The sequence below is a fragment of the Aethalodelphis obliquidens genome, unplaced genomic scaffold (genome assembly GCF_003676395.1).
Source record: "Aethalodelphis obliquidens isolate GAN/ISIS:26980383/991018 unplaced genomic scaffold, ASM367639v1 scaffold55, whole genome shotgun sequence".
Lineage (NCBI taxonomy): Eukaryota > Metazoa > Chordata > Mammalia > Artiodactyla > Delphinidae > Aethalodelphis > Aethalodelphis obliquidens.
In genome coordinates, this window is record NW_020837999.1 from 5,832,401 (window position 1) to 5,895,024 (window position 62,624).

The 62,624-nt window shown below is 45.2% G+C and overlaps 1 protein-coding gene and 1 long non-coding RNA gene across 5 annotated transcripts in view; one reads left to right on the forward strand and one right to left on the reverse strand.

The window, feature by feature from the left end:
* The window catches only part of LOC113609179 (uncharacterized), a 314,685-nt gene extending 305,563 nt beyond the window's left edge, over positions 1–9,122 (reverse strand). Inside the window, exon 1 of the long non-coding RNA XR_003428534.1 lies at positions 8,848–9,122. This is a non-coding gene — a long non-coding RNA (uncharacterized LOC113609179). The remainder of the gene's footprint in view (positions 1–8,847) is intronic.
* Positions 9,123–24,468: 15,346 nt separating this feature from the next.
* KIAA0040 (KIAA0040 ortholog) lies at positions 24,469–57,111 on the forward strand. Of its 4 annotated transcripts, none has more exons than XM_027086251.1 (3): positions 24,469–24,869; positions 39,588–39,671; positions 56,274–57,111. In XM_027086251.1, the coding sequence occupies exon 3, from the start codon at positions 56,406–56,408 to the stop codon at positions 56,706–56,708; it is 303 nt and encodes a 100-aa protein (XP_026942052.1). In that variant the 5' UTR covers positions 24,469–24,869; positions 39,588–39,671; positions 56,274–56,405; the 3' UTR covers positions 56,709–57,111. The 4 variants fall into 4 exon arrangements, with proteins under 4 accessions (XP_026942052.1, XP_026942051.1, XP_026942053.1 ...); XM_027086250.1 differs by having other exon boundaries at positions 39,588–39,660; XM_027086252.1 differs by lacking the exon at positions 39,588–39,671.
* Positions 57,112–62,624: the final 5,513 nt, after the last annotated feature.

Below are 62,624 nucleotides of genomic sequence, written 5' to 3' on the forward strand. Positions count from 1 at the left end.
AGAAAAACACAGTCAGTCTCAGCAAAGAAATAGAAAGTGTCAACAAAGAAATAAAAGATGTAAAGGAGAACCAAATGGAAACTGTACAACTAAAAAACAATAATCAAAATAAAAGTTCAGTGGATGGACTCAACAGTGAGCTGAAAGATAGAACAATAGGAACTGCTCAATCTGAACAAAGAGAAAGTAGATTAAAAAAAATTAATGGTGTCTCAGAGACCTGTGGGACCATAAAAAAATTTTCATATTCACATCAATGTAGTTGTAAAGGAGAAAGAGGGTGGGGCTAAAGAAGTACTCAAAGAAATAATGGCTGAAAACCTCCCAAATTTGACAAGAGACATAAATATACAGAGTAAAGAAGCTTAGCAAACCCCAAACAGGATACGCTCAAAGAAATCCGTGCCTAGATATATAATTAAACTCCTGAAAACTAAAGACAAAGGAAAAAACCTTGGAAAAAGTCAGAGAAAAACACCTTGCCTATAGGGGAAAAATAATTTGAACGACAGTGGTTTCTCATCAGAAACCATAGAGGTCAGAAGAGTTTTTTCCAAGTACAAGTATTTTATAATATTTTTCAAATGCTGAAAGAAAAGAGTTATAAACCCAGAATCCTATCCAGCAAAAATGTTATCTAGGAATAAAGGAGAAATCAAGATATTCTCAAATGAAGGAAAACTAAGAGAATTTGTCACCAAGAAGACCTACCCTAAGAGAATAGCTAAAGGAAGTTCTCTAAACAGAAAAAGAATAATAAAAGAAGAGAAGAAAAAATGTAAGCAAAAATATACGTAAATACAATAGGCTTTCCTTCTCCTCTTGAGTTTCTAAATTATTTTTGATGGTTGAAGCAAAAATGATACTACTATCTGATATGGTTCTAAATGTATGTAGAGGGAAATTTAAGACACATATAATAAATGGGGAAGTGTAAAGGTATATAAGGGAGGTAAAGCTTCTATATTTCACTCAAACTGGTAAACTGACAACACCAACAGACAGTGATAAGTTTTATATATATATATATATATATATGTAAAAATGTAATTCCTAGAACCCCCATTTAAATAGCTATACAAAGAGATACACTCAAAAACATTATAGATAAGTCAAAATGGAATTCTAAAGAATAAGTAACCCACAGGAAGACAGGAAAAAGAAAACAGAAATGAAAAAAAAAAATGAGAGAAGAAGGAAATGGCATATTCCAACCTTATCAATAATTACATTAAATGTAAATGATCAAAATACACCAATTAAAAGAGAGATATTGGGAGAGTAGATTAAAAAACATGACCCAACTGTATACTGTCTAAAAGAAACTCACTTTAAACATGACAGTGTAAGCAGATGAAAGTAAAAGGATGGAGAGAGATATATAATGCAAACATTAATCAAAGGGAATAAGGAGTGATTATATTAATATCAGATAAAGTAAACTTCAAAGCAAAGAAATTACCAGACCCAGAGGGGGATGTTATATAAATAGGAAAGGGTCAATCCACCAAGAAGACATAGCAATCCTAAATGTGTATGCACCAAACAATGGTGTGTAAAATATGTGAAGAAGAAACAGATAGAACTGAAAGAAGAAATAGACAAATTCACAATTATAGTTGGAGACTTCAACACCCTTCCCTCAACAATTGTTATAATAACTAGACCTAAAGTCATCAAGGATATAGAAGAATTCATCATCAACCAACAATATAATCAACATTTATAGAACACTCCACTTAACAACAGCAGAATACATGTTCTTTTCAAGTGCCCACAAAACATATACCAAGATAGACCATAGCCTGGGCCACAGAACAAATCTCAACAAATTTAAAAGAATTCAAAATATACAGTGTATGTTTTCTGAACAAAATGGAATCAAACTAAAAATCAATAACTGAAAGATAACAGGAAAATCTCCAAATGCTTGGCAACTAAACAACACACTTCTAAATAATCCATGGGTCAAAGAAGAAGTCTGAAGGAAATTTTTAAAATATATCAAAATGAAAGAAAATAAAAACACAACATATCAAAATTTGTGAGACACAGGTAAAGCAGTATTAAGAGGTAAATTTATAACACTAAATGCATATGTTAGAAACGAGAAAAAATCTCAAATCAATAATCCAAGCTCCCATCTCAAGAACCTAGAAAATGAAAAGCAAAATAAACCCAAAGTGAAAAGAAGGAAATAATAATGATACAAGCAGAAATCAAGGAAATTGATAAAATAGAAAAATCAATGAAATAAAAAGTAGATTCTTTGAGAAGACCAATAAAATTGGCAATACTCTAGCAAGACAGACAAAAAGGGGGAGAAAGAGAGAGAGAGAAGGAGAGAGAGGACACAACTTACCAATATCAGGAATGAAACAGTGAGTACAGTATTGTTACAGACTCTGCAGATGTTAAAAGGAATACCAATGAATACTACAAAAAACTCTACAGACCTACATCTGGCAAATGGACCAATCCCTTGAAAAATAAAAACTACCACAACTCACCCAATATGAAATAGATCATTTGAATAGCCCTATAACTATTAAGGAAGTTGAATTTTTAACTTAAAAGCTCCCAAAAAAGAAATCTCCAGGACCATGTGGTTTCACTGGAGAATTCTACCAAACACTTAATGAAGAATTAATACCAATTCTATACAATCTCTCCAGAAAATGGAAGAGGAGGGAACACTTCCCCAGCTGGTATTACCTGATGCCAAAACCAAACAAAAACAGTACATAAAAAGAAAACTCAGACCAATATCCCTTGTGAATTTAGACACCAAAATACTTAACAAAATATTGGCAAATAGAATTCAGCAATATGAAAAAAGAATTATACACCATGACCAAGTGGGGTTTATTTCAGGGATGCAAAGCTGGTTCAATGTTTGAAAAGCAATTGTAATCCACCAGTCAACAAATCAAATAATGAAAATCGCATGATTATATTAATTAATGCAGAAAAAATCTTGACAAAATTAAATATTCATTCATGATACAAATTCTCAGAAAAATAGGAACAGAGGGAACTACCCTGACTTGATAAAAAGAATCTATAAAAACCTACAGCTAACATTACACTTAGTGGTGAAAGACTAAATGCTTTTCCTCTAAAATCTGAAACAAGGTAGGATGTCTGCTGTCACCACTCTTACTCAACATAGTGCCAGAAGTTTTAGCCAGTGCAATAATGCAAAGGAAACAAAAGGCATACAGACTAGAAAACATTAAAACATGAAACAAAACTGTCCCTACTTGCAGATGACATGCTTGTCTACATAGACTATCCCAAGGAATCTATTTTTAAAAATAATAATAAAACTCCTAGAACAAATAAGTGAATTTAGAAAGGTTACAGGAGTCAAGATAAATATGCAAAAACCCATTGTTTTTATACAGACTGGCACTGAATACATAAACATCTTAATTAAAAATAAAACACCATTAACAATCACACATAGAAAGTAAATGGGTGTAAACCTAACAAAACATGTACAGGGCTTGTATGCTGAAAACTATGCAATGATGATTAAGAAAATCAAAGAAGATCTAAATAAATAGACATATCATGTTTATGGATTAGAAGACTCAAATTAGTAAAGATGTCAATTTTCCCCAAATTGTTATACAGGTTTAACATAATTCCTATCAATATCCGGGCAAGACTTTTCATAGATATGGACAAGATTCTTCTAAAAAAATTTATATAGAAAAAAAAATAATAATAAATAAATAAAATTTATATAGAAAGGCAAAGGAACTTGAATAGCTAAAACCATTTTGAAATAAAGGAATAAAGTAGAAGGAATAAATCTACCCTATTCCAAGACTTATTGTGTAGCTACAGTTATTAAGACTGTGTGATACTGGTGGAGAGATAGACACACAGATCAATGGACAGAACAGAGAGCCGAGGTATAGGCCCATACAAATATGCCCACTGATTTTTGAAAAACATGCAAAAGCAATTCAACAGAGGAAATATAGCCTTTTCAATAAATTATGCTGGAGCAATTGGATATCCATAGGAAAAAAAAAAAAACATTGACCTAAATCTCACACCTTATACAAAATTTAACTTAAAATGGATCATAGACTTAAATGTAAAACACAAAACTATAAACTTTTAGAAAAAATGGGAGAAAATCTTTAGGATCTAGTGCTAGGCAAAGAATTCTTAGACTTGACACTGAAAGCACCATCCAAAAAAAGGAAAAAATGATAAATTTCCATGGATTAAGAAGTAAGTGGGGGAGAGAAAGAAGTGTGTGGTTATAAAAGGGCAACATGAGGGATTCTTGCAGTGGTAGAAGTGTTCTTTCTCTTAACTATCAATTTCAATACCCTGGTTGCGAAATTGTGCTATAATTTTATAAGATAATATCATTGAAGGAAACTGGGTAAAGGGTATATGGGATCTCTCTGTATTATTTCTTATAACTGCATGTGAATCTATAATTATCTGAAAATAAAAAATTTAATTTAAAAATTCCATGCATTAGTTATAATTTGGTTTTCTTTTTTTTTAATTTCATTTTATTTTTTTATACAGCAGGTTCTTATTAGTTATCTCTTTTATACATATTAGTGTATATATGTCAATCCTGATCTCCCAATTCATCCCACCACCACCACCACCACCCCCGTTTTTCTTTTAATTTTAATATATAATTGTAAAATGCTTTAGAAAAAATATCTTCAGTAACATACATGAAAAATAATGTCAAATTTTCACTTTTCAACATTTACTTCCATTTATAACTTTGATGAAAATATACTCAAATGCCATTCTGATGACATCATTCCCTTGTTTAAAAATCTTTCCATGGCTTTCCACGGCCTACAGCATAAAAACTCCTTAGCTTGGCATTCAAAGACATTCCTCTTCCAGACACTTGCTGATCAACCCAGACTCACCCTTCACTCCTGCCCACTGGTGCACACTCCTCTCCCCAACTCTTGACAACTTGAAGTTCCTTAATGTGCCTTGCTGTTTCATGCCTCTCTGCCTGTTCACCCTGCCCCTAAACACCTTCAAAGCTTTCAAGACTCTGTTAAACTCACCTCTTCTAGGATCTCTTGCCTGTTCCTCCCCTTAAAAGCCCAGACCAAGGAGAATTCACCATCCATCAGCAGCAGCACCGTAACTTGTACATCTATCTTGGTACCTAACATTCAGTTGCTGACATGTCTTTCCCTCTTCTAGTCTGTGAATGCCTTGAGGATGAGGACTGTGTAATTCTACCTTTGCAGTTCCTGTGCTTCATATAGTGCCCAACACACAGCAGGTGGTCAAAATGTTTGTGGAATGGCTGACTATCCAGCTCACATGACTCCTGGTTTCTGGTCGTTTCCTTGTCCTACCTTTTTCTCATCCTTTCCCCCCAAATAATTCATTCCTTACTCTCCTAAAGTCCCTTAGATGTTGTTCACAGGACAGTCAGCTGTGTACATGCTTGCCTAAGAGTTCCTCAAGGATGGGCAGAGTACATTTTTCAGACACACTGTAGACACATCAAAGAGTTCAACATTGATTGATAAACAAGGTGTTCAACCAACTGAGTGAACAAAGGAATGAATGACCTTGAAATACCTTGTAAAGTATACAATGTAGGTTATTTTTTAACTTTACTCCAGGACCTTTTATAAAGAGAGAGACGGAAGGACAGAAAAATACACATAATACCTATAACTCACAAGGAAGAGCCCTACGTAGCAGCAGCACAGATAGGGAAGAATGAATATGTGGTTGGAATCATGAACATCACTGTACAGCTTTTAAGTTTGGGGTTAGGTCCTTTGAATTGTTCTTTGGGGCTGATGGAAGAAGGGAGGGTGAGAAATCATCACATCATTTCCAGCTGCTTAGAAAAGAATCACAGTGTGAGTCCTATTTATCACATATAGGGAAAAAAGAGACACAAAGACATGTCAAATCATCAAACGGCACATTTCAGTTTTAAGCACAGCAGTCCCAGCCTTAAGGAATTTACAATCTACTTTCCATTGTAATCATTCCAAACATTTGCCTTTAGAGCAGTTCAATGTAATAAGGAAATAATGCATGGGAAAGAGTATGGGCTGTAGTTTCAAACAGGCCTGAGTTCAAGCCCAGCTTGATCCTTTGCTAGTTATAGGAGCCTGCCACTTAATCTGTTTCCTTCACTGTAAAATGCAATATCAGACCACTTACACATGGGACAGGTATGAGAATTAAATAAGATAATGTATGTAAATTGTAGAGCCTAATGCCTAGTACACAGTAGGCCAATAAATTATGACTGTTCCTTTCCCCATCAAAGGCACCAATCTCTGGATTATGAACTTCAAAACACCTTCAGGTGAAACAGTTTTCTCATTTAAACTGTATTAGAAGCCAAAGTTATAACACCAGGAGAATACCTAAGAAAAGTATGATATGTGTTAAAAATGTTATGCTAGAAACCCTGCAGGGCTCTCAATAAATACTTGTTGACTGACAAATGCATGGTCAGATCATAAAAACACACAGATGGAAAGAGATAACAGCATAAAAAGGTAATTTGATGTATGACTGATTCACTTTGTTATAAAGCAGAAACTAACACACCATTGTAAAGCAATTATACTCCAATAAAGATGTAAAAAAAAGGTAATTTGGAATCAGCACAGGATAAAGATCACTTCAATAAGTATTTTATTTTTATAAGCAACAGTAAAGGTAACTGGAAATCACTGGGGGAAAATCAGGTTTTCATTTACAGCCACAAGTTTATATGAACACCTAGAGGCACAGTACCCCAAATGCTGGCATCTCACTGGCAAAATTGCTAAATTGGAAGCAAAAGTGTTCCAGGTACTTAGGGGTGTGTGTATTCATGACATCTGTGGACACCTCCTCCCACATGACCCCGGGAGCAGGAGACCCAGATGTCCTACACACCCGTGACCTACAAACTCATGACCTAAACACCCATGACCAAAGCACCCATTCAAACACTTCCTGGAGCATCATCGTCTCGAAGACATGCTTTACATAACAAATGTTTACTGAGCTTTACTGTGTTCCTGGTGCCATGCTGGGCTCAGGGACACTAAGATGGGTGGATCGTAATCCCTGTCCTCAAGAGGAGAGGTAGACATATAAATAAACAATTGCGAGTAGAGAGTGACTGGGTATGTAGAAGGACACGTGGAGGCACAAAGAAAGGAGTCGTCCATTTAACCTGAAGGATTCAGGAACTATTTCTCAGAGGTAGTGACAATGGAGCCAGACCTTAAAAGATAAGATGCTTTCCATGCCAACAGAGTGTAAAGGCAATCCAGGCAGGGGAACCCCTAGGACAAAGGCCCAAAGTCTAAATATAGAGGTGAACTCAGGGAACTGTGGGCAGTTCCATGAGAACTGGGACATCTGTAAGTCATATATAATGTACGTATACATAGTATCTTACATGCACAGTATATACATATCTTCCTATCCTTGTGAAATTGGCAGCAAATAATTATTCCCATTTTGTTGATGCATGTACCACAAACTTACACTCCCTATTCCATGAGCTAATCGGTTCACCTAATATTTTTTAACTAAACATCTGGAGTTATTGGCTATAGGTTGTTAAGTGGCCCTCAGTCATCTATGCCTTGCTCCCCACAGGTTCCTGAATTTCTATGAGACATGGCACCCACAGTGATGAAGGTCCTGGGAGGGATGGGAAGGAAGAGAGACTGAAGGACAGAGGGACACAGCTTCCCAGTATGGGCATCTCAATGGCCCAACAAAATAACTCAACATCCTGGAAAAATAAACATTTTGGAATTGTTAAGAAATATTCTAGAAATGTGACTAATACATGAATCATCTATGTACATTGTGAAACCTAAGCCTTACGTTGTTTATTTCACAATATAAAAATTTTAAAATTTTCCATCAAGAAAAAAATAAAGACAAGACGTGGCAATTTGTGGAGAGACCCACAGCACCCTAGGGTTTTGTGCCACTACAGATCATCTTATTTATGCTACAGAAATAGTCGCTATGTCCACAACAGGTACCACTAAATGATCTCAGTATGTTTTCTCACTGAACCTGAGATAAGGGGATAAGGAGAGGTCAAAGACTAGAGTGGAAGCATCCCTTGTGCTGTTAAAAATAGTGCTGTTAGGCACCATTGAAATGGCTCTATGGTTGCATTAAAATCGCCACTTCAAAATGTCATCTACAGGGGCTTCCCTGGTGGTGCAGTGGTTGAGAGTCCGCCTGCTGATGCAGGGGACACGGGTTCGTGCCCCGTTCCGGGAAGATCCCACATGCCGCGGAGCGGCTGGGCCCGTGAGCCATGGCCACTGAGCCTGCACGTCCGGAGCCTGTGCTCCGCAACGGGAGAGGCCACAACAGTGAGAGGCCCGCGTAACGCAAAAAAAAAAAAAAAAAAAAATGTCATCTACACAATTTTGCGTCTCAGGTCTGCCATGAAAGGGTTATGTGACCTTTCCAAAGGTCACATAATTTCTTTAAGCTTCTAATTCCTCTCCTGTAAAATGAAGACCTGGACCAAATAACTTCCAAAGTCCCATTCTGACAGTTTACAATTCTGACTTTCCTTTTTACCACATCTAGTTATCCCAAGCCACTATCTGTACTAACAACCAATTGCCTGGGGCAGCAGAAGTCTAACCCCTAGTCCCAACGACACATGCGTGAATTTTTGACCCAAACAGCACAGTTCACTTGAAATGCCCCCATGGGCCCATCTGATCAGTGCTTTTGCCCCACACCTTGGGCAAACGTGCACTAGAAGTAAATCAGCAAGAAAATGATGGCTGCCCCCAAAGCAGTGACTTGAAAATCAATATTTACCTTGCCTTCTGTGGTTTCATTTCCTGCCCGGAAATGGGGCTGGGTGCTGCAGATGGGGCCTGAGATGACAAACACTTCTGATATAGGCTCTGAGTTCAGCATGGTTTCCTTTGCTGTGAGATATCGCTAAAACACTACAGAACTTTTCTTTACGTGGGATCAGGCAGAAAGCACAATTCAGATGGACTTCACTTTGGATTTCCTACTTCGGATGAAATTAGATGGAGCATCACCCTCCAAAGTGCTTTCCAGACTCAAGAAACCCCCAGGGTAGGTAAGGAAAGAGGAGGCACCCAAGGGTTCCAGCAGCCAGTAGGCAACAGGTATGAGAAATACAGCTGCACTGGGCACCCTGCCAGGAGGACCACAGAGTTGCCCCAGGAAGAGCCCACCCCTAGCTCAGCAACACTGGGTCACAGCCTTCTTTCTACTGGGGCGGTGAGCTCTGTCTGCATATTTGTAAGGGTATTTAAGGCAGTGTTTCAAAGCATGAATTATAACGCCAGAGACCTGGGTTTAAGTTTCATTCCTGCCCCTAACCACCTCTCCAAGCCTCAGCTTCCTCATCGCTAAAACGATGCTAATAGTAGAATCTAATCATAAGGGTCATTGTGAACATTAAATAAGACAGTGAACGTAAAGCAATAAGGTATAGTCACTATCTCACAGTGCTGTGCTGAGCTGTACTTGAGCCTGAGACAAAAGGAAAAATCAGTACTACTGAGCCTGTCTTTGTTAAAATCTTGATATTTTGTGTTCATCGTGAATTTTTTAAAAGCTTAATTTAAAAATATTGCATTAAAGTATTACTTAACTTAATTATTGAGGGTTTTTTTTTTGGCATCCTTTAACTCTTACACATTCACCTAAGAACTCAGTAAATGTCGGCTATCATTTTACCATCATCATGCAATGACTGCACATCACAATTTAGCACTTAATTATCTAATGTCTTGTATTAGTCACTGTTCTAGTCGCTTATGTCCTGTTTCCCAACTAATTTGTACACTTATTAAGGGACGAAATTATGACATATGTCTTTTATCCCTAAAACTGCTGAGTCATAAGAGATTCAAGTAAGTGCATGTCCAGTGATGGCTTATAGCCTAAGGTAGACAATTTATAACACCACTGTCTTCTAACTGTTTCATGTGTTTGAAGGTTTTGTCTCATGATCCTTGAGAGGGCAGGGATGGCATCTGGCATTTATTCTATGCATGTCTGGTGTAAAGATGGGGGACAGAATCAAAGAACTGGCAGGGACCTTTGAGTTCATCTAATCCCACCTGCTCACTTTACAAAGAAATCATTTGATGTCCAAAGAGGTTGCATGATGTAGCCAAAACCCCTCAGTGATAGCGCCGGGATCTCCTGGGCTCTTTCCATGCCAGTGCTCTGCTAATTTTCTTTTATCTCTTCTTGCCCATCAGTATCAAGCACGGAATTTTGCATGTAGGAAAAATCCAATAAATGATGTAGATGATTGATTTCTGGAACTTGAGTAATCTTTGCTTAAAGAGGGAGTAGGGAGTCATTGCCTGGAAAAGTGTATGTATTTACCAACTCTCCATATCTCCTGGCTCAGTGTGGCAAGGTGTTTATGAGAACACTGGATTTGGAGTTAGACAGCTCTGTTTCAAGTCCTGGATTCACTACTTTCTAGCCATGTGACCTTGGATGAAATTGTTTCTTAATTGAATTTTCCTCATCCAAAATAGGAACATAATAATGGTACTTACCACACAGAATTGTGAAAAATTACACAAAACAGAAACATGTAAAGAGTATGGCAGGCTACTTAACACATAGTAAATGCTCAACAAAAATTAGCAATTATCACTATTCTAAAAGTAAAGCCGTAAGAGTTAGGCGGGCTATAAGAGCAGATGGATAGAGTTATATGTATGGTTGTTTAATATACCCACATTGTTATATAATGGTGGATAAAGACTGGGAATGGGGAGCTAAATTATTAATCAAGCACTTATTATTACGCTATATCTATCCCATGAAGCCTCAGAAATAACTCTGATGTCCAATGTATTCTGTGAGATCTCAGTTCTATATAATCATGACAAGGGCCCCTCATGTACACACACACCAGCTGCCTAGCTCCTGAAATTTTACAGATTTCCAAAAGCAACGGGAGCCCAGGCCAGTGGACTATAAAAGGGACCTGTCATAGAGTCAAGAATGCCTAACTATAACCCCACTTTTAGTTTCATTTCAAGAGAAAACAAACTATATTAGCAAGGACACCCAATCGATAAGCAGAAGCCCAGACAAATAATAAGACACTCCATGACTTGGAATGTTGCCAGCACAAGCCTGATGCTATGAACAATGGATGGAGTAACCCAGGGAAACCAATTGCATAATTGAGTTCACACAATCCCTCACCTACTTTTATTCTCTTTTGCCCTCCGCAAAAAGCAGTACTCTGAACCCAAATTCATATGACTCCACAGGAAGATGTGAGGTAGAAGTGTGAAAAGTATCCTATTTTTTATTACTTAGAACTTGGGAGAAAGAAACAGACTTGAATATCCCAAATTTCCAACCAAAGACTCCAATATTTTGCATTTTTGCAGCATCTTTATACCAAAATCCTCAAACCACTTCTGCTTGTCTGATATTAGCATCTCAGGGAAGCAGCCAGGAGTTTGCTGAAGCATTTTAAAGAGCACTTAATAGTCAAAGCTGTTTTGAATTTTGAAAAATGAGGGAAAATACAAATAAAAGTATTTTTCATTCTGGGTCAAACCCTCTATTGGCAATCTGAAATTTCTCTTAAAATTCAAGGTTTCCCAAAATCAATGTGGTATCCTAAATTGGATCCTAAAACAGAAAAAAGGACATTAGTGGATGAATTGGTGAAATCCAAAGAGTCCATAGTTCAATCATTAGTATAATACCAATGCTAATTTCTAAGTGCTAATTTCTAAATGTACCATGGTTACATTAGATGTCGACACTAGGGGAAACTGAGTGAAAGATATGTAAGACCCCTGTATTTTCTTTGTAACTTGTCTGTAGATCTAAAATTATTCCAGAGTTTATTCAAATATTTATTTTTAAATTAGCAAAAAAATAGTAAGTCAAGATTTCTTTGCCAAAGAAACTCTGGTGAGTGAAAGGGGTGGGGATTACTATTCTCTCTCCGCATTGAAAAATATACTAAAAGGACAAAAATCTCCAGTTTTTTACTAGAGATCAACCAAAAGATGGTGGCCAACTCCATTTCTGCTCAAGGTAACATGTTGGGAAGCTAAAGGGAACTGGGAGCTCCAGGATGTAGGCTCTCCAGTCTGTAAAACAGAGATAATGACCTCTCTCTCAAGTGTCTCAAATGGGGAATCAAGGGCACAAAAGAGGTAGAACACGTGACCTGTGTCAGGAGCTAGGTGAGTGGCATTGTCCTTTGCTCCATCTCAGGACATCCCCACTGGCGGCTCCTGTCAGCCCCTCAGGGAAACCTTACAGGAGGTCCCTCTGGGTGGAAGGATGGCTCCTCTGTCTTGGCAGGAGGGCTCCCCATGTTCACGGCCTCAGAGGACCTGCTGGATGTCTTAGCTCCTGGACAGTGAGTTGTGGTCTCTCAGCCCCACCTCTAGAAGCAGCTTATACTCTGCTGGGCTCCTGTCAAACTCTCTGGGGGCAGCTCTGTCCTCGCACCACTTTTTAAAGAACAGCCCACCCACCACGCTGTGGGGATAGGGAGACAGAAAAAACTACCACTTACTTAACTGATTTACTTTTCAGTTAAGAGTGAGAAGGGAAAAAATGAGTCACGAGCTGAGGCTGGGGGCTCAGCACTTGCCCCACAGAGTGGCACTGTGCAGGCCACAAGGTGGGTCATTTCTAGAGCAACCTCTGCTCCCCTTGGCTTGGCCCAACTTTTGATATGTTGCACTGACTCACTGTCTTTTGCTTCAAGGAAATTCTTAAATTAACTAGACCTTGACACTGTATGACAGTGTAGAGCCCATTCCTTCTTCCCGGCATTGTCCAGTCTTGTGGATAGAGAATATTTTGGTAAAAGTCCCAAGTTTTTTGTCCTATCTCCATAGGTTGTGAATTTTCTTGAGTAATCTCTATTCCAAATATTCTGCCTTATTGATCCTAGACACCACCCAAATGTCCCAGAAACTGAAAATGTTTTAATATTATTCTCTCCCTGACGGCCTCATCTACCTAAAGGTGACCACATGTTCTGCCAGCCCCTGGGCTTTCTTCAGAAGTGGTCAGGGTACCCAACAGGTGTGTGGGTACCATCAAGGACACTTCTCATGCTTTTGGCCACTTAGCATCTGAATCCTTCCCTTGTCTGGGGAGTCCCTCTCCCTGTGAAGCAGAGCTGGTCTTCCACTGTGGAGCTGTCAACGACAGATATTTGCTTACGGGCCTCCCTTGCAGCAGATGGGCTAGCCTTGAACTAGACTCTACCAATCAAATGAACCTAGTTCAGACTTTAAATTGGAAACTAGTTACACAGAAGAGCAGGAGTCACCCAGAATCCATTCTGGTGTGGGGATGGCTCCACCCAGCTTACTGACATAGCAGTGGTGGCAGATTCAGAGCAGTTTCCAGCACTTACTGTCAGTGTGGCAGGGGTACAAGCTGCAGTGTCTGTGCTTAGCAGGAGCTGCCCTGGGTCTTCACCAGACCAGTTCTCCAGCACAATTTGGATATTTCCCCTGGCCGAGTAGCCCCAGAGCCTGTCCTTTTGACCTTTCTGGAAATTCTACAAACCAGAGCCTACTTCATGGGTCAGCAACCTGTGTGGTCACACGGGGCCCCAGGCTCAGCATGGTCCTGTGCTTAGTTAAATGGTCTGCTGCCCATCTTCCAATCCTTCAAAGTTTTCACCAAGAAGCCTCACATTTTCATTTTGCACTGGGCCCTGCAAATTAAGTAGCTGAGCCTGCTGTGAGCTAGCTAATATACTTTAGGTTAAGGGGTTCGTAACCTTTTGTGTGCCATGGAGCCCTTTGGAGGTCTGATGAAGCCTATGAAGTATATAAGGAACGTTTTGAAATGCACAAAATGAAACACATAGGAAGCCAGTTATATTAAAATACAGTTAAATTTTTTAAACAAATATATGATAGCATAATATGTGTGATTTTTTTATTAGTACATTAAATAAATCTAGTGGCAGGTCTAGTAACTGCTGTTGCCCAGAAGTAGTATTTTGGAACGCCTGCAACAACTGAAATGTCACTTGAAAATACCTACGACTTTTTTTTTAAAGATTTTTTAAAATATATTTTTATTTATTTATTTAGTTTTGGCTGCATTGGGTCTTTGTTGCTGCGCATGGGCTTTCTCTAGTTGCAGCGAGAGGGGGCTACTCTTCGTTGCAGTGTACAGGCTTCTCATTGCGGTGGCTTCTCTTGTTGCGGAGCACGGGACAGGTGCGCAGGCTTCCGTAGTTGTGGCACATGGGCTCAGCTGTTGTGGCTCATGGGCTTAGTTGCTCTGCAGCATGTGGGATCTTCCCGGCCCAGGGCTCGAACCCGTGCCCCTGCACTGGCAGGCAGATTATTAACCACTGTGCCACCAGGGAAGACCCCGTATGACTTATAAAGGTGATAAGGTCACAGGTATCTGATTTGTTGTCTATATTCATAACTTAAAGAAATGCTACATTCAGTGATTTTTTTAAAGTGATCCATCCAAATCACAGTGTCTTTATTTTTTAATTAAAATTTAATTGTAAAACTTAATTAATTAGGGCTTCCCTGGTGGCGCAGTGGTTGAGAGTCCGCCTGCCGATGCGGAGGACACGGGTTCATGCCCCAGTCTGGGAAGATCCCACATGCCGCGGAGCGGCTGGGCCCGTGAGCCGTGGCCACTGAGCCAGCGCGTCCGGAGCCTGTGCTCCTCAGTGGGAGAGGCCGCAACAGTGAGAGGCCCGTGTACCGCAAAAAAAAAAACCCACAAAAACTTAATTAAAATTTAATTTAAATAAATTCCTTTTCTGCTTCAACTAGCCAAAGCTGTTATTTTGTTGCTTACAAAGAGAAGCCTGTAGGATACAGGTACCTGATGTGACCCAGGCCCCAGGACGAATCCTGAGTATGCCAGGGCTCTCCACAGAAAACAAGCAAACACAACAGTCACAGTGGTCTGAGCTGAGTCAAAGGCATATCCAACATAGCTCTGCCTCAGCTGTTAGGATCTCAGAAGAGAAAGTGTCAATGGTGACAGTCCAGGATGCTGTCTGTGAAACATGTGACAAGCCCTATGTGTGTGGTATAAACCAAGTGATCTAGATGTCTGAGCAAGTGGAGGTAGGTCCCTTCCAGCTGGGAAGGTCAGCTATTGATAACAGTTCTACCTTATGAGAAGGGAAATGAAACACATAACAGTACAATCATGGCGCCAATGTCCACAGCAAGTTAACAGAATGTTGAAGAATCTCCTTCCTCAATTTCCCAAATCCTAATCCAGAATTCTTTGTTCTAGCCGCATTACCTCTCAGGTATTTCAACATGAGTTTGTTTTTTTACAGATCTCAAAGGAAATATGATAAAAACATACCTCCTTGGGTACTATTCTCTTGTTCCCCTTCCACTCCTCCTTTTGGGACAGGGGACTCAAAAGCCCTTCAACACAAAGGGAATATCTATCCTTTGGACACACTTGAGAAACCTGTGTTTGTTCAGAAAGTGGAAAACAATCCATTTGCAGATATCTTGAATTTTCCAAAGTAGTTTTATATCCATTATTATACTTGAGCTCTGGGCATATATCATTACCCCTGTTTTATAGATGAGGAAACCAAGGGTCAGAGAGGTTGCGACTTGCTCAAGGTCACAGAACAAGAAAGAAAACCCAGGTTTCTTTCTTCTTAGTCCAGTGTCCTTTCCTCTGCCCACAACTCTCCTACGAGCAGATCATAACAAAAGGGGAGGCCGTCTCTGAAAGGGAAGTACAATCATGCAGATCGTCAAAAAACCAAGACACCCACACCCCAAATTCTGGGCAACAGGTGTCAGCTAGGAGAGGAGAGGCTCAAAAAAGAAAACAGATCACCAAATCCTCTGGCCCTGAACAGGCTTCAGTTTGAGTCCCCAACATGGGACAGAATTCCTTTGGCCAGTGCCCAGCACACAGAGTCCTTCCCATTCCTGCCTGGGACTTAGGCTCATAACAACAGCAACAGCAGGAAAAGGGCTTCATGAATATAAAAATAAACAAACTTTCTATTTTTAGCAGGGCTGCAGCTGTGAGAGCTTCTTTATTTGCTTTTTAGCTGCAGCATTCTGAGGGAGGAGAGGCAAGCCGGGAGGGGGTGGGAGACGAGGACAAGTAGGGACAGTCACACTGGGAGCCAAATTTTCCATTGCTGAACCTGATTACACACAGGTCACAGAAACCCACGTCCAGCCTGGAAGTCTGTGGAGTCTGCAGGTCTGGAAAAACTGGAGAGCGACAACCAGGAAGCAAGCCGGTGACTGGGCTCTCCTCTGGCCATATATAGAAATAAATCATCTTTTGCCTAAATGGTTTTTAGAGCTACTGAAACCCGTGTTGTAGTGACTCCATCAGAGGAGTGGAAGACAAGCTTGTGAGTAGAGAGACCTTTCAACTCTTAACTTAGGCTGTAGCGAGAACCTATGTGAATCTCGCAGAAACTCAGATCCAGCAACTTCCAGGCTTAAACCCGGCTGGGGTCCGGAATTCCCAATAAGCCTGCAGCATTTTTCTCCTGTCTAGCCCTCGCTGATAGCACTCAACATCAAGATCTCGAGAAAGGACAACCCTAATGTTGGAGGTGGGGAGAAACAGGAGCTGTGGTTCCTCCTTTCTGTTTGCCTGAGACAGGATTGGACATTATGAGAAGGGAGTTCCAAGGCCACCCCAGAGGAGGGACCTTTCCTTATACATGTCACAGTGGCTTTAGGAAACGTATGCACCTGATCTGATTTCAGAAGTACCTCTTTAGCCGTGCAAATACCTTTGGCTGTGCCATACCCTGACCCCATGGCATCTTTAATTACATTCTTTTCCCCTCTTGTGGCCCTTTTCATTCATGGTCGCAACTATATTTTCAGTCCTTCTGAGCAGACAGAATTGCAGACCCCAAAGCAGTACTGAGGAAGGAAAGAACCCAATGCTTTGGGTGCTTACAAGGAAATAAGTGCCCAAGCAAGGGTACCATGCTCTTCCATGCTGGGAGAGGGTCTCTACAACTTCCTGGATGTGGCCTTATGGCTGGCAGTCTTCATTCACTGGCAAATGTGTACCGAGCACCCCACTGTACCGTCGCTTGTAGCCCAGTGTGGGGAAGAAATAAACAGACGATGTCATCACTGTGGGGCAGGCTCTATGATGGGTAAGCACAGAGTCCTGTGGGAACACAGAGGACTGGCTTCTACCGCAGTCCTGGAGAGTCAAGATCTTTTCCCAGGAGATGGTGCCTCAGCTACCACCCAGGCAGGTAGAGATTGGGTAGGGCAAGAGTTTCTCCTCGAACACTCCCTATGAAAGGGTAGTTCTCAAATAATAACATGGTAAGAGGACATAGCAAGGCTAAAATATATGAGAACTTAACCCCAGCACCTCAAAAATAGTCCCTCCCAATAACATTTATCATTTTACTCAATAACACTACTGAGCAAACCAATTGCTGGCTAATTACAAGAAAAAAGACAGTATCATAATCTATTTGACTGTGAATTTTGACAGCTAACAATGTAAGCCCTGGAATCTTGAGGTTGGAAGGGATCAAATGGGCTACTGAATCCTCTCACCACATATAAAAATCCCTTCTACAGTATCCCTGCCAGATGGTCACCCAGGCTCTGCTCAAATTGCTCCAGTAATGGAGAGCTCTCCACGGATCAAGGCAACTAGTTATTAATAGTTAGTTTTAAAAGCAGGAGCTGGAGTGTGTAGTGGCCTCCTATCCAGCTAAAGTTCAGTCTCCCAGTCTTTCCACACTCCAATAAATCCTACAGAAGGCCACCAGATTAACTTTGAAAGTGGTCAGTCCATTGTTCAAAACCTGCAGTGACTCCACCTACTGACATAAAAATTCTAACCTCCTTCTAAAAGACTAGAAGAGCCCATATCAAAATGTAACATTGGTTATATTTGGTCATGAGGTTTATGGATGATATTTTGTTTTTCTCCTTCATACTTTTGAGTTTTTCCCTAGTTTTCTGTGAAACAGAGAGAGAGAGAATAAGAAAGGTAATAAAATAATTAATGTTATTTACAAAAAAGTCCTACTGTGTTTATTCGTTCATGTTGTACCCAATTTAGAAATCTTTCACTCTCTTTCCCAGTCTTTAAATTCTTCTGCACCTCCTAGATTCTGGCCAACTCACCTCTATGTTTCCTTCAGGGCTCCAGCCCTTACTGCCCTTAAATCCAAAGTATAAAATTGAGCACTTTATTATAAGCAGTTTTCTACTATCTGTTAATCATCTCATGAGATGTGGTAGGTTCCACATCAGACTGTAAATTCGTTAAGGACCATATCATAGTGCCTACCTAGTGCAAGGCAGAGGCTATTATAGATTCTGCATGAATATTTGCTAGTGGATAGATGGATGGATGAAATTCCACTGGGTGTATTTATTAGCTCAGTTGGTTAGAGCACAGTTCAAATGATCAGAGCACAGCTCTAATAAGTTTTGTATGTCATCGGATCCTATGCTTCTCAAACTAGGGTGCCCACAACCCTGGAAGAATATGGCAAAGAAAGTCAAGTATATATGAAGCCACAAGATATTAAATAATGTCTTCCTAAAGCAAAAATGTCCTCCTTTGGGGGAATACTCTGGTGGAAAAGTACGAGAAGCACTTTTGCAGCCCATCCCTTTCCAAGTGCAGGAATTCCATCCAAGGCTGACATCCAGATACTGCTTGAGTTCATCAGTTTAGGCTTTGCTTCTAGATACTTTCAGATGCCAATAGGTCTATACCCCACCAAGAGATGTTCCTGGAAGGTATCATTCATCCTGCATAAAACAATGCAGAGATCACTGGCCTAGGAGCCAGAACACCTTGGTTCCAGCCCAGTTATGCAACTACTGTGGGCTACCAGCCTCTTCAAGCCCCAGTCTCTCATCTACTCTGCCCTCCCAACAAACGTTGGGTTAAATTAAATAATACACTTGAAATGTCTTTGTAAACTGAAATTTATGTGCAAGCTTCAGGTATTATTATTGTTGCCCTTATCATCCCAGAATCAGTGAACTTGATTGTGTCCCATGGGCACAGAGGCTGCTTCCCAAACCTGTCCTGTCGACTAAGGTGCGTAGCAGTGGAGCTCTGAATTCAGAAAGTTGTAGGTGGAAACCTGACTCTAGTGTAAGCTCCACCAGACTAGAGTCTCATTCATTTTTATATATCTCATGTTTTGCATAATATTTAGAATATATATATATATATATATATATATACACACACATATATGCTGAATGAATGGGTTTCTGTTTATTGGGATTTCTGCCTTCCATCATCTACCTGATCTTTGGCAAAATTAACAATTTTCCAAATCCCATTCTCCTTATCTCTTAGATAAGTATAATAGTATCTCATAGTGTTAAAAATGCGTAAAATATTTTTATGCATTTATTTTTATGCATAAAAATGCATAAAAATGCATAAGCTGCCTGGCACATAGGAAGCAATAAGTCAACCGCAGTTAAAACAGAGGGAGAGGGCTTCCCTGGTGGCGCAGTGATTGAGAGTCCGCCTGCCGATGCAGGGGACACGGGTTCGTGCCCCGGTCTGGGAAGATCCCACATGCCGCGGAGGGGCTGGGCCCGTGAGCCATGGCCGCTGAGCCTGCGCGTCCGGAGCCTGTGCTCCTCAGTGGGAGAGGCCACAACAGTGAGAGGCCCACGTACCGCAAAAAAAAAAAAAAAAAAAACAGAGGGAGAGGGTGAGTGTATTTCTGCAACTTGGTAAATGAAGGCTAAACTGTTATCTTATGGTTTTGTCAGCCCTTCCTTTTACCTGTTATGAAAGCGCCAGCCTAGGGAAAGGAAGGTTGCTTGCAGCAAGGATGATGTTCTGAGTCACTGAACTAGTTAAGGAAGCAAATTTCAAAGGCACAGTTACTTTGTGGGCCCTCAGGGCAAAAGGAATAAACAATTCCAGTCTTCACAAAAACTTCTTCCAGAATGAATATGCCTGGGCAGGGCAAGCTGGGGTTTTCCAGAGGTCTCTCTGACAAAGTGACAAGAAATGTTTTACCTAGGCCATGGCAATGCTATATGAAACCCACACGATGGGCTCACTCAATAAGTTGATCAGTAAACCGAGAGCAGGAGACAAGGGGAGCCAAAAAGAGAGGCGAAATGAGAGTTCTGTGGAGCCCTCCTCCCACCCTGAGACCCCTGCCAGAAAAATGGAATACTGAGGCCCTTTGTTTACATGTGCGCTAAGCCAGTGATGAACCCCAACAAAGAGCGCTCCGTCGTGCAGTGCTGCCAGTTCCAGAGGCAGTGCTGGAGAAAGAGCTTTCGAGACACAGCCCCAGGAGGCTGGGAGGCAGAAACGGAAAATGAAAACTGAGCCCCTTCATGCCCCAGAGGTAGAAACAAAGGGCCTTCCGAGCTATCACCACCCCTCACCAGCCCCACTGCTGGAAGGGTTGCTCCATCTCTAGAACTTACAGGAGCGCTCAAGAAAGCATAAAGCACGTGGAACAGAGGGGCACAGGTGTGTGTGGAGACATGCTGATTATCAGAGGAGACATTGAAGAGTTTCCTGAACTTCCCCCAATGTCAAGATTTGGAGCTACAGTTATAAAAGTAATATTTCCCTGGCATCTTGGATGCAGCATTGAAGACATTTTGGATGCTGCATGGAAAAAAGCTCCCAAGAAAAGTATATTGTCACTGCTCTTTTTAGAGGAGCTTTCATAATTAGAGTAATTTATGTCAGAATTAGACAGTTTAGGGAACAGAGATTTAATTGCAAGAGATAAATATAATAACTGGTATGAAAACAGGCTCTCAAAATCTGTTTAGAAATCCAAAGCCAAAATGAAAAAGCAATGCATTTGAAAAGGGCTGTAAGGGGTGGGCAGGAGTGAGGGGTGGGTGGAGGCGGGGAGAGGAAATGCTTTCTCAGAATAGTTATAATTTAGCTGGAAAACTCACTGTTTTTTGGATAACCTGCTAAAACTGAACACGAATGAGACTAAAAATAAAAGATAGCATCTGCAGAAAATACTTGGCTAAGGTAAAAAGAACAAGGTTTTGCTACCTTCATGAGGCAAAGGCCATGGAGACTGTAGAATTAGGGATGCCCACTGGCTCAAAACCAGGCCAGGGCTCTTGTCCACAAAGACCCCATGTGCACGTGGTGAAAGGGCCCGTCGGGCCACCCTGACTCCCGACCACATGGAGTCCATCTCAGCTTCCCGCAGCACTCCTTTACGGCTCTGCCATTCACCTGTCTGTCCAGACCCCTCTGGAATCCATTTATGTTGCCAGCTTGTGCCGCCTCCGGGAGATAAGCCATCCCATAAATTCACTACCTGCTGCGCAGTGTAGTATTTCCACTGACTTCTCCTGAACTTGCCTCCCTCGTGGTTCCGCAGTGCTGCTGCGTTTCAGGATCTGGTGCACCAGTCTGTGCTCATCTCATCCACACCACTTATAAGCTGACCATCTCCTCCTAACAGCCTGCATCTTGTCAACAGCCCTTCTCACTTCCAGTGGGTGCCTTAAGGATCCAGGCTGCTGTTCAGGTACTTTCTGAAGTACCCGTGTACACTTTTAGACCCTCGCCCAAGTGTTGCAGCCAAGAACATACCACCGGTTAAGGTGAGAGTAAGATAATGTTCTCAATTTAATATCTTCCCTCCCTGAAGAATAGGCCCATTTAGGCGCAGCACTGTCCTGGTGCACACACATTATATTTGACGTGGCTTCTGGACTCAGAGGGTTTGCAAACTGATGGGACAGTGTCTTCAGGCGGCACAAGGCCAATAGTGAAAGTTAACCCGTCTGATACGGGGCACTTTCAAGAAAGAAAAGCTAGTGTGGCAGTCCTGGCCTTCACAGCAGGCTAAGGTTCTATGCTAAATACCCCCTTGAGTTTCACAACCCTCTGAGAGGCAAGCAACACCTTTTGTCCCCGATATATTGATGTGAAACCAGAGCTCAGCAGGTGCTAGAGTTAGTAGGGGGAAGTCACTCAAATCTCCAGTCTCGGTTCACAAACGTGCTTATTTCGGCTTCTTTTTTTTTCTTAATTAGATGTTAATGCTCTGTTTCACTCCATTTAGAGCCCACTAACCTCTTGACCACTCTCAAATATCTTTACGAAAAATATGAAAAATAATGAGGATTAAGCAAAAGGTAACAGCACCATGGTGGCCTGGGGCCATGCATGAGGTCATCAGACTTGGGATTATCACTGCCTAGAGAATAAAATAGTAAGTGGATGCTCTAACATGCTTTTTTGTAAGGGATGCGTCATCCGCCCCGAGTGAGAACATCCTGGCCAGTCGCCCACTCCTGTATTTCTACCATAATTGCATCTTCCTAGCAATGCCAGTTCCTCAACAGACTTGGCAGCCTTGGCAAACCAATGTGAGCGAATCCGCCATCTTGCCCACTGCCTTCTCTGCCACAGAAGCTGTTGGCCTTCCTCACTTACTGAGGCATCACAGAGACACCACCTCATGGAGAGGCCCGAGATTTTCTTCCCACCATCGACAGGCATGTCCATCAAGCCCTAAGCTCAAATCAACTGCCTCAGTTTCTCTTGTTTAATTTCTTCCCGTTCTCTCTGAAAAGCAACCCTAAAAATTGTCATGTAGGCCAGAGCCAATCTGTAATGTTGCTCTAGATTTCCAGGAAGGCATCTTCTGTAGCCCTTCCTCAATAGGCCTCATTCCAGGCCTGAACATGACCCTTGCTCCAATGTGGAATTTCTTAACAGAAGGTGACTTCCTCCTCTACTTGATGATATAGTAGTAAAAGGATGGATTGAGGGGTTGGAAACAGACTCAAATCTGGGTTCCACCATTTATGAGTTATGTGACTGGGAGGAAGTTACTTAGCTACTCTGAACCTCAGTCTCCTCATCTGTAAAACGAGGATGATACTACGTCTCATAGCTGTGTTGTGAAAGGCTGAATGATATGTTATGGGCAAAGCTCCTGGCACAGTGTCAAGTGTCCTTAGCATGAAAGGAAATCTCCACTCCCAAATCCTCAGGCCAGCATTCAAGGCCTCACTTTGCCCCCTGCCCCTACCCCATCCCTTGCTCAGGGCTCTGTTAGACTCTGGCTTTAAACTCCGAGAGTGTCAGAGGAACCAACTCTATGTAGGTAGACAGTTGTAAGCTCAAAATGTGGTTACAGATTGAGCATCTCCCATCTTGGTTAGCACATCGACTAAGGGAAGCCCCTCATCTGGACACTTCTAAGCAATCTCCTCAGCCCAATCTTCCAATCTCTGCTGGCCCTACCTGACCACCTGTTAGCCCACCTGCTTCTGGGACCCACCTTTCCCCTCTTGTTCAAATCCAGACTAAGTTTTCTCCACCTGGGTTTCTGGGAAGAAGGTCTCATCTAATTTCCTTCCATTGGAGGAGAACTTCCTTTTCTCTCTTTCCTTAATCATCTTTGGCATTTCTGACTGGAGGGCTGGGTTTTCTCTTTGGTTCAACTCAGAGCCATTTGGTTTCTCCATCGCTAACAGAAACAGATCTCTTATTCCTCACTCGAAACAGTTGGCTGCACTAGTCATTTTAACACCCACACGCAGAGGCCAAAGGACACCAGCACTCAAGCACAGGGGCTGGTGGGCAAGACACGGCTCAGCACCTGGCACCTGGGCACCTGGCAAAAATAGTCAAGAGGGCAGCATCTCAGGTCCACGTCATGGGAGGACCTCTGAGGAGGCCCCTAGACACTCCAGGGCCAGGTTCTGTCGTCAACCCACCCTCCCCCCACACACACACTACCTGGGAGACACTGAGCTCCCTGCCATGGGTAATCAGAAGCTTTGTGTCTGGAGTCCTCCATCCCACACTGGTGCAGCTCTTTCATTTCCTAGCTTTCCAGGTGCTGGACTCCAGACCCACCAGCTCTGAATAAAAAGTGGATAGAGGGCAACTGAGGATGAGAGGGGAAGCACCTTTGAGAACTTTGTCAAGGCAGTTTTCCCCTCCATCTCTGCTTCTGACAGCTCCTGCTGGAGCACACTGTTTCTTATTGCCTTTGGTAAGCAGTGCAGAGACTTTTCCAAGGTGTTGCGTGCACCCCACCAAACACACCGTGCTGACCAGGGGAGCCCATCACGTCCTTTGTCCAGATAAGGCACTGGAGCCTTCACCCAATCTGCCCCATGGCCTCCCTCTCCAACACCTCCCACCCCCTTCCCAAGAAGGCTGCTCCATTAGGAAGGGCTGGGCTATTTTCACTTAAGCCCACTTTTCCCCGAATTAGGTCTCAGATCCCTGGGAACTTTGGTGCCTCCGTGAAAGCGACTGGGACTGGTTCCGCAGGCTCCTGAGCAGCTGTGTCCTGCAGGAGGCGTGTTCCGGGACCGACAGGGCACCGACACTTAAGGGCGGGGCAGGGAGGGGGTAACTGGCGGGAAGTCGGGGTGGGAGGGAGGGCGAGTCTGGGCCGTGTGCGCCCAAGTCCAAGGGCAGCCGTCCTCCGCGGGCCCCAGGGTGGCGAGTTTGGGCCGAGCCCAGGGAGCGGGAGAAGGAGCGAGTCTGATTCAGGAAGTCGAGCCTCTGACATCAGGGGCAGGACGGAGTTGGAGTGAAACCTCAAAAATGCGAGGCGTCGGCCAGCGGGAGGGCAGGGAACACAGAGGGCGCCTTTCTCAAAGCCGGAGGCAGGTACGCGCAGCGCAGGGCGGCCCCCGCTGACCCTCCACCTGGGCCTGGCCCGCGCAGGACCCGCAGGGGCTTCCAGCGAGACACCGGGACCTCGTCCCTGCGCCCGATCGCTGGTGCACGGGCAGCACCCGGCGGACCCCCGAGCGACCACGCCTGCAGGAAGCCCTCCAGTGGACTCAAGGGTGAGTCTCAAGATTTTTTGTGGTTGTTGTGTGTGTGTGTTTTAAAACACTTTCTGAGCGGCCCTCCGTTTGCAAGGGGGCTTCCCACTCCCTCCTTTCTTCAGAAGATTGAGACTAGCCCCCTAGATAAGTGAAATTTAAGGATTGTTTCCAAACAGCCTCTTGCCCCTTCTTAACTTCACTTCCAGTGTCCCCCTGCTTTGCGAGGATTCCTGGCAGCCTTACTTCTGCTTCTGGGCTGAGTCCACATGGGTTCCTAGTGGGGTTTGGGGTGGAGTTCTCCGACTCCCGTTGACAACAGCTGCCTGCAGGAGCGGCTTGAAAGGGACAGAGGGACATTCAGTTTGCTAACACAAAAAGTCAAGACCTGAGACCCTCCAAAAATCACCCCAGGCTCAGAGGTTTCTAAATTATCCTAGGTGAAGCCAAATTTTCAAGGGGTCTAAGAAACTGGCCACCGCGAAAATATGGCCTGGAGCCAGGGCTGGAATGGGAACCTGTCTCCTCTTCCCCGAGCCTCTGGGGGGATCTGCCTTGACACAGACCGCTTGCTAACTTCTTTACCTCTCTCAACAGTCCCACACCCAGTCCCTCACCCTGCCCATGAACGTAAAATGGAGGACACAGTGAGTTTCCCTAGTATTTTGAAGAGTTTCACAGGAATACATTATAGTAGAGTTAAGCTATGGACACTAGCTAGTGGGAACACCAGCCCTGCCTAACCGAAAGGGAAACTGAAGCAGACAGGCACTGCCCTAATTTCTTAGGGAACAGTGGCAGCCCACATGCTAGCTGCCTTGCAGGACTGCTCCACAGAATCTGCTGAATCAGGAAGGGTGGTACACTTGAGCATCTGAGAAGCACTTTCCTTCCAAGGCTGTTGCCTTTCATTCACTCAGCTGAAGGTCATAAGAACCTGCACCTAATCTGAAGGGACCCTCATTCTGAAGTCCTGTTGGATAACGGGAGAGCCTTGAGTTACAAGGAACAGGACTGGAAGACAGCACTGACGCTAGGTTGTTCCTAACCCTGTACAAATGGTTTGCAACTTCCGCCTAGAGAATTCAGCAAGGATGTCACCATCAACCTCCTGGTCTGATGTGTCTACCTTTCGCCTGTGCTGGGCTGGGGAGGCAGCTGTATTAAAAAAAATCTGATCAAGTCCTTCATTTCATCTGAAATTCTGGCTCCCCATCCCCACCCCAGATACAATTTTAGGAAAGAAATGTATTGCAAAACAAGTGTTTCTCCAGCCTTCAAACTTTGTTAATATTTAGCCTGTGGAATAAAGAAAGGATCTTTTCTGTCCTCTTCCCTGAAGACTAACCCCAAGAGAGTAATGAACACTCGACAAGCACAGTCACTGATTTCATCAAACAGGGACGTACCTCCATCCCATCCATTCATTCAACAGTTACTGTACCCACTGTGTGCCAGGCAGTATGCCGGGACCTTGGAGTCCAATTATCATGATACAGTTTCTGCATTTGAGGACATGAAATCTGGTAAATGAGACAGAGGAACAAACTACAGCTCAGAATAATACACATCATCATAGCAATAGCTATGGGACACTAAAACAATCCAAAGGAGGGAGTGAATAAATCCCCCAGGAATTATCTGCAGAAATGACGGATGAGCAGGTTTTGAAAATGATTAGGCATTCCCAGGAAAAGGGTATTCCAGACAGAGGAAAGAGTATCTGCAAATTCAATGGCAGGTTGGGGGAATTGCAAGTAATGGGGATTACACTACTGTACAAAGAATGGTGAGCTCTTTCCTGTAGCAGTGGGAAGTCATTTTTTCAACAGGGAAACAGTACGGTCAGATTTGTGTTTGGAGAGAGAACTGATGGCCAGATGGAGGCGGACTTGGAGAGATGAGAACAGAGATAAGGAAGACCTCAACTAAGATCATGGCAGAGGGAACTGAGAAAAGGGCATGGACTTTAGTGGTGTTTAGGAAGTAGAGTCAAAGGTACCTGGTGACCAAGTGAACGTGGCAAAGGAGGAATGAGTGGAACAGAGGATTATAAGGTGTTGAGCTGGGGATGGGGAGATGCACCGTGATGCTTGTAATGGAAACCACATGAACTAGGGGAGGAGTGGGCTTGGGAAGCAGATTTTTGAAGAAAACGATGAACATGTTAGACACATTTAAGTTGGATGTACTCAGGGGATGTCCAGGTGGAGATGTATGGGAGGCAGCGGGCACACAAGTCTGGAGCCCAAGGAGAGGCAGAGGCTGCTCCAACGTAACTATCTCAGATGCTGTACAGAAAAGCAGTGTCGAAGGAAGCTAAAGAGGCCTGATTACACTGTCAGTGAGACCACTTGACCCTGAAGAGTCTTGGATTTGTCAGTAATGGCCTACAGGTATTATTTTCATACCACACAGTGACTTCCAGATGACTCTCTCTAGACTCCCAAGGTTTTCCCCAGATGCCTTGCACGGTGATACCTAAAATGTTGGCAAGAACCCTAAAATGGCACACAGGTGGTACAGATGCATTTAACCGAACAAGTAAATCCCCAAGAATCACTCCCCCGTGTGAGAAATGCATACTGTAGTTGAATTGTGAAGTCTGCAGAGACACCTCCGGAACTCATACCCCAAATCCAGTCATGGCACCTGTGTGGGAGAGTCCTACCTTCATTAAAACAAGGACAACTTTCTCAGACTAATTCTAAACCGCTATAGAGTGGTCCTTTAGGTCTGGCTGCCAATGCCCAGATCAGGATCTTATGTGTCCTGGTGTGGAAGAAAAAAACCTTGAACTTGGAACTAGACAGACATGGGTTCAATTCTTGCTTTGACCACTTACTAGCTGCCCTTGAACAAGTCTTTGAATCTCTCAGCTTCATTTCCCTTATATTTAAAATGGAGATAATTATATCTCACCAGGGCAATAGTCAGAATCAGAATCAAATTGAAAAAGAAAGTACATTTAATGTGCTACATAAATTGTAAGGCTCTATAAAAATGTAAGGGGTTTTTACTAGTAGTACTAGTCTTTCCTCTTGAAGCTACCAAATCAGATGGACTGTGTAGGTGCAGGATCTGGGCAGCATCTTAGGCCCAGACTTGCAGCTTTTTAAATGCATGAAATATTTTAAGGCAGTAATTATAAAAGTCTCCTTCCATCAGAGCAATGACATGCATCTATTCTGGCCACTTCTCTTTTAACTCCTTACCTAATGTGGTCAGAGACCAAAGAAGCAAATGCTCTCCTAAAGCGTATGCAGGTTGCGTGGTGCACAAGGGCTCCTGGGAGCTCATGGGGCTGAAAGCAGTCAAGATTCCACTTGCTAAGCCACAGACCCACCCCCTTTGCAGCCAAGTCCACCCACAGGGGACACTTTTTTCCTAATCCTCACCAATGTGCTAGTTGAACCAGTAGTGGCCCTGAATCTGGGCATCTTTTGATGGCTTAGATGTCTCTGTGTCTTCTCCCAGCCAGAGAAGCCTGACATATTCCAACCCAGTGAAGCTCAAGTTTTACGCCAACATCCAAACTTTCAAGTAAACAGACTCCCTGTAGGGGCTGGTTGTTGAATGAAGAAAAGGAAATAACCACAGACACAGAGACTTCAGATGGAAAGATACTTTAGAGATGAGCCAGCCCCTCTCCCTCTCACTCCACAGATGAGCAACCCAAGGTTCAGGGAGGGAAGTGTGTGCCCGGGTCAACAGCTGGTTAATGGACGGGCCAGAATCCAAGTTCAGGAATAGCGAACACTCTCTGGACTTTCTATCACCTGGACCTTCTGTGCCTCACACACAGGGACACACGCAGGCGCTCAAGTGCTGGCAGAAAGGAAAAGCGAGAAGATCCCACTTGAAGGCTGAATCTTCCCCGAGTGGTCTCTGGGGATGACCCAGAGCAGACCTTCAGGAGATGTGGGCAGATCTCCTCCTTTACAACAATCTCCATACCACTGCCATCCCTTCTGTTTCCTCGATGTCAACCCTTAAACTGTTCTCAAGAATTCCCAGAGATCCCTCAAGAAGGAAAACAGCACTGGGTGCCTTCATGAACTAAAGCCTGTTGAGGGTTTCATGAAACTTATCGTGAAGACTGTTTCCAGACCAGTGGGTGGGTCAGCATTACACATCAAATATGATATTCAACGGACCATTCGATAAGAAAGGCTCTAAGCGAATCATAGGAGCTCGTGAGACTTATCACAGGCACAGTAAGAGATAAAACCGTGACAGACAGACTTGCCCTCTCCAAGCAGCAAAAGGAAAATCTACAGCAAATTTTTGGATGGGCAATCCCCAGGGCCATCGACCGGCTCAGGTTTCTGACATTTCTCCCACATCAGCCCGAACCATCTGAACAGAGCACCACCTGGGGACGTCAGTGGCCCCTTAGTGGAGACCGGGCAAGGGTAGCTGAGTTCCAAAACGAACTTCACACAAACACAAGATTCCTTTCTTAGGGCAGCTCCCAAGGGGCTTATGGCAGTGTCCGAACCAAATCCTGGCCCTGGGAAGAGACCTCCTCCCACGTCTGTAAGCAAACTGCTCCATGGCATTTGTTGCTAAGAAATGAAGGAAAACCGAATCATAGCCGTGTTTCTTGGTCAAAATTGAAGATTGTGTTTGTAAGTCATTGCAGACTTGCCCTTGCTCTTAACTGTCTATAACTCCTTCCTGTTAGGTTGTTTTTCAGTAGACTTTTATTCTCCTCAGATACAATCCTAATTTCAAGCCGGAGAGGCTTAAGGAAAGCCCATCAGCAATTTCTTTTCGTTTTCCAGGCAAGTCATAAGAGAAAACTGGCAGAAGAGAAGGGGGGAAAAAATGTAATAGCAATAAGGATAGTTGTATGTTATAGTTCTTTTAGTCTTCAAATTGTCCTGAGAAGGAAAAGCTGGGGGTACACAGGTTTAGAGATGTGTATGGAGGCTGGGGGTTGGGGACGGAGAAAGAGGCAGGGGAAACTGGGACATTCAATTAGCTTTACTGTTAATGGGAACAGAATGGCACACGGTGCACATGCTGGGTCTTAACCTAAATGACGTGTGACTGCGGCCACCTTAAATAAGAGAAGAGAAAAGCTGCGTGCGAGTCCGGAGCCTGCTTTTCCCACCCCAACCTGAGGAAGATCCTGAGGCTGTGCCCTTTCTACGCTTATAATCTTAGGTTCCTATGCAGCTCCACCAATGGGACAAGGTGCCGGCTTTCAAAAGCCCTTCTGCTGTAAAAGTCCCACCGTAGCCTGACGTTCCAGAGAGCCACTCAGGCACACGAGCCCGAAATCACCCAGGAACTAACGCTGGGGTCAAAGTGACCTTCCCAGTGATCAGGGACCGGGAGCAAACAAATGTCCATCCAACTTTTCTTACTCCCATGAATCTATAGTGTGCACACTAGGCTCTCCGTAGCTATTTGCTGAATAGTGGTGCTAAGAATTTGAGGCACACGAAAATGACAGCCACTGCTGCCTCCCAGCCACCCACCAGGTTGCCTTACGAGCACATCACAGTGGTTTACTCAACATCATGCTGGGGAGAAGCGGCAAGGCTGGAAGAGAACACACCACTCTCAGGGCCAGCCCTGCAGACCCACCCCATCTGTCAAACTCCCTTCTTGTAAGTGACTGGTGGCTCCCACCCTCCCCTCCCTCACTCCACCTTCCGTTCCTGACCTGAAACATCCCCCTGCTCTTGCCCAAGGCCCACAGTCGGCTGAATAGCAGTGGCCAGTGCAACCTGGCCATGGCCTAGATTAAAACCTCCAGACTCATTACGTGGGTGACCCACCCCATCCCATAATGAGACCTCCCCTGGGAGAGGGGAGCACATTGGCACAGCACACCACCCAGACATGACCTGCTTGCTCAGAGCTCTCCTGGTTTCCAAATTAGAAACTCAGACCCTGCCCTGTGGGATATTTGGCCCGAAGCCTTCTCTGGTTCAGGAAAACAGCAATGATGCGCCGGGTGCCTCAGGGCGCTTGCTGATTTCCAACTACTGTGTTCTTTGTAGTTTTGCACCGAGACATTATTGACCCCTCTGAGGAAAGAGCTGATGTTTACTGTGTTTTCAATGGATGGACGGCACAGGTTTCCACGGCTGGATGTGGAAAGAATATCTCATTTCCAGACAGAGATACTACATTTCCCCCTCCCTGTCTGGGACAAGAGGAAGGGATACAGTCACAGAGCCTGTGACACACAGGGAAGAAGGTCTGATGCTCCTGACTGACATTTTCCAGGAATAAGTCTTCAGTGGTTTAAAAAATATTATTCCTTCAATAAGGAATACTTCAACCACGGAGGTATGTGGTCATTTGACATTTGGTATTGGAGTGAATGAATAAATACACACTAAAAAGATAATCAGTGATGTTATACTTCTCAAACCATTAATAATGGAAACTACACCATTCTTTTCCATTTAACCATCAATCAGCTTTCAAGAAATTTTGTGTTATCTCCTCCCACTTTTTTTATTGAGGTGAAATTCACATTACATAAAATTAACCATTTTACTGTGAAAAATTCAGTGGAATCTAGTACATTCATGATGCTGTAGAACCACCACCTCTATCTACTTCCAAAATACTTTCATCGTTGCAAAATAAACCCCCACGCCCAGTAAGCAGTTACCTCCTATTGCTCCCTCTTCCCAGCCCGTGGCAACTACCAATCTGCATTTATGGATTTATCTATTCTGATATTTCTTATAAATGGAACCATACAATGTATGCCCTTTTGTGTCTGGCTTCTTTCATTTAGCATAATGTTTTCAAGGTTCATTCATGTTTTAGCATTTATTGGTGCTTTGTGCTTTTTCATGGCGGAATAATATTCCATCGTGTGTATGTACCACCATTTGTTTACCTATTCATCTGTTGACAGACACTTGGGTTGTTTCTACCTTTTGGCTATTGTGAATAGTGCTGCTGTGAACATGCAGGTACAAGGGTTTGTCTGAGTACCTATTTTCAATTGTTTTGGGTAGATACCCAGCAGTGGAATTGCTGGATCATAGGGTAACTCTATGTTTAACTTTTTGAGGAACGACCAAACTGTTTTCTCTTCTCCCACATTTTAATCAACATATTTATAAATTCACTTTCCTTTCTTGAGGATAAAGTGCATAGTAAGTGGCATGCTTTCCCACGCCTGGTCCCTTATTTCTTGCCTTTAATCTTATGCTTTAAGGAAAGATATTAAACCTGGCTTCTTGTGGTCCTAGAGATGCAGAGTTATTTGGATGCTTGAGATAGATAATATTTGGGTAAACTATAAATCCTTCTTGGTGTAGCTGAGTAGTAAGCAACAGATAACACCAGCAACATTTATGGAGGACCTTATGTGTGCCGGGCACTGCATTAAGAAAGTCACATACTTCTCCCTTAACCCTCATGACAGTTCAACTACGATACCTATTTTACAGAAGAGGAAAACTAAGGTTTCTACCAAGAGCAAAGTTCTCTTCCTCTGGCTCCAGAGTATTATCTGTAAGCCTCTCCTACAAAGAAATTCTGCAGCTGCCACCAATGATGAATCAGAAGCTGTTCAATATCTTGGGAGCTTACAGTCTACTTTGGTGGATGGATAAAGAGGCAATTATAATACAGTGTCATCAATGTTATGATAGGTGTCACAACAGGGAGGAAGTGCACTTAGCCCGGCTCTAGGTGACAGACTTAACAGAGGAGACAAAATCTAAGTCAAAGTTGTTATTTCATTTATAAATAAATGAGCCTTTGTGCCCCTTGGTAAGGCTTGACCCTCCCCCATCCTCCCTTTGGCAACACCACCTCATCATTCCCAGAGCCCAGCGTCTGGCACACAGTAGCTGCTCATTAAACACAGGTTAATGTGCTTCTGCCGATGGAACTTCCAGCCCCTGTCACACTGTTACGGAACTCCAATGCCTGGAACTCAACTCATACGCTTGCTTTCTCAAAAAAGCTGTGGCCCAGGCACGAGGGGAAGGAAATTAGAAAAAGCCTAGAAGGGCTTCTGTTGTTCTCTCTACATCTGAACACGCTTGCGTACACGAGAAGACAAGAGAAGAGGGGGAAGAAGGGTGGGGAGACGGGGGGGACTGTGAAGACATCTCCCCACACCCAGGTGAGGAGTCTGCAGAGGTGCCTGGGATCCTGAAGCAGAACTGGAATGAACTGCTAAACCACTTTACCAAACTGTACGTTCTCCATTTCCTCTCAAGGTTGTGTTGTTACTTCAAGACTCCTAGCTCATGGCTATCCGGTATCTGGGGCAATTCACCTCACCAGCAGGGACAAGAATCAGTAGCCTCAGAGAAAGGTCTAGACTCTCCCCAGTTGCTAATCCTCACTCCTCTTTCTCAGGGGTCTTCAGTGAGACTGGTTCACGTTCAGCACCTCTCTACAAAAGGAGAACTGTAAAAACTCTTAGGAGCCCTGCTGGCCTTGCTTTAGAAGGCAGGAGCTGTCCCAGCGTGGCTCTGGCTGCATTTTATTCATACACATTTCTTAAATGTCTTTGTGTGTGCCAGACACTATACTGGAGGCCGTGGGGAATTTAAAAAACAAAGACAGGCACAGATCCCACCTGCAGGGGCCTACTGCCTATGCCTAGGAACCTGCCAGCCCTTAGCCGTAGTCCTGCCCCCTCATCCAGAGGTGGAAGAAACAGCCTCCCCCCTGGGATTAGAGTCTGTCCTGGGATCTCTGCTTGCTGGTGCCACCCTCTCTTCACCCACCACCCAGGCTCTGTGTGGTGTGACTCTCAGCATCCCTGACACCTGCTTCATCCCTGCTCAGCCAGCTCCCCAGGCTCTGAGCAACTTACCTAAGCCATAAGCTGCTGCTTTGGGTTCCTACCCCAACTGTGAAAGCAAGGCCTTCTTGTTCTGCACAGGCCCCAGTCCTGGTCCCCATTCACCGCTGTAACCCTACCCTGTTAGAGCACCCGTGACCTGGTCCTGCAGAGGCCAATGCAAAGCTTGTGGAGATATGAGGGCTCAGTCTCCCAGGAATGAAAATGTGGGCACCCCAGCCTGCAGGAGGTAATATACAGCCTCACAAAGGCACTCTCAACTCTGGGTCTTTTCCATCCCATAACCATTCAGTCAGTTCACTAATCAAATGGACAAGCATTTATTGAGCATCTACTATGTGCCAACAATGAACTAGGCATGGGGGATTCCTAGAGGAAAAAACTCTCAAAACAGTCTATAGTCAAGTGGGAAAGCAGACATGAACAGCATCTTACCATAAGAATACAATAGTAAGACAGCACAAGTATCCAACAGTATCTTTCACCCGTTGTCAAGGAGGTAATGTAGGAGAGAGGGACAGAAATGTTCAACCATGATGATCTCTATGTAACCCATGATTGCAGAAAAAGCCCCAGGCCACTAAATTTTCCTTTCTCTTACCCTATCTGGTGGGGGCAGTACAGTACACAGGTCAATCTCTGCTGCAGTTCTATAGGCCAGAGCATTCCTCACTGGCTCTGCCTGAGATAACCAAAGCGTCTTGCCATGCTACACACAGCAGTCGTCAATCACTGTGGTCCCTTCTGCATCCTTGAGCTCCCCACCGCTGGATCATAGCAGGGCTCACGAGCTCAACACCCACGAGGCCTGACAGATAAAGCTAACATTTATGGAACACTTACTCTGTGCCATGTGCTGCTTTAACGACATGATACAGATGATTTAACTCATCTGATTTCCATAACAATTCAATGACAGAATCTCTTCTGATTCTTCTTTTATATTTGAGGAAACTGAGGCACAGAGGGGTAAAGGGACTTTCCAAGGTCAGACAGCTAGTGAATGCGGGAGGGGCAACCTTTGACCCAAGCTGATCCGCCCGAAAGAGTAACACAGGTGGTGTGGGAATAAGGGCAGGACCAGCTGTGCTGGAATCTGTGGTTCAAACAACCTCTCTTCACTGGTCACATCTAACTCAGGGGCTTCCAGCTTGCAACCTGTGGTCTAGGTTTGCCCTTCTTGCACAAAAATCTCATTTGATTTCTACCAACCTTGGGCTAAATGTTACCAGTATTATTACATGGGTAGGCTAAGTGTGTGTGTGTATGTATGTATGAGAGAGAGATCCCTTTGAACTTGTGCCAACTGGAACCGGCTTTGGTTACCTTTGTAGCCCCAGATTTGAATTCAGGATTATCACCAAATTTAAGAACATACAAAGGAATAAAGCATGTTTGGAGTTGAGAGGGAAGGAGGCAGAAAACTCACTATCCACTCAAATTTTCTTACACAATAATCTGCTTGGTTAAACATGGTTAAACATGAAAAACATCCCCTGAAGGTCCTTGGCCCAGCGTATCATCAGTTACACCCTGCCCTGTCCCTGAACATTCAAGTCATAATAAGTAAGAAGGTAAGGAGGGAGAGAAGGTCTCCCAGTAGCAGCCCTTCTCCTCAGGCCACTGGAATGCCATGGATTAGAGCAGTTGGCTGGGAGAGGGCCAAGCAGGAGTGAGCTGCTTGTTGCCATGGTAACAATGGGAGATTCGAAGTCCCCAGATCTTGGCCCGGTGCCTAGGCCACCTTGATTGGATTCCTTCTCTGAGCCAGCTGTGCTTCCTTGAGCAGTCTGGAATCTCTTCATTCTCATCCTCACTGCATTTGATCGTTCCATTCTCCCTGCAGGTGCCAAGTCAAATCACAGCCTCCTTGAAGCCTTGCCTAGATTCCTCCATGGAATTAACAGCTTCCTCTGTGCTGCTCCCATAACCATTTGTTGGCATAAGTGTCCCCTGGGACACTTAACTAGTCATGCTTCATAGTTCCCCTGTGCTCATCCATTTCCCAAACAAAAAATAAATTCCTTGACTTCACAGTCTACATCTTTAGTTCAGTGTGGAATCCCTTACCCAGGTAGTTGGCAGGTTTCTACATCTTGTTAGGCAGCATTAGCTGGGAGAGCCCTAGAAAAGAGAGAAGTTCCTTGCGCACATAGTAGGTTCTCAACTAATGTGCACCGAATTGAACTGTGCGCTGCTGTGCTGCAGAGAGGGGAGAGGGCGGTTCCTGGCCTCCTTGGACTCAATTGTGTCAACAACCCAGGTTCAGGGAAGGAAGAAAAAAGCCAGCAAAGAGTTCCTCCCTCTGGAAAATAAACAGGGAGAGCTTTTTGCAGTAATGACAGTGAGACAGTGAGATGCTGAATGCCACACACACGTTCTCTACTCAGTCGGCTTGGCATCTGAAAATTACCAGATGGAATGCTATCAATTCATGACACCAAAATATGTTAGGAACACAGCCAATTGGGGCTTTCCAAAAACGTGGCGATAACCTCACTTTCAAGTGAAATAATCATAATATTCAATATGGCACCCCGTGAGGCAAAGGTCCATATCCATTTGAGGCCAGTGATCTTTGGAAGTCAGGTCTCACTGCTGTCATCTCTGTTTCTTGGCACTGACAGCCTCACTGGAGATTCAAAGGTAGCTAGTCCCCAAAAGAGGCCTGCAGAGTGTGCTTGCAGTCTGGAATGCCCCAGAATATCTGGCATCTGAGCACACTCTGAGCCCAAGCTGAATGAATTCTCCAAACCCAGAATACTGAAATTCCAATTGGTAGATTTTTTCTTTTCCTGAGTATCTTCTATCTGGCCACAATGCTGGGTGAGAACCCAGAAACCAGGGTAGCAGAGTGGAATGAGCACTGCATATTTAGGGGTAGAACTGCCCCATCTTCCACGATCAGCTGTGAGACCTTGGGCAACTCATTTAATTTCAGTGAACCTCAGTTTCCTCGTCTCTAAGTATGGTCATTCATTAATTCAGCAAATACTTTCCAAGAACAAAACAGGTCCCTGGATGCCCTACTGGGAATGGAAGAAAGATGATTAAATAAAATGAACCTAAAGTGGGTTGAGGGCTATGGTAATAGTACAGGGACAGTGATGGGGCACAGGACAGGGGCTCTAAACATAATGAGGTCTCAGAAAGTTTCCCAAGGGGGATGATATTTCAGCAGAGACTAAATGCATAGAGACCAGGAGTGGGATTGGGATAGGATTGGGAGAGAGTTGGGAGTTTCAGATAAAGAAGCTTCCCTGAGGCCCTAAAGCAGGAGGGACCACAAATCTCAGGGAGTCTGAGAAATGGAAAGCTTTGTAAACTGGAAAAGTGACTGGTTGCCATTGTTTGCTCCTCTCTTGCTGCTTTTTAGGAGTGACTGGAGTAAGGAGAGTATCACTCTGGGAAATGGGAAAACTAGGACCCAGTCTGCCCTTGGTCACTGACCAGCTTTGCAATTTTAAACAAACTTTGAACACCCATTTCTGTTCTTTAGTTTATTCATCTGTGAAATAGGGCAAGAAATCCCTTCCCTCCTCACATTACAGTGGATTTGATGAAGAAATGTTTGCAGAAGCTGTTAAAAAATTAAAACGAGTTATTAAGTGCAGGGTCTTTGCTAGGACTTTCCCCAATCATAAATAAACGCAAGCCCATTTAGACTGGAGAAGTGATTGCATCAGGGTTTTTTTCCCCCCTGCCTCCCTTCCCAAGGGATCAGGAGATAAATAGCAGGTTCCTTCTGATTGGTTTGGTCATATGTCATTTCAGTTCATAATCCGATTTTGTCTAAGGGAGAAAGTACGCTATTAATAAAAGGGTTTTTTTTTTTTTTAATTGTAGTATTTGTGATTACTGAGCCTGGCTAGTTAGGGCAGACTGCCCATGAGCCCAGGGTGGGGCTTAATCCTGCTCTGGCCAAGGCATACTTCGAATTACAAGAGGGATCAGGTAAGAGAATGTAGCCTCTGAAACATTGACGCTGCTACCTGTCTTCTGCTCACCAACTTTCAGGGCTTCCCTGGGGCCCATTACTGTACAGCAAAGCTATGTTGAGCCTTCCCAACCCCCTGAAATCTCACCAGCCTTGCCGGTACCACCTAATTTCCCACTCTTCCTCAGGAGGTTTCTTCACTGCCTTCCCAGTCTCAAACTCTGTATGTGCTGGCCTCTGGACCTCTACTCTTTGCTTTCCCATCCTACCCAGCTCAGCCCAGCTTCCCTTCTCCCACCCAAATGTCTAACCGTCCATGTGACAATACCCAGCACGGGGAGGGGGGGGGCACCCAACCTCTATCTCCTCCAGGCGGCCTCTCCCTTAAAACTTAAGCCAGGCTTCCCTGGTGGTGCAGTGGCTAAGAATCTGCCTGCCAAGCAGGGGACACAGGTTCGAGCCCTGGTCCAGGAAGATCCCACATGCCGCAGAGCAACCAAGCCCGTGTGCCACAACTACTGAGCCTGTGCTCTAGAGCCTGCGAGCCACAACTACTGAGCCCACAAGCCACAACTACTGAAGCCCATGCGCCTAGAGCCCATGCTCCACAACAAGAGAAGCCACTGCAATGAGAAGCCTGTGCACCGCAACGAAGAGTAGCCCCCGCTCGCCGCAACTAGAGAAAGCCCGTGCTCAGCAACGAAGACCCAACACAGCCAAAAATAAATAAAACTAAATTAAAAAAACAAAAACCTAGGCCAACATTGATCCCTCTCCTTTCTAACCGTGCATGACTTTGGCACTTCCTGATATTTACCTTAGCCTTTAATTGCTTGTATTATTTTTGAAAATTAAACTGTGAGGAGCATTATCAGTCTATAAAGAATCTCATGTATGTATTATTTGACTTTTACAACAACACTGGGTGGTGAGTGGAGTCCGTGGGATTATTATCTTCCCATCTGAGATGGGGAACCTGAGGCTTGGAGATTCAGGGACCTGCACTGTCACCTGTCAGGACTTACTGTGTTCTAAGTTTCATTAAGAAACTCTCCTAGGATGGGAAGTAGATCATAACCTTCTTTGTTTCCCTCAGCACCATGTTGATCACACAGCAGATAGTTATTAACTAACATTTCTTGAAGTGAAATCCATAAGCAACTACTGGAAAAATAATCGGAATGGCATATTTCATTGATGCACATCATTGCTATTAGTACTATTAGCCTCTTCATGTATAAAGAACAGTATGCTTGCAGCATTGTTTTTATTATAGTGACCCAGTAAACAACCTAAGGGAGGCTCTCACGTGTTCTATACAAATGTCCCCACCCCTGCCCCCGGGGGTCCATCAGAGGGCAGCCACTCATGCAGGCTCTGCCCCTCTGTTCACACCAAGCAGCATGGCCCCACTGCCTCCTGGCAAAGGATGGAACGTGCTCATCAGAACTTGCCTGGCAGGGTTGACATGCTGGGCTAGCCCTTGGAAATCTGAAGTCATTTGGGCACATGGAAGATGCAGGTTGCCCAGAACCGCTGCAGAGCCAGGTGCAAGAACCTCGAAGGTTGGGGTGGGATAAGGGTGGGGTCCATCCATCCATTCTGGGTTGGAGGTAGGAAGACCTCCCAGCGTGGGAGCCAATTTTCTAAGAATTTCAGGCCACTGTGACTACCTGGCAGAACTGAGGAGTGTTGTTTGTTGCCATGTCCCTACATCCACCTGGTGTAATACCCGTTATGACCCTCAGTTTTGTACGGTTCCTAACAGCCTAGGAGCACATTCACAGGCACTGTTGCTTTGACACAAGGACCCTCCCTGCCAGGCAGGTACTCACTTCCAGTTGGTTGTTGACTTTGGAAAGTACCTGCATACAGTCAGACCTTCAGAACTGTACCAAAGGACTGAGAGGAAAGCCAAGCCCCTCCCAGCCCTGCCCCCGATGCCCTTCGGTAGAGGCAAGAATGCTATCTGTCATTTTCTTGTGTCTCTTCCCAGATTTCCCCCATTTTGGAGATGAAGAAGCTGAGGCCCAAGGCAACTGAATGACCTTCCCGAGGACGCATACTGAGTAAGTCACTGGTGAGAATTTGAACTGGCTTCTCACACCACTATGAACTTCCCCTGCACTCCAGGCTATATTTTAGCCAAGAATTCAGCTCATGAAAATCTACAAGTGTGTAAACAAATAAAACCAGATAAATGTCAAAGCCAGAACTGGAGGCCTGGAGCTCCATAGGCTGTCCACTGAGAAGCAGAGCTGCCTACCCCTCTCAGGGCACCCCAAGCCCCTTCTCTGGCTGCTCCAAGCCAACTCCCATCTCCAGGACTCTCTCCTGCCTTCCACCGAGCAGGGGCAGGACCATACATCCTGACCGTTTTGCTCTATCAAAGTGTTCCCACCCAATGTCCTATTTCTTCAAGACTACAGAGCCTGCAGGTGGTCCAGGCCTGAGGCCACAGGTAGAGAGCTGGGAGACAAGATCAGAATTCCCTGGCCTTTCCCACCATCCCCCCACCTCCCAGTGGCCCCATGTGCTTTCCAGAGAGTCTTTCATAAAGCTTTGAGGCCTCCAGGCAAGAATGGAGCAGGGGTGGTAGATGGGGAGGAGTGATGGGGTGGGGCTGAGGGAAGAGCGTGTGTGTGTGTGTGTGTGTGTGTGTGTGTGTGTGTGTGTGTGTGTGTGTGTGTGTGTGTGTGTGTGTGCGCGTACACTTTGGTATCTATGGGGAACACCCCTAGCCCACAGTCTCCAGCAGTTTCTTCCATCCATACTCCCAAATCACTCATGGGCAACACCTGCAGCCTCCTTTGGGAAGGTCATTTCAGGGGTGGAGAGGAAGATAAGATATTTGGGGGCAAAGGCAGGCAAGTTGAGGGCATCAGGGATGAGGTGAAGCCAGTGGCAGTTGCAGAATTTCTCTAGAACAGGGTCTTACAGGTAACAGTCTATTTGCACAGAAGCACCTAAAGCTGCATTTGATGAGACTGAGCAAATATCATCTGTATCAAAGAAATAGGGTACTGGGGCTTCCCTGGTGGCGCAGTGGTTGAGAGTCCACCTGCCGATGCAGGGGACGCGGGTTCGTGCCCCGGTCCGGGAAGATCCCACATGCCGCGGAGCGGCTGGGCCCGTGAGCCATGGCCGCTGAGCCTGCGCGTCCGGAGCCTGTGCTCCGCGACGGGAGAGGCCACAGCAGTGAGAGGCCCGCGTACCGCAAAAAAAGAAATAGGGTACTGAGGCAAAAAGGGGGTGCTACTTGCCTGAGTGGGGGCTCGATAAGTATTTTAGCACACTCATATATGTCCTCTGCATTCACCAACAGTTATTTATCAAAACTGTAAAAAAAAACATCTACCTGCAACGTTAGGGATACAGATGTAAACGCACACACACAGAAAGTGAAGGTTCATTCTCCAGCAACATCAACTCTGTGCCCGCCCTCTGGATGGAGCCTGTGACCCGAAGTCTGATGAACCTGAAATATTCCACACTGTGCATTCCGCAGGGGTGAGTTATGATTGGAATGAGAATATTTTTGCTCACTCCATGATTTGGCCTTTATATTTTAAGCCTTAATATTGCAGTAAGGTAGCTTTCGGCGTTTAATTGCCCTGAGCCTTTGTTAACATTAAATGAAGGGAGGAAATGGAAAGGAAAATAAAACCGTATCTGTATTGCTTTTGAGTTGCATAATTGTATATTTTTGCCACCCCATTGGTTTTCAACTATTCCAGCCCATAAACCTCTCCCCTGCCACCACTGAGGAAAATAAGTCAGTCATTCGGTTATCACTGCAAAGTCTGCCAAATTCTCAGTTCTCTTCTCTAATATTAAAGAGAATGATACACCTTTAAATTGAATCTATTTTTTAATTACCACCTGTGGGAGGCCCTGAATCACACAAGTGCTTTGTCATCTTCTTGCTTTTTAAAAAAACACACCTTCCTTCTAAGCAGATATGACATTGGAAGACTTAAACATCAATTATTGGAGTCAGCCACAAACTGTCCCCTTTATCTGGGGACCAGAGAAGGCACCATCCCTCCCCTACTGCTTCTAACTCGAAGATGACCTCAGAGCCTCAACTCACACTTTCCAAAAGTAAAACTTGCCTCAGTGCTTTACCACACCTATGAAAATTGGCTCCAAAATCTTTTACCAAATAGTTTCGAAGAGTGAAAATAAGAACAGTATAACCCAGGTATGTCACTGTAACCATGACTACAGGTTTTATTAGCACTAATACCAGGATGTGGTCAGACTGGATATATACAGACGGCAAACACAAGCCTGAGTGGTGTCAGAGTGTGTGCCTGCAAACTTTCCAAATTGAAAACGTAGCCCTTAATGACTATGATTCATAAAGGACCTGGGGCGGGTGGAGGTGGGGATGGTGGCAGTGGGTCAGAGGAGAAGGTTTAGGGCAGAGGGCTGCATCGGTAAGAGAAGTCAGGGTTCTAATTTTAGCTGTAATTCAGCTTTAACACGATCCTCTAATATGCCACTGCTTGCATTTAGATTGCAATTTTCCCTTCTCGATGTTTTCTCACAGGTCTTGTCTGTTCTTCACAACAATCTTGAGAGATAACTGAGATGGCTAATAGCCTCACTTCTCAAATGAGAAAAGGGCTCAGGAAGCTTAACTGATTTGCCCAAGGTCAGAGGCTTGGAGGACAACTGAACTGGGACTAGAACTGGGTCCTCTTAATATTCTTTCCACTGCACCCCTCTGCCAGCCTTTTGTATTCTGCTTGGGACATTATGCTATGCATTAATTCCTCTTGCAAACATCCCTCATCCTTATTATTTATCTAATTAGCCAGAGACCAGGATCAATCCATTAAACTGGAGGTGACAACTGGAAAGTAAGGCTTGCCTTTTGTCTTTTGTCCTCATCTCTTTTTCAAGCCCCCTGCGTGGTTCTCCCCTTCATGGAGGACAGCACAAAGAATAGGTAATGTCGTCCCTATTCTGGAGGGAGGGTGTGGTCCAGGGGCTACAGGCTTAATATGCCTCCAGGGACCAGGTAGGTGTCAGGACTGGGTGAAGCCGGCAGGGTGGGGACTGGGGTACAGGTTGGGGGAACATCGGTCTTTCTAAAGCTCCAGCAGATTATAGCTATGTGGGAGGTTAGTGTGACCAAATTTTAGGACTCGCTAAAGATTGAGAATTTTATATGAAATCAGAGGAGGAAAAAAAAAAAGGGAAAAGAGAAGTGCCTATGGGTTGGATATAGCTCCTGGGCTGCCAGTGAGTACTCTAAGGAGTTTTATGCCTTTGGGTCCCCAGCACCCACTGTCATACGTGACATATCGCCCTTCTCTTCTTGCATTTTTGGTCCTATTAAAATGTGAGCTCACAGAAGGTGTTTTAGTCCATCAAGAGTATATCCATAGGGTGTGGCACACATGGCAGGCTATCAAATGCTTGACAGATGAATGATTGGTGAATACCCCTCCGTCCTAGAAGAGAGAAGTCCTCAGCGTCTGTCCAGAGAATGGCAGTTCTAGAGCATAGCAGTTACAGCAGGGTCTTTTGCACTTTAGTAGCTCTATGGCCTTGGGCAAATTACTTAGTCTCTGATAGGCTTGGTTTCCTCATCTGTATAATGAGGATTAAAAGACCCGCCTCCTTAATTGCTGAAGGAGGCAATGTCTGTAGAGCCTTGATTACACATGCAGAGTTGCGCACTTAGTAAGAACACAACAAATGGTGGCTTTTGGATTCAACAGATCATTCCCTGTTCCTGTGAAAGGTGATAAGATATTATGCCAAGCCTCTGTTTTTGAGGCTTTGGCCTCCTGAGGTATCTATGTCAAAAGAGGCCAGTCAAAGGAAAACAAGTGAGCATTCTAGCTGAAATGAAGAGAAGAAAGTTGATAGTGATGGACAGAACAAGGCATCCCTAAGAAACTAGATCCTGGAGGTCAGGAGGGCTGAAAGAGGGGCAGCAGCTGAGAATGAATGGAAATAAAATTAGCAAGAAAGCAGGGGGAAGGCAAATGAGTCTGCCCTGATTCCTAGGATTGGCTGACTCACTCCCACCGGTTCACAGAAAAGTTGATCAGACTCTGCTTATGAATTCTGTAATGAATGGATGCTTTTGTCTTTCACACAATATGAGTAGTATAATAACAAATAGGGTGTTATATGGTTTTCAAGGCAATTTTAAGGCCCCCACTGTGTAAAGTGTACTTAGCCTACACACTTTACACACATTGTCTTTACACGCGTCATTCACTCACTCACGCACTCATTCATTCATTCATCCATTCAACAAATACTTATTGCCAGCCCACTTTCTGCCAGACACTGTTCTGGGGAGAAAGAATAAAATGATGTAGCACAGTGGATAAAACACCTCGCCCTCAGAGAAGGGTGCTCATATCTCTGTTTACAGAAGAGAAAACTAAACTCAAGGTGCTTAAGTGGATGTTGCCCAGACTCCACGCCAGTGTTAGCGAAGGAGGCAAAATTCTTTTTTTTTTTTTTTTGAGGGATAACTTTGCTTTATTTTGTTTTCATCTTACTATATCATTTTTTTAACATCTTTAATGGAGTATAATTGCTTTACAATGGTGTGTTAGTTTCTGCTTTATAACAAAGTGAATCAGCTATATGTGTACATATATCCCCAAGGAGGCAAAACTCTTGGTGCATGTTTTCTGGTTTAGGAGAAAAATCAGGAAGTTATCATGATGATATAGGGACATAAACATGAGGAAGTCTGTAACTTGCTAACAGGCTGGGGGTATTGCATTAGATCACATTTAGCACAGCTGGAATTTTCAGAGTATCGGAGAGACACGATTTTTAGTGTTTAATCCTAAGAGTGACTGAAAGCGACTAATTATTGTCAGAGTCTATGACATGGACCCTTTGGAGACAATGTAATTAGGGAAGAGAATGGAGAAGAGAGAGGGAAGAGGGCGGGAGAAAGAGTAAAGGAGAATAAAGTGTCTAGACATGTTAGGCCATCCATAACAGAAAGTCAAAGAAAGCCTGGAAGAAAACCCTTTTAAACTCCTTTAATTGTTCTTAAATTATTCTCTAATTATTTTCCCCACATTCATCTTTGAGTAGAGAGAAGGTGTCGTTTTCCTCCTCTGTATTTCCTAGCATAGCTTAATTAATACTTGATTGATTGAAAGATTGACTCATTCGAACCTGGAGTGAAATGGAGCTTTTTAATTTTCTTTCTGGTGAACCTGAAATAGAGCATATAGTAATTAGGAAAGGATCCCTTGTTATCAGAAAGTCCCAGCCACAATGAGCTCTCTGTAACTGAGCAAAAGGAAGGTAGATGATTATTTAGGAGTTGATAAAGCACACTCCCCACTCCCTTCTGCTTTCAGTGATATGGGAGTTTCTTGATCATTATTTCCTCCTTAAATGAGTTACTTGGCTGGAAGATCCGTCTGGATGGTGGGCTAAATGGTGGATAATTGTCATCAAAGTCTGGCCACAGATGTGACTGATGGCCTCTTTTCTATGTCTTTCATTGCCCCTGCTCTCTCTCCAATGACCTCGGTTGACTAATTTACATTTTTTTTCAAGATCTCTTTTCTTTTAGGACCCTTGGGTTAACCAGCATGACTTCATTCATTCATTCAGGGACATTCCCGACTCTGAGTATCTACACAGAATAAGACAGGCAAGGGCCCAGTTCTCACTGAACTTATTTTCCAGAGCAGGAAGAGAGTCCATAAATGCATACACTACAGTGACAAGAGCATCACGTGTGACTCCGAAACTTTAGAGTGGGAAGAACTACCAAGGCCATAAGACAGGATGGTGTGCTAGAGGTTGATGGGGGCTAGGCTTCTTAGATGACTTGGTCAAGAAAGGCTTCGTGTTGAGGTAACACCTGTGGTTACAAGTGAGTGGAAATGCCTTTGTGTGGAACTCTGCACGTTAGGAAGCAGTCGGCCACGCCAAGATCTGAGAGAAAATGTACCAGAGGGACAAACGAGGTCCTGAGGGGTGGACAGCTCTGAAGTAGGTGTGTCCAGGGCACAGCGAGTGAGAAGGGGTTACAGGATGAGATTAGAGATGGAGGCAGAGCCAGCTGATGGAAGCACTTGTCGGGTATTTTTATTCAATACTTTCCAGGCATTGGGAAGCTGTGGGGAGGGGGGGCTCGTGTGGGGAGAAGACGCTATAAAGAGGGAAGAGTAGAATCAGAGAGCCTGGTTAGGAAGCTGTGCAGTAATCCAGGTGAGGGGTGATGGTGACCTAGCCATGAAATGGACAGAAGTGGATAGATGCGGGATATATTCTGGAGATAGAAAGGATGAGACCAGCTGAGGGGTGGGAGTGGTGTGAAGCAAGAGGGGTACATGAGTCTCCTGGGGCTACCGTGACAAAGTACCGCAGGCTGGGTGGCTTAAACAACAGGAATGTATTGCCTCACAGCTCTGGAGACTAGAAATCTGAAATCAAGGTGTTGGCAGGGTTGGTTCCTTCTGAACCAACAGCTTTCCTTCTGAAAGCTGTGAAGGAAGGATCTGTTCCAGGCCGCTCTCCTTGGCTTGTCAACGGCCATCTTCTCTAAATGCCCCTTCATTGCCTTCCCTCTGTGCAAGTCTACCTCTATGTCCAGATTTCCCCTTTTCATAAGGAAACCAGCCATATTGGATTATGGACCCACTTTACTCCAGTATGACCTCATCTTACCTAATTACATCTGCAAAAATGCTGTGTCCAACTAAGGTCATGTTTTGAGATAGGGGTTAGGATTTTAACATATAAATATATCATATATATATATGATTCTTTGTGCTTTTCTGTATTCTTTTAATTTTTCAAAGAAAACAAGTAATTACAATGTAGTCAACAAGGGCTGTGATGGTAGGTTATTGGCTCCATGAGAGCTCAGAAGAGAAAGAAGTGGATTCAGGGAGGTCTGCAGGCAGAGGACTGACAGTCACAGAAGACCTCCCAGAGGAGGCTGGAAGGACAAGGAGTTTCCCTGTGAACGGACCAAGGGAAGAGGTGAGAAGACATTCCAGGCAGGTGGAACAGCACGTGCCAAAGAATGGCAGTGTGAGACAGCAGGAGGCTCGGGAGAATTTGAAGAAATGTGGCAACAGGGGTGGTGGTGGGAGACGAGGCTAGGGTGAGAGCAGAGACCAACAGCTCAGAAGCGATTTGTCCCCCTTGCTAAGGAGTTGCGATGATCACGCAAGTGACGAAGAGCCAAAGACAGGCTGGGCAGGGGGAGCATGACCCCATTTAGATTTTAGAAGATGAACTGAAGGAAGGAAAACTAGAGAGCAGTCTGAGGGCTTGGACAAATGCGATAACAACGAGGGTGGAGAGGAGGGTGCCTGTGCTCCTCGGGGTCCTTTCTCTGCTTCTCCACCCTCTGCCCTCTATACTCATACCACCAGAGCTGCCTGGCCTGAACCCTGCTTCACCTCCAGCGCTCTTGGGCTCCAGCTCTCTCCTAGATTATGCCAAGCTCTTTCCCACTCCGGGCCTTCACCCTGCTGTTCCTGCCACCTGCGCACAACTGGACCCTTGTCATCCCTCCAACCTCAGGTCAAAGTCACCTCCTCAGAGGCCATGCGGACTGTTTGCTTTCTAGCACCAACAGCATATCTTGGCTTCTTTGTTTGTGCACCTGTTTACTATCTGCCTTCTCCCTACGGGAAGTAAGTAGCTTTACCATATCTGCATCATTCGTGACTATGTATGCAGTGCCTGGGAAGGAACTGACCCATACTAGGAGCTCATTAAATGCATTGGCAGAAGGAAAGAAGGGAGAGAGGGAAGGAACAAAAAGACAGTTTGGTGTGGGGGAAGGATGGAGGCTCATGTCCCACTCTGCCCAGTGATATGAGATCCACGGGGGGTGGAAAGGCTGTATCCACGCCCTCATACTGCTGCTTCTGAGTGTTGCCTGTACGTGTTTTAATTCTGAAAGGGTTGCTTTGAAAAAGAATGATGAGTGCAGTAAGAGTCTCCTTACTACAGGAAAACTATAGAGAAAGGAGAAAATAAATGCCTTTTAAAGGAGACCTAAAGAATCAGTCATGACTCCAGAACCATCCCAGATTCTGAAAAGGCAAACAAAATCATCATTAGCTAAGAAGTCGAGGGCGTTTCTTTGGCCAGCCTATTCCTTTGGGGTCAAATAATAAGGGCACACATCTATGGCCAGGCGTGGCTCCAAGAGGCTCTACGGCTACTGACTCATTTAGTCTTCACAACAGCCTACTATTATCAGCTCCATTTTACGAATGAGGAAAGTGAGCCCCTGGGTTAAGTAACCTGCCCAACGTGATAGACTTAGTGAGTAGCCGCATCAGGATTCGAACCCAGGATATTTGGTCCCGGAACCGGCACTCTGAAGCACTTAGCTAGACCCCTATTGGGTCAAAGCTGCACCACAGAAGAGTTGTTAAATGTATCACATATTTGTTGTAATCATTGCCAACATTAGCTTTTTGTCACTTGTATGAGGTAGGATGGGCTAATTGCTATAGCGAATAATCCTTAAATCTCAGTGGCTTCCCCCAACAAAGGTTTCTTTCTCATTCATTCCACTGTTTACTGTGGTCAGCGAGGTGCTCTGCTAGCAATCATTCAGGAACATCTTCCATCTCTGCTGTCCCAGGGGCCCTGGAGTCCTCCCCTGGGCCCTTTGCATCTGGCCAGCCAGTGAGCAAGCAGAGAGAGAATGTGGAGACCCTTGGGGGAGATTTCAGGAGCCAGGCCCATGTTCCTTTGGCCAGAACTCAGTCACACAGCTCCAGAGGTGTCAGGGGGCTGAGAGGCATACACTAGCCTGAGCCCAGGATGAGGACATGGTGGGCATCTTGCCTAGTGCTGCCTCAGTAGTTACCTGTGCGGACTTCTGTAGGGGAAACCTGGCAGGAGGGGTGCTGGGAGTCAGAAGACATTGGTTCTGGCCCTGAATCCACCAGTTGTCAACTGTGTGACCTCCAGCAAGTCACAGCTTCTTTTGGTCCCAGATTCCTTATCAATAAAGTGAGGGAACCCAACCAGAGGACCCATCTCTGGATTCTTCCAATTCAGAATGTCTACATGACAAAGCATCATCTTATTATTTTTAATAACCATGGTACCTTAATCGTTTCTGTACTGATGACCTATTTGTGCTTTTGTTCAAAATTGCAACCATAATTACAACATTGATTCTGAGGGAAAATACTATCTATTTTCTTCTAATCCTCAATATCTAGTTCCACACCATGTATGCATACTCTGGGGGGAAAAAAAGAGGATCCAATTTTGTATTTGGACTAGTTACTTGAAGCAATTAATTAAATTGGGGGAAATACAGACATCCATTTCATCATGCCTTTTTAAGTTAGGTTTTAAGTTATAAGTGTAATATTCCACTAGCAGATTATTTTCTGTAATCTGACAATTTTTGTACAAAACAGTACTTACATCTATTAGAGGGCATCTGAGCGTGCCAGGTTAGCAAGGTGAGAAACATCAAGAAAATATATATCCAGAGCAGCAGAGTTAATAACTGCTGACTGAGGTTCCACCCGCGCCCTAGCTGCCAGAGAGCCTTGGTTTCTGAAGTGTGTGATATTGTAACCACAGAGATTTTGCAAGGACTGCAGGGTAGTTTTGGGAGCTGGGACAAGGTTTGGGCAGGCAGAGTGGAGAGGCCTGGGGCTGAAAAAGAGGTTTTAAACCCTCAGGAGATGATGGCGAGAGTCAGGTAGAGCCTGTTGGATGGGATTCCTATTTTAGGAATATACCAGAGTTGGAGACCAGAGAGGAGACTAGGGCTAGAAGAAGAGCAGAGCACAGCCCAGAGACAGTCCTCATGTCCCTCCGCCTGACAGTTCTCTCACCGCATCCGCTGGAGAACACCCAAGTCAGGCACTTATCCCACCCAACGCCACCACCCTCACCCTGGTCCCAGTGCCATTTTCCCTGAACAACTGCAGTCGTCTCCTCCCCCTCCTGCCCTTGCCAATCTGTTCTCTCTCACCCCAGTGACAGTGTTCTTTATGAAACACAGATCTATTCTGTCCCCTCCTTGCTTGAAATCCCATGGCCCTTACAGTACACACCAGCCATTGACATGGCTTAGCAGGCCCTGAAGGTGTAGGGCCACCTGCCTCGAGGGCTTCACGTCACCCCACTGTCACCCCTACTCACTGCTGCTGCGTCCAGCCACACTGTCCTTTCAGGTCCTTTGCAGGAGAAGCAACAGGTCCAATTGTTCATCTGAAGAAAACACAATGAACACATTATTTCCTGTGTTCCCAGACTTCGGGGTGGGGGGACAATTTATCATGTATTAACAATTGAACTCACTGCTTTAAATTTAGAGGCGCTTCATCTGAGAAGGTATTGGAGAGTTGAAAGAAAACACATCACACATATTACTTGAAAGTGCTTTAGATAAGTTTAGTCTATGTCCTCAAGAGTTTTCAGACGCCCTGACCACATGTGTGCTGCTTTTGTCATTCATATCTTAGTGAAGCCAGCCCCACCCAGAGCCTGCCCTGGCTTCCCTGATGGGTATCACTCACTTTCACAGCATCCCGGGCTTCTCCTTCATAGCAACTATATACTTACACACCGGTCTGCGGGGTTCTTTGATGAGTGTTTGCTTCCCACACCAGACTTTGCGCAAAAAAGGGACAAGGATTGAGCCTGCCTGCTCCTGGATACCCAGGACCCAACACAGTTCCCAGCGTGTACTAGGTGCCGCATAAGTAGTCCCTGAAGGAATGACTGAGCAGACTCTGTCCTGATTGTCATTTCCTTTTCACCTCTTAATCCCCTCCAGGCCAGCTTGCTTACTCCTTCCCCTGTGCCGATCCCATGCCCTTTACACAGAGTTTGACCACAGGACGCTTGATCACACTGTGCTTCTGCTATTTTTTTTTTTTTTTTTTTTTGTGGTACGCGGGCCTCTCACTGTTGTGGCCTCTCCCGTTGCGGAGCACAGGCTCCGGACGCGCAGGCTCAGCGGCCATGGCTCACGGACCCAGCCGCTCTGCGGCACGTGGGATCTTCCCGGACCGGGGCACGAACCCGTGTCCCCTGCATCGGCAGGCGGACTTTCAACCACTGCACCCCCAGGGAAGCCCTGCTTCTGCTATTTTTGTCTCTGCTCCTTACTAGACAGGGAGGAGCTCAGGATCTGAATGCACAGGCCCAGACACATAGTGGGTGTTCTGTGAATGTTTATTGCATTGAACTGTGACTTCCACGAGAGTAGCTCTGGCCCAGATGCCCTGACTACACAAGAGCAAGAAGTAACACCCAAGGAGGCTCCCTGCAGCAGGCCCTGGTGCTGCTGTGTATAAAAAAAAACCTCTTTCCCACCTCTCCTCGCCCATGATCCATCCATCCTCTCACTCAGCACATGGCTTCTGAGCTTACAGAAAAGGGTCATCAGCTCAACCTGCTCATTCAGCAGTTTTTGAACCTGATAATCGTCCAGAAACACTTGGGTTGTTTGTTATAAACATAAATTCCTGGGCATACCCCAGACCTACTGAATCAGGGTCTCCAGGAGTGTAAGTCGGGAACCTGCATCCTTTAATCCCTTGGTGACACACTTGGTGACTCCCTTCCCTGGCCGGAAGGCCATCCTGCCATCACCTGAGATCTTTGGGTGAGGAGATAAAGCAAGCACAGTGATGACCACAACACAAGAAGGGAAGGTCTTTGCCCCCAAGTTACAATTATGAGGTGGCCCCCCACACATACCCAGGAGTCTGCAGCTGCAGCAGAGGAATCTTCTAAGGCTCTGAGAGAAACCTGACCCTCCTGCTTCACCCCACCCCCTACCAGAAGGCCAAAGGTTTAAACCATTTGGAAATCACTCTGGAGAAGGTTTCAGGGATTTCAATTGGGCACCATCATGATCCTTATCATTAACATTTCTAGAAAGCATTTGCTATCCAACAGACACGTTCTTCAGATTTACATGCATTATTTCACCTAACAGACAGAAATTACAAGAGGCCGGTGCAAAGTAGAATGCCCTTCCCCCTTCCTGGGGAGCTCCAGAAGCAACAGCAGTCTGAGGGCCAGCCCTAGACACAACTCTGGAGCAGCTCTTGGCTCTCAGGGATGGATCAGACATCCCTGTGGCAGGAGCCATCCCAGTACACTTCCAGGGGTTCCAAAGCCTGGAGGGAAGCTGGGGCCTGCAGAGGGCGAGGTGCTCTCCCCAGGTCTCACTTTATGAGCTCAGCAGTCCTCCAGACACCATCAGATGTTCCCCAAGCGACCCTTTTCCATTCCTGTTGCTGGATGCCAGAGTCTAGAATTACAGTCACAGAACTGCAGACCAGTTCTAAGCGGGGAGGTCACCTGTGAAGCCCTTTTCATTTGAATGGCGGCGGGGGGGTGGGGGTGTCCATGGTTCTCTGGCCATGAAGACAGGGCTACAGGTGAGGGATGGGGAAGAAGAGCTCAAGGCTAGAATTAGTCCACTGTTAGTGTTAGATCACTCGCTATTTTATAGATTATGTTTTATAGTATTTTACAGTTTACGAAATGCATTAAACATATTGAGCTCTTAATCTTCAAAACCTCATTACAAGGGAAGCTTATTAGCTTCATTTTGTAGCTGAAGTTCGGTAACTGGCCAAGGTCACAAGAGTTGACCCAGGGCTCAAACCCAGGTCTTCTGGCTCCAGGATCTGTGTTCTCCATCAACACCTCACATGCAGGCAGACAGACGCTTGTGGGAAGAATGAATGGATGAAGGACTCTCTCCCAGCTAGATACTATGAAGGATATAGAGATGAATACTGCTTACTTTCAAGAAAACTGAAAGGACCTTTTCCCCTCTTCTCCCTCCTCATAACCACCCCCACAACCACAATCAAGGTTGGTTAGCACCTACTGTTGGTTTTACAAGAATAGATGAATTGTTTTTCAAACAGTGTGGGTGATGCTTGAGAGCCAACCGAAGGATGGGGTCTCCCGAGAGCATTTCTAAGGCTCAAAGTGTAGCTCGTTTTGCAAAAACGTTCATAGAAGCTCTAACTTTTAATTCATACCACCAAGGAGATATTTGATTGTTTCCTGGAAAGGCTAATAATGAAAAGCTCATAAATACTAATGAAACACTGTAGATGAGCAGCGCTCAGCAAGTAACGTGGGGGGCCTAGAAGAGAATTCTTAGATTAAAAAATATAAACAATACCTTTTAATTGAACTTTCCCCAGACAGGGTTCCCAACTCTTAATGAATACTCTCTTTGGATATGGAGAGCAGACGCAATTAAGTACCTTCAGGAATCCAGAGGGGAATCATTGACTTAGCTTTAGCTTGAAAAGAAATCTGTTTACTCACAGGCTATTTTAGGTGCCATGGGATGGATGAGTTTGAGACAAAGGTTGGGATGGGTGGGAGGGCCTGGAACATTGAACTAAAGAAATAATTCAAATGCATGCTTTTATTTCATCCAACTAAGCATCCTAAGTTGGAATTTGCTTCTTCTATTGGCCTTCTGGCATGATCCCTCAATGATAATAAGATCCCTGGAATGTACGAGGCTCCATGATGCCAGAAACCTTACCATTGTCGTTCATTCCTGAATCCTCAATACCTAACACAGTGTGTGGCACATAGTAGGTGCTCAATAAATGTTTGCCAAATGGATGAAACATCTTCTCTTAAAACACCTACCAGAAGTTTTCAGATTCTGTCATCTTTTTCTGAAGGGCAGCTCTGATCACAACATCCTCCTGTTATAAAACTCCCCAAATAAACACACCCTATGAAGGCCCCCTCTACCTTGGCCACAGCCTACAGTCCTTCCCTCTCCCACCCTGAGCTCCAGGCTCACCAGAAGGCCCCTCGTTCTCCTGCTGATGTTCTAGAATTTTCACTGCCTGCAATCTTTGAACATCCTTTTCACACGTTTTTCTGTCAAGATCCTACTCATCTCTTAAGATGCTCTATTCTCAAGTGGCTCTACTTTTATGAAACTGCCCTAATATTCTCCAAGGGCTTGATGCCCTTCTTCTCCCTCCCTGGCTGAACCCAAGAGTGGGCTCTGATTCACATATGCTCCCCACAGAGACCAGCACGACCCCTGGCACAGCAAAGTTTGTCAGCAAGTGTTGTCTGCTGCTGTCTAATTGAATCACAGAAGTGCAGTGCAAGGAACATCTGGTCCCCGAAAGTGTACGTGTAGGGTCAGGTTAGAGAAAAGCACCTAACAACAGAGCAGAAAAATCCCTCTGGATGGGCCAAAGAATACTGGGCCACGCAAGGCTGAGGTCAAAGCAAAGGTTAGAGCAAAGGGAGAAGGAGAACCCAGAGGAGAGGCAGGTGGTGTGAGAAGGAACAAGCAGCGAAGTGGCCCCGCTGAGGGGCTATGGGGAGACCAAGGGTGGTTTTCCCCTATAAAAAGCCTGTATGTTTGCTGGTGTGGGGCAGGTCCATGGCGCGAGATGTGCCCAGACACTCAGAGGGGCTCAGGCAAAGCCTCCAGCAAGGAGATAACTTCTCAGGATGCTCTTCTTTGTTGCATGTTGAATTTAAGTTCAGGTGCCATATGCTTGCTATAAACCTCCCCTTGGGCGGGACTGGATTTTTACTGTATGTATCTTCATGCATTTGTGAGGTGTCTGACAATGCGAAATAAACCTCTTTGTAGTCTTCTTCTGCAACAGACGGGCATAAATGTTTCAGTCAACCTGAGGGATAGCAAAGGATTGTAAGATTCTATAAATTCTGGGCTACTTGCCAAAAATGGGTTAATTCCACACAAAAGAATAGGAGGCCCAGAGCAACACCTGTGAACGGCTCACCTCTCGGGGATCAGGGGCCAAACCTCCCAGAATCCATAAGCCCAGCTGTGCCACTCCCTCACTGCGTGACCTCCGTCTCTTCAGCTGTAGGGTGGGGGGAATAACTGTACCTCTTTCATAAGGTTGTGATGAAGACCAAATGAGTCGATAGGTGCAAAGTGCCTAGAACAGTGCCTGGCACATAATAAGGGCTAGCTTACAGCATGATGTCAGGCTCCATGGGCCAAATGGCACAGGTATCAATTTATACAATTGCATAAACTGTATAAATAATGTTATGAGGGGATAGGTCCACATGCCTGCAGACCAGGACGGAGATCCTGGGTGTGCCTGGATGGATACATGGGCACTGGGTACATAGGACACTTATAGAGTGTGTTATCCAAGGAATTAGACCCCCAAGGACAACCGCTGGGACACCACGTGTAACACACCACCCAGGTGTGTAACACACACATTTATGCTCCAGTGCAGGAGAACCCAATAAAGCCCAGACTTCCAAATGATTCTGGACCCAGGTCCCCCAGTGCTTCCCTCCATTCACAATGCACCATCCCATTGCTCACTTAAAAGAGAATTTACATGAAGGTGATTTAGAAAAGTAGCAAATAAAATACAAATATAAAGTCATCATCCTTAGTTTTTCTGCTCGCCCAGCAGCCTTAGGAGAGGGCTGGACCCATTGTTCAGAGGTCTGGGTGTTCATCACAGCTCTGTGTGTCCTCAAACATGTCACCTCAACACTATGGGCCTCAGATTCTGCATCTTTAAGTGAGAGAGCTGGTCAGGATGATTTATAAGGTCTACAGCCTAGGCAATGTCTTTTTTATTGTCCTGAGCAATGTCTTATGCCAAGAGGTCTCTTCAATTTCTTTGAATTATCCTTGTCCTCCAAGTCTTGTTTACACCCGAGAACCTGTGGATCCCAGAACTGAAGGCGCCTCTAAGACCTTATACTTGAGGGCTGAGGCCTGAGATATAGGTAGAGAGTTGGAGAAGGTGCCACAGGAAGAGGGGCCACTCTGGACAAGCAACCAGAACAGTCCCGGCTGTAAGCTGAGCTCAGAACAGGAGTAGAGAGACATCCAGGGACCTCATCGCTGTTTCCAAGCACCATCACTGATCAGCCTGCAAAACTCTTTCCACTGCAAAGAAAGGGAACAGGCAGGGAAGGAGACTTGGGAATCTTTGGCTGGGGGACAGAAAGCAGAGACAAGGGTAATGAGGGAGAGGAAGGTAGAAACAGAGAGAACTGGTTTCCCACATAAAGCACGATGAGGCACAGGAGTGGGGTATAAGGAGGGGGGAGACATGGAGCAGGGAAGAGAGCATGAAGGGACAGCAAGGAAGGCAGGAGTGAGGCAGGATGAGGACTGATGACCTCCTAGCCTGGGGAGGTCCAAGTCCCCTATGACAGCCAGCAAGACTTGGACATTCTATCTTGTGCTTAAGCTTTAATTAGTGTTGAAAATGGCAAGTTCACAGAAGGTCAGATATGGAGCTGTCCTGTGGGGAGTATGTATTCAACACCTATCAGGTGAGCTGCAGTGGAGAACTGCTCCTGTAGAGGGTCCAGGGACCCTTAACCAGAACACTGTGAATACACACATTGATTTATTTATCTGACAACTGCAGAGCACTTACTATGTGCCAGGTCTGATATGCTATTAATTTTTATATCCTAAGCCCCATACAGTTGTACATAGCAAGAATTAGTTAATACTTAATTGACTACATGCATGTGTTTATCTTGTTTATAGAGTCTCAATACAATTTCAGTGAACTCTGGCAACCTTTGATTTCCTCCCATTTCCTAAGCCTAAAATCGATGATGTTATTAAAAATCACAGACCATTCCCACTGCGTATCTCTTAAATTATCTGTTTTTCTCTCTTTAGGTGCTATCCGTGGCATGCCCAAACCCAAAGCTGGTAGAGGAATAAGTTACAAGTGGGCAATTCTGCAACCTGTCACGCCCAGGCCTTGCTGGTGAGCTGAGAGGCTCCTCTGGTCCCATCTAGCCAAGCACCATGGAGAAAATCAGCGCCTTCTTTAGCGCCATCTGGGACACCATCTCGGCCAAACACCAAGAGGGCCTCTTCAACAGCATCTGTCTAGGCATCCTCCTGGGGCTGCCCCTACTGGTGATTATCACCCTCCTCTTCATCTGTTGCCACTGCTGCTGGAGCCGGGCAGGCAAAAGTGGCCAACAGCCAGAGCGAAACAAGGGGAAGAAGAAGAAGAAAAAGAAGAAGAAGGCTGAAGAAGACCTCTGGATCTCCGCTCAGCCCAAGCTTCTCCAGATGGACAAGAGGCCATCACTGCCCGTCTAGTTAGACAGGAGGCAGAAGTGTCCTCCCCTGGGGGCTCAGCTGCCTTCTAACCACACACAGGGTAGGGAGGAGAAATCCCTGAAGTGATGCACTCACATCCACAGAGGAGATACTCAACCAAGGAGCAAACCTCAGACTGAGTATCCCCATGGAGGACATTCTCGGGGAACACGTGGACAAGTCTTAGGTGCTGTCTCAGCATCTGTGTGTCCAATAGCAATGCTCTTTACTACAGACTCAGGCATGCCTTCCACCCACCTCTGGCACATTCCATATGCAAAAGCACAAGGAACATTTATCCATACATCTTGACATATCTCCCAAATGCACACATGCACACCACACACACACACACACACACACACACACACATTCAGGCAACAGGTACCTGGACAAGTATATACTGTTCATCAAATGGTCACTGAATGTCTACTTTGTACAAGGCACTAAACAAGGCAGTACATTATCTGCTCTTAGAAAAACATCTCATAGGAAAGCCTGGCAGACCCGGGCACACATGCACAATTACATAACCAGACAAGAGGCCTACGCACTGTCAGTGCCGTACACCACTCAGGTTAGAGATGTATGCTCTTCTGTTCCCATCCCTACATAGCCTTTTACTGGGGATCTTCATATTAGGACATTCCAGCAACCTGGTACAGCCCCTGTTCCTGTATATTGATACAGACACACCAAGTTCCTGTGCTTCTGACCTCTCACCTGGGAGGAAAAGTTTAAAGTGTGATGGATCAAAATTCATCGAAAGCTATTGTCTTGCACATCCTGACAAGGTCCTCAACACCACTGATGGCTGTTTAATGTAGTCCAAGACCTCTCTTTGAGATGCTACCCTCAGAACCACTCAGCAAGGCTCCCTTCTCCAAGCAAGGACAAACGGCTCCTGGTAGCGACCGCTAGGAGGCTATGGAGACCGGGTGTACGCCATCCACTTCAGTGGACTACCGTTGTATACCTGTGCAGTGTATGTTTCACAGATGGGAAGGGGATGCTACCCCTGAGCTAGTGATCCCCTATGAAACCAAAGGTTTTCAGCAGGGAAGGGATTAGGACAATCACAGGTACAGTCTCACAGAAGGCACACTGGAAACAATTTCATAAGGTTGTCATGGATGCATGGTATGTTGCAGATGGGATGCAGAAGTTACAGAGTTTAAATGAAAGTAGGACGAAGCTATACAGAGGTTGATCAATATTTATTTTGAAGCTCAGGCAAGTGCCTTCCACACAGTCGGTACTCACAACTGTCTGTGGATGCTGTCGGATACGGGATGATGTTAAGGGTAAACTTGTAACCCCTCCCCAATTCCCCCAAGTGACCTTCCCTTCTAAGTGAGCCCACTAATTGCTGCAACAGATGGAAGCTGGGTATTGAATTCCACAGGAGGAGGGTGCATGCAGGACCAAGGGTCGGGTTGACAAGTCTGCCCTGAGAGCCATGAGGACATGTAAGCTAGGTCCGCAGTCAGTTGAGGAGAGTGTCTTCCCACCGGGCTGAGGTTGGGGGGGCCGAATTAATCCACTCATAGGGTGAACTGGTTGGTATTGTGATTGTATTGTGACCATATCACAAAGATGGATAATTTCCAACTTGGGAGCAGGCTGGGCTCTAAAAGTTCATTTGCAAATCTGCTGGGTAGCTCTCTTGAAATATTTTCCCACGGAAGCTCTTCTAAATGGTGGTGAAATTGCAATTTAATTAACAGTGTAGCTAAACTATGATATTTATAGAAGCAAAAGCTAAATTCTGAAAGACTGTGTTCATGGAAAAATGTATTCTGTTTGTTCCCTTGGGCTACCTGGTACTCAACTGCCCTCCAGGTAAAGTCCAGGTCTAGTCCTATGGAGGGGAGGTGTCTGGTAGGAACCGCTGCACCAAGGTCTTCTGACAGATGACCCTGTGAAGCATAATTCAGGCCTGCTTGTATTTTAAAAACAGTCATGTTCACCCTCTCACCCTAAGTGGCCTTAAATACCCTGGGCACTCAGGCTCCTTATGCATAAACCTCTTTGACCAGGGAAAGAAGCACCCTCCGATGCTCTGTCCCCTTGTCATATGGGGACTTGTCGTAGAGCATCTGGCTGTCCCTTTCACATCCCGGGATGACTTGTCTTCTCCCCACACAACATGCATGTGACTCCCCACATACCCCACTGCCCAGCAGGGTGAGTTGCTCTTTCAGTCTCCAACTCTCAGCCCCCCTAAAACGGATGACTTGGGGGAGACGTGGAGGCTGATGGCCGAGACTGGTGTCAGATATAATCTAGGAGAGAGGATCTCCGGGATCAGGGACCGCACAAGTGCCATGGTTGCCTTGACAACCGGCTGCTAGTTTGAATTGAATAGTAAGAGAGCAGTCGGTCGTCATTGCCATGACAAGGCCTCTGTCTCCAGGGGCAGTGCCCCACTGTCTCCTCACAGAATGGACCTGCTCTACGTCCAGGTATGAAACACCCAGAAACACACTTCTCAGTTGCTTCTGTACCCAGGTTTGGAGACCCAAACCCTGAAAGAGGCTTATCTTTTTCCCACCCAACCTCCCCGAAAACCTTCACTGGAGTACCGAGAATAGTCCCGGAGTGTGATACGCCCGCAAATTTTTGTTGAATTCGTGGGCGCATGAAAGGAGCTCAAAGCAATAACTGGAGTCCACTACCATTTCTTCCCACTTCATTCTCATCTTTCTCTCCCCTGTTTTCTTCTCTTATTCCCCTCCTCTCTAGGCACCACCCCAGCTCCATTCCTCTATCCCTCTCCATCTTTACTCCTTCTTCCCAGCCTCTGTCCCAGAACTGCCACTGGCAGCCAGGGGTGCCTCAGGACTGGAGCCTGCTTGGCCCATCTTGGGGAGGTTAAGCTAACAGAGGGCAAAAAGGATGGTAAAGAAGAGGCTTCCTAAACCAGCCCAGGCTGGGGGAGGAGCCCCCAGGCCCAGGACTTCTGAATGGTCAGAAGAGGTCTTTCTCCCATTGCTTAATGGATTCGCTTTGGGTTTCTTGGGGGGAGGGGAAGATGCAGAAAAAAGGGCAGTTACCTCTTCAGGAAGAATACAAATGGTCCAAGTTGTATAGTATTTGTCAGTATTTTTTTTTTCTGGAAAATTCAAACACACCAAGAGAAGAACTTATTTAAATAAAATACTTTGAAAATGAAAAGCCGTGTCTGGCCTCCTTACTTATGGAATCAGATAGTTATTTTCTTGACATCGGAGATTACCATCTCCCAGACATCACTCAGAATGATGGATGCAATGACTTCCTCTGGGACACCAAACGCCCAGCCATCCCCAGGCACTGCCTTCCCCGGCAGAGTCAGAGGTCCAAGGACCAGGGATGAACTCTCGCACTGCTACCTGCAGAGCAGACACCTCGAAGACTAGGCACCCTCAGAGGTGCCAGGTGCAGAAAAACACACTGATGTTCCTTGGCAACACTTAGAGAACGTTCCCATCAATGAGGTTAATCGATGTCCTCTTAAAGGAAAAAGGGGAAAATAGCAAAGACTAAGTAAAAACAGACTTCTGAGTTAAATATGGTGCTGGAAAGGAGAGAGACCAAATGCTTCTATAGTAGCTGCAAGGGAGACAGACAGATAAATAGAGGAGAGTAGGTGGACGATATAGAAATAGAGACAGACAGACACACACGTGTACGAGTGTATAAATGTATATCTTTTTCAAGTCGGCCATCGCTTTGCATTGGTTAAGAAATGTAATGAGTTAGATGCTCCTGATTCCTCCCTTGATGATGCTAAGCTGTCATTAAAGCAGAAACTATCTAGAGCAGTGCGGTCCAATAGAACTAGGAATGATGGAAATCTTCCTACCCTGTCCAATATGGTACCATTAGCCATATATGGCTATTTAAATTAATTAAAATTAAATAAAGTTAAAGGTCCAGTAGCTGAGTTACACCAGCCACATTTCACTTGCTCAACAACCACACACGGTTGGTGGCTACCATCCTGGAGAACATGGGCCGAGAAGCTTGTGGGGGGAGGGGTCAAACACGCTGGCAAAGCACCATGTTTACTGCACTTCAAGCACCTAGGCAGCCCCGAGCCTCATCTCTCCCGAGGCAGGCTGATTATTCCTGTTGCTGTACTTGATCCCTGGGCTCCCTTCCCCATCACCACACATCCCATGAGCAACTGAGGACAGAGACCCTTCACTCAGCTCTCTGATCCTTCCTCCAGGACTTCTAAAACTTTCCACCCTGGAGGAAGGAACGTTGCCCAGACAGCATCTGGGGGAGAGGCAGCTGCTGTACATCTGAGCGGATGCCAGAGCTCAGTGCCATCAGCTCCACCTGCCCAGGCTCAGCCCTGACCCTGGGGGTGTGAATGTAAATTTGGACAATGCTATGAGCATTCTCAACTCACCAGAACCCTCTGCACTGACCTCTTGCCCTTTGCCCTTAGTATTATTCCCAGATTCAAAGTCACAGGATTACAAGATTGAAGAGTCCCTTTAACACAGCTTGCAGTCTCTGCCATAGGTTCAAAGGGACGTTTTCAAATACCTGTGATACTTCATTCAGGAACAGCCATGCATGCAGGTATCTATCTAACTCCCTCTTGAGGCTATTTATTCCATTAACATTTTTTTAAATAAATTTATTTATTTATTTTTGGCTGCGTTGGGTCTTCACTGCTGCACGTGGGCTTTCTCTAGTTGCAGAGAGTGGGGGCTTCTCTTCCTTGTGGTGCATGGGCTTCTCACTGCGGTGGATTCTCTTGTTGCAGAGCACGGGCTCTAGGCACAAGGGCTTCAGTAGTTGTGGCTCATGGGCTCAGTAGTTGTGGCTCGTGGGCTCAGCTGTTGTGGCTCGTGGGCTCTAGAGCACAGGCTCAGTAGTTGTGGCACACGGGCTTAGTTGCTCCACTGCATGTGGGATCTTCCCAGACCAGGGATCGAACCCATGTCCCCTGCATTGGCAGGCGGATTCTTAACCACTGTGCCACCAGGAAAGTCCCCCCTTTAACATTTTTGATTCTAGTATGTGCCAAGCACATCAGGTGGCAGCAATAGAAAGTCATCTGGAGGGGCTCACAGCCTGGCTGTGGGAACAGACAAGCAAAGAGACCATTATAGTACGGTATGGTCACTGCTTACAAAGAGGGAAGTTTCAAAGCTGGAGTCAGGGCAGGCTGTGGGGAGACGGGGGGCGTCACTCAGAAGCTGTCCCCCAGAAGAGAGCTGCAGAGCAGGCAACTGAGAAAGGAGGGCACATTTGCATCTGCATACAACCTGAAAGTGCAGCCTGGCGAGGACCACTGTAAGTGTGGGAAGCTAGGACTGGAGTTGTCCAGACTCTGAGGCTAACTCCAACTCCCACTGTTGTGTAATTTAGGCCCAGGACTTAATCTCTGTGTAGAATTAATCTCTATCTCACAGGGATGAGAGGATTAAATGAGATAATGCATACAAGCATTCAGCACAGGGCCTGGCTTACTATAAGTGTTCAGTAAATGTTCATTATTATTAAGGACAGAAGGAAGATCATGAGAGAGTTGTGTCCTCGAAGTCAAAGGAGAAGAAACTTTCAAGAAGAAAGCCAGAGTCTGTAGAGTCAGATGGTACAGACAGGCCAAATGAAATAGGGACTGAAAATAATGTACATCTTCTATTCCCACTGATGTAATACGTTCCTTAATTTCACCACACACTGCACTGTCCACAGTATTATTAATACTCTTTGAATTAAGGGCTCCCAATTTACAGTATGTGACAGGTGAACTTCTTAAGTAGCTATCCCGCCTCACCTCAAGCCACCCTAGGGTGACAGTGCCTCCTGGTGGCCAGATCAGGAGAGTCTGAGTCAACATCTTTTTCACCTTAAAACAGTGTTTGCCTTAGAACGTCAACCCAGCTACGTCACAGGTCCTCAAACTCA

Excerpts from the sequence above, each read along its gene's own strand:
- KIAA0040 (XM_027086251.1), top strand. The coding sequence starts at position 56,406 with ATGGAGAAAATCAGCGCCTTCTTTAGCGCCATCTGGGACACCATCTCG.